The sequence below is a fragment of the Trachemys scripta genome, chromosome 12 (assembly GCF_013100865.1).
Source record: "Trachemys scripta elegans isolate TJP31775 chromosome 12, CAS_Tse_1.0, whole genome shotgun sequence".
Lineage (NCBI taxonomy): Eukaryota > Metazoa > Chordata > Testudines > Emydidae > Trachemys > Trachemys scripta.
Genome location: NC_048309.1, coordinates 26,373,350 through 26,445,438, shown reverse-complemented (window position 1 = coordinate 26,445,438; position 72,089 = coordinate 26,373,350). Strand labels below are relative to the sequence as shown.

At 46.2% G+C, this 72,089-nt stretch overlaps 1 protein-coding gene across 1 annotated transcript; it reads left to right on the top strand.

Annotated features, from left to right (window-relative positions):
• Positions 1–13,047: 13,047 nt before the first annotated feature.
• On the top strand, positions 13,048–58,429 carry ASIP (agouti signaling protein). The gene is made up of 5 exons (XM_034787345.1): positions 13,048–13,355; positions 30,538–30,605; positions 33,167–33,321; positions 45,868–45,929; positions 57,753–58,429. Exons 3-5 carry the CDS (start codon positions 33,168–33,170, stop codon positions 57,927–57,929), a joined length of 393 nt encoding a protein of 130 aa, XP_034643236.1. The 5' UTR covers positions 13,048–13,355; positions 30,538–30,605; position 33,167; the 3' UTR covers positions 57,930–58,429.
• The last annotated feature ends 13,660 nt before the right edge of the window (positions 58,430–72,089 follow it).

Below are 72,089 nucleotides of genomic sequence, written 5' to 3'. Positions count from 1 at the left end.
CATAAAACTTCTTGCTGCATGAACAAAGCCGTAAATCTGGAACTGCCATGCAGCCACATGTGGATTTTACAGACACTGGCTGAAGCTAATGAAATCTTTAGTTTTTGATTTTGTTTTTAAGTTTGATTATGATAAACTACTAACGATCAGGCTTTTACAGCCACATAAGTACAAACAGATGGCCACCGCACAGAATTAGATTTACTTTACCAAAATATAATGCCATCATTTACAGTTTTTCCCTCAAAAACTAAATCAGACCAAGATCAATTGTGTGGATCATACACATCATTATGTCCCAGAGAGATAGTCTTGCCCTAAACAGCATGTAGCAAAAGGGATTACAAAGACATTAGCTTTCAGTGAGTGCACTACTTGGAAACGTGAAAGTGACGGCTCTTTATCTTTAGAAATGAGGAGGTATTGAAGTGACCTTATTAGAAACCTGGAAAATTATGAAAGGGGATTAATGATCCCATGGTGATTTTTTGAATGCTGAAGGGTTCAAAACTGGCAGGATACTGCAGTATAAATCTAACTGAAGCACTAATTTGGGAATTGTACATGTTTTCTACCAGCCGCACAGATGGGTTTTCTTACGTATTTAGAAATGTGTCTCTTGCCCATTGCTGTCAGAGCAGCACAGTTACATAATGACAAGCAAAACAATAATGCTATAAAATGCACATAAAATCAACCCCAATCTTACCAGCACGACATCGCTGTGTGATGAGAAATATTTTTCCAGCCATTGACCCCAAAACCAAAAGCCAGAGTGAATAGCTGTGTCTTGCACTGCATCTTCAAAGCTGCAAAGCTCTGGCTCTGCAAAAGTCAATTTCATAACCTGGGCCTCCCTCTGCCCTCCAACAATGCTCTGCCATAAACACCCAGGGATAAAACACTGTGAAGAGACAGCAAGAGTATTCCAGCCAGTAGTTACGGCTGTGACTATAAACATAGCTCCGTTGATGCTAAAAAGGACTATGGCCATTTTTTCTGTGCAATTTCTTACAAGCTCCTAGGGTATGTCTACACTGCAAATTAAGGTGTGACTGTGACAGAGGTAGGCATACCCACACTAGCTTTAATTTAGCTAACATGAGTAACCACAGCAGTAAAGATGTGGCAGCATGGCTTTCAGCATAGGCTAGCAACCTGAGTACATACTCAGAGTCCCCTGCGGGCTTGAACAGGGGTGGCTAGCCCATGCTCAAACCTGTGCCATCACGTCTAGACTAAAGCTAGGGTAGGTATGTCTCCGCTGCAAATTAAGGTGCAAGTGGAATAGGCACAGTTCTACGACTATTACACCTTAATTAGCAGTGCAGACATGCCCTTAGAGATGGTTTCTCTTCTATGGAAATCTTAATTAAATGCACATCTGCATGTTTCTGCACACGCACAGACACCTGCCAAACTGAAGCTGCCAACTCTTACACACATAAAATAGGGTTCACTTAACTGATACAAGCTGTGAGAGATTCTTTGTTTTTCTGCTTTCTCCATTGTTGGTATTAGTGACGCGTGTATCTCCAAACAATTAAAAGGTTTGTTTCCGATGATCCCCCTCTCCAAGAATTCACATTTCTCTGAACCTTACCTTCTTGGGCCTGATGCAGCACTTCACTACTCCAGTTTTTTGCCAGGATAATTCCATCATATTAACTGAAGGAATAGCTCTAATCTAAAACTGCAGCAATGTAGTGGTGAATCAGTCCCAAATGTGGTTTCAACGCTGGGCAGGTAATTAGTGTTCTTGTAGGATTTCCAGCAAGTCCATTGCTATAGGAACACAGGAATTGCCAGATTGATTCTAAAAGAGGATGAAGGTGCCAGGCAAAAGAGGTTCTTATTTTTCCCAGTCTACTTTTCCCATCCTTTCTCTACACTGTGGCCTAGTCCTTGGACAAAGACACCAAGCAAACAGCACTGATTCCCCTAGCACTGAGCAGCGAGGACTGATCCTGCTCAAGTGCATGCTAAAGGATTGACCTCTCATCATTCAAACAAACTTCTTTTGTAATGCCTACCAATGCTAATGCACCAAAGCAACAGGGCTCAATCCTGTTCCCATTTAAATCAGTGGCGGTTTTGTATTTGGTTTCACCAGGAGCAAAACTGTGATCATGGTGCACCAGAGTACAGAGACAGAGATGGGCTCTGTTTTAAGACTAGACTGTCTTTTAGCTATGCAAGGGTACTTTGAGTCTGAAGGTACTGTCGGTCTAATTTAGCTTGTAAATTACTGGGCATAGGGGCTCTTTCTCTTCATCTATAGCTATGTCCACAACAGGAGAAAAAGATGTGTTTTCAACATATGTTAGCTAACACATTGTAAACCTTGTGTGTAGACAAGGCAATTTGCATTTAGTATGTGCTATCAACCCTAGGCTCCCTCATAGGGTTTATCTCAATCAATGAAGGTCAGGTCTACACTAGAAGCACTACATCAGCTCAGCTGCACTGCTGTAGCATGCAGCATGTGAAGATGCTCTGTGCTGGCAGGAGAGCATCTCCTGCTAACATAGCAGCAGTGTGGACAGCGCTTAGATTGGTGTCACTTGAGTTGCTTGGGGGAGGGCGGGGGGGGACGGGGAGGGAAATCTTTTTCACACCCCTGAGCAATGTAAGTCAGATTGACGTAAGTGGTAGTGTAGACTGGCTCTCAACTGAAACTGCCTTGTCTACACTAGAATTTTAACAAACAAGCTAACATGTTTTAGCTAATATTAGGGCTGTTGATTAATCGCAGTTAACTCACACGATTAACTCAAAAAAATTTACTGCGATTAAAAAACCTAATCGCAATTAATCGCACTGTTAAACAATAGAATACCAATTTAAATTTATTAAATATTTTTTGATGTTTTTCTACATTTTCAAATATATTGATTTCTATTACAACACAGAATACAAAGTATGCACTGCTCACTTTATATTATTTTTATTACAAATATTTGCACTGTAAAAATGATAAACAAAAGAAATAGTATTTTTCAATTCGCTCATACAAGTACTGTAGTGCAATCTCTTTATCGTCAAAGTGTAACTTACAAATGTAGATTTTTTTTTTGTTACATAACTGCACTCAAAACCAAAACATAAAACTTTAGAGCCTACAAGTCCACTTAGTCCTACTTCTAGTTCAGCCAATTGCAAAGACAAACCAATTTTGCTTATATTTACAGGAGATACTCCTGACTGCTTCTTATTTACAGTGTCACCTGAAAGTGAGAGCAGGCGTTCGCATGGCACTTTTGTAGCCGACGTTGCAAGGTATTTATGTGCCAGATATGCTAAACATTCATGTGCCCCTTCATGCTTCGGCCACCATTCCAGAGGACATGCTTCCATGCTGATGATGCTCATTAAAAAAAAAAAAAAAAAAACAACACAATGAATTAATTAAATTTGTGACTGAACTCCTTGGGGGAGAATTGTCTGTCTCCTGTTCTGTTTTACCAGCATTCTGCCATATAGTTCATGTTATAGCAGTCTCGGATGACGACCCAGCGCATGTTCGTTTTAAGAACACTTTCACAGCAGATTTCACAAAACGCAAAGACGGTACCAATGCAAGATTTTTAAGGATAGATACAGCACTCGACCCACGGTTTAAGAATCTGAAGTGCCTTCCAAAATGTGAGAGGGATGAAGTGTGGAGAGTGCTTTCAGAAGTCTAAAAAGAGCAACACTTCGATGCGGAAACTATAGAACAGGAACCACCAAAAAAGAAAATCAACCTTCTGCTGGTGGTGTCGGACTCAAATGATGAAAATGAACATGCGTTGGTCCACTCTACTTTGGATCATTATCAAGCAGAATCCGTCATCAGCATGGATGCATGTCCTCTGGAACGGTGGTTGAAGCATGAAGGGACATATGAAACTTTAGCACATCTGGAACGTAAATATCTTGCAATGCCGGCTACAATAGTGCCATGTGAACGCTTGTTCTCACTTTCAGGTGACATTGTAAAAAAGACGTGAGCAGCATTATCTCCTGCAAATTGTAACCAAACTTGTTTGTCTGAGCGATTGGCTGAACCTGAAATAGGAGTGAGTGGACTTGTAGGTTCTAAAATTTTACATTGTTTTATTTTTGAATGCAGTTTTTTTTGTACATAATTCTACATTTGTAAGTTCAACTTTCACTATAAAGAGCTTGCACTACAGTACTTGTATTAGGTGAATTGAAATATACAGGTTTCTTTTTTTTTTACAGTGCAAATATTTGTAATCAAAAATAAAGTGAGTACTGTACACTTTGTATTCTGTGTTATAAATGAAATTAATATATTTGAAAACATAGAAAACATCCAAAAATATTAAATAAATGGTATTCTGCTATTGTTTAACAATGCAATTAATTGCACAATTAATCACAATTTTTTTAATTGTGCAATAAATCGCAATTAATTTTCTTAATCACTTGACAGCCCCAGCTAATATGTTAAAAAAACACCTTTTATCCAAGTGAAGACAAGTTCTGTGATTCGTGCAGCTCCAAACAGACTACCAGCACCCAATAAATAACAATAACTCCCAAACTAAAATCTTTCTTAAAATCAACTTCTGGTTGAAAGTGTTTTTTCACTACCCATTGAGTCCAGCTACCAACGCTATCCCACTACGCCATCTAATCATGGACCAGATTGGCCTTTTTTTTACCCTGGTGCAACTGCAGCCAAGTCAATGAGGATGGAACTGAAAGAAGACTTTGCCCCATGTATCCATGAGAGGCAACTATTCTTGGAGTAATGAGAGGTGGTTACAAAACAGGATCTCTAGCTTGTAGAATCTCCAGCTAACATTATGCACGACTAATGCACAAACAGAAAACACAACGAGTAAGAATAACATAACTAGAAAAGGATCCAAGGTGTTCCCTTCTTTGATCAGGTATTTATTGTAGTCTCCCAGATGTGTGAGCTTCGAAAAGTTCCACCCTCTTTATCTGTGGGGAGAACAAACTCCTGTCCCAAGTGTACCTGGAGAAAGCAGTGTATGTGTGTGTGTGGGGCGGGGGGGGATGCACAGTGCATTGTGTGAACCAAGGAGTAAGAAATAGAGTCTGAACCATATGGCGGGGGGAAAGTGGTATAAATGATGTGGATGAGTGAAGAAGAGAGAAAGAAGGACTGATGGAAAAGAGAAGAGAGAAAAAAGCAAGGGTTGATGGGGAGGCAAGATAGTAAACAAGACTGAAAAAGAGAGGAAGGGGAAATAACAGGATGGAGGGAGAGAGAGAATGAAGTACAGAAAAAAATATACTGCAGAAAAATAAAATTGTGGGACAAAACAGAAAAAGAGGGAAGAAAAGTTAAACCAAGATATGGAGATAGTGGAAAGAAAAGAGGAACAAAGGGAAACAAAAGGGGAAGAGAAAGAAGAACAAACACAAAGATATTGTGTGTTTTTAAACATCGACATAATACGGAAAATAACACCAATGCATGCACCAGACACCGACAAAATAAAACATGGGTGGGGTCAAACGGAGGAGGAGGGACACACATCCTGAACATTGCATAGCACAGCTAAATACCGACGGAGGGTGCTGCAAATGCTGCCCGGCCAACCTGCCTCTTCTACGGCTATCCCAGCTTGCTTTGCAAGGGGACTGCTGAGTTTTATTCCTGAGATACATAAAGGAGCAAGCCTCTGTCTTTTTTTAAAAGCCCCCTGAGAAATTCCAGAATGGATTAGAAATTCCGTATAACCCTGAGATAAAAACTCTGTGCAGCAGTGCATTGGGAATCCAACTGTGATTCCAAGCCTTTGTATTACCTTTCTGAGGAGGGAAGATCCATTACTTGTGACGTCCATGTGGCCATGAATCCTCTGCATTTAGGTTACCTTCCACTCTGTCCACTTCTTCAGCCATATCCCAGCATGCCGTTTCATTTTGACCTTTTAAACAAACACACTTTAAAATACTATTTCAATGGTAAATTGTTGTTACTTCAAATCACCACCCACTTACCCCACAGAAAAATCCAAACAGTTGGTTACTTTAAGTTATCGGCATCATATTATGTCTTATTTCCTCCCAGCATCAAATGCTGTCCAGCTACCCTGAGGCAGGAAGTACAAATGTCTTTCTGCTGAGGTAATAGGGTTGGTGCTTCTCCAGATCCAGTCTTGGAGGCCATGATTGAGGGAAAGACAGCCATTCAAATGCACATTGGGTAGGAGACTTCCTTTTTCTGTGTAAGGAGAATGGGTTCTCATGCAGTAAAGCCAGGTTCTGCACCCAGTCACTGAATCTTGCAGGACTTGGGCTAGAAGATTTTTGCCAGCATAAACCCAGCTGCAGTGTCTCCTCTCCCAGGCTGGCCACAGGAGACCAGTGCAGCCCTAAAATTCAGTAGGCCTAACAAGAAAGGGGACATGGTGAGGGCAGCCAAGCAATGTGCTCATTCGATGAACAACCAATGCTGCCGATGATGAAAAACCCGTGAGGGGTACAGCACCAGGGGTTGAGTTGGGGCAGCATGGTGTAATTTAAATCTCCCTGAAACAGCTTTGATGCAGATGAGCGAAGAAAGGAGAGGACTGACGGAGAAGAGAAATGAAAGCCAGACCTGGTCGGGAGGTGAGACACAAACAAGACTGAAAAAGAGAGGAAGGGGAAAGAACGGGATGGAGGGAAAGAGAATGAAGTACAATCAGCTGACTTGCGGTGTTTGGGGGTAGGGGGAGGAGCGAAGACTCGGTGCGCGGGCTCCCCCTCCCTTCCCTGCCTCCTGAATGCCACAAGCCAGCTGATTGCCCGGGCAGGAGGCAGGGGAGAGAGGGGGGAGCCTGTGCGCCGAGTCCTCGCTCCTCCCCACTCTCCCCTGAACGCCGCAAGCCAGCTGACTGCCGCGGGCAGGAGGGAGGGGGAGGAGGAGGACGCAGCGCACCTCCCCCCCCTCCCCTGCCTCCTACCCATGGCAATCAGTTGGCTTGCGACGTTCAGGAGGCAGGGGAGGGAGGGGGAGTCTGTGCGCTGAGTCCTCGCACCTCACCCGCTCCCCAAACACCGTGGGCAGGAAGCAGGGGAGGGATGGGGGAGGAGCGAGGACACGGCATGTAGAATAAAGGGGGAAAAGGGGGGGAAGAAGAGGCGGGTTAAGAGTGGGGGTTTGGGGGAAGGGGTGGCGTGGGTGGGCCGAGGGTTGAGCCACCCGCCCCTGGTGCTTGCAGAGTAGGGGAAGCAGCCGCTGCTGCTGCGCAATGTGCTTCTCCTAGCCTACAGCGCCTTCAGCCTCCTTGCCAGCCTCATTGTCTCCAGTGCCAGTGGGCTGTGCCTGTGTGGGGTAAGGCGGGGGCACCTCCCAACTATGGTACTGTACTGTATGGCAAAAAAAAAATTTCCCTGGAACCTAACCCCCGCATTTACATTAATTCTTATGGGGAAATTGGATTGGCTTAACATCGTTTCACTTAAAGTTGCATTTTTCAGGAACATAACTACAACGTTAAGTGAGGAGTTACTGTACGTTTTGACTGGTAGACTCATGTCAGGATAGCACTGTGATTCTGCTGAAGGGAAGAGGATGCAAGGGACATAGTGGGAAAATCCATGGACTGCTGTGAACTACATCAGTGGTTCTCAAACTAGGGCCGCCAGTTGTTCAGGGAAAGCCCCTGGCAGGCCGGGCCGGTTTGTTTACCTGCCGTGTCCGCAGGTTCGGCCGATGGCGGCTCCCACTGGCCGCGGTTCGCCGCTCCAGGCCAATGGGGGCTGCAGGAAGCAGCGCGGGCCGAGGTCCTAAGGCCTGCTGCAGTGCACTTCATACAGGGAGTGTGATGGGAGTGGGCTAGAGGCATGGCCAGGAGTTCTGTGAATTACATGGATCTGCTGCGCCACCTATGGAGAGCAGTTGCAGCCTCCAGCCACTGCTCTGTTCCTACCCTGCAGTGGTGTGTTGCAGGACAGTTTCACATAAGTTACTGTAAGCTGCAGAAGAAATTCTCTTCCTTAACCTGGCGCACACATTGCTGAACATATGGTCGTTTACAGCATCTATGTTGCTCTAAATATCAAAAAACTGCCAGGAGAGGAATGGACTCACAACCAGGCTTAGCAGAATCCGGGAATCAACTGAGCTCTCGGCATTATGCGCTTTTGATCTTGGGTTTCAGCAAATGTGAAGCGCCTCTTAGAAACAATGAAGACTTCATGCAATAGCAGTTCAGAGCAAGTCATGGAGGGTTCTCCCTCCATACCACTAAAAAAAATGCAGTTTATGGAAACAGAGTAATTCCTCCCCTGGATGAGGCTTTTATTGTTCATATTAATTACGAATATAGTTAAGAATATAAAGATTTTCTTCATAGCTCTGGGTTGTGAGCCAGATGCAGGCTGAATGTGCCAGTGTTTTCAGCCACTTTGCCACCATAAAACAACAAAGCCCCAATCTTACCCCACTGAAGGCAATGGGAGTTTTACTAGATTTAAATGTGTGTAGGACCAGACACCAAGGACATACTGGTGAACCTGAACAACTGGTTGTATTTTAACTGTTAGTCTAAATCAGCTTTATAGTCTAATTATGATAAAGGATTCCTTTATTTCAGCCTCATTCTTTAGAATTTTGGGTAACATTTTCAAAAGCATCTAAGTGATGTAGGAGCCTCATGCCAAAGTCATTTTTGAAATGTCACTTGGGCACCTATGTGCTTTTGCAAATTTTACTCTTTGTCTATTGTTAGCCCCAATTTAGTGCATTTCTGAGGAACCTTTTGCTTCTTGCTGCAGAGGTCTTTTGAAAATGAGATGTTGCAATTTTCCATATTTGCTTTTGTTTAATTCTTGTATTTATTTTCCTTAGTTTATTTAAATAAATCAAGGTCTTGAAAAAACTACTTACAGAATTTTTTTACATCCCTTTCAGAAAGTGAACAATGTGCCACGCAGAGCTAAATTTTCAGGCACTTTAGTGTTGGAAATGCATCCCTAATTTGTGCACATAATCAGAGTGCTTCTTAGAAACAGAAACAAACTGACTGTGCAAACTGGGTAAGTGTCTGCATTTGCACAACAATCTGGTAATTTTTGTGTGCAGTTGCAGTGATGTGGCTGATGACACAACAAGGAGCAATGGTCTCAAGTTGCAGTGGGGGAGGTCTAGGTTGGATATTAGGAAACACTATTTCACTAGGAGGGTGGTGAAGCACTGGAATGCATTACCTAGGGAGGTGGTGGAATCTCCTTCCTTGGAGGTTTTTAAGGCCCGGCTTGACAAAGCCCTGGCTGGGATGATTTAGCTGGGAATTGGTCCTGCTTTGAGCAGGGGGTTGGACTAGATGACCTCCTGAGGTCCCTTCCAACCCTGATATTCTATGATTCTATGATTCCAGGGCCAGCTCCAGGCACCAGTGCAGGAAGCAGGTGCTTGGGGCAGCCAATGGGAAAGGGCTGCCAAAGAATGAAGCAGCGCAGTAGAGCTGCCGTTGAAGTGCCGCCGATCGCAGCTTTTTTTTTTTTTTTTTTTTCTTTTTTCTTCGCCACTTGGGGTGGCAAAAAACCTGGAGCCAGCCGTGAGTGATTCCACATGCATATTACGTGCATTCTCACAACGCAGATGTACAACTGTACCTTTAACTGTTTGAAAATCTGGCCCACAAACTAAGTACAAATTCTGGTAAATTTATATAAATAACTTGTTTGAAAAGTATTTATACAGAAACCTCAGTAAATGAAGAAAAGGAAGATTGATAATTGATTTAAAATTCTAATATCTGATGTGAGGACATTTGTAAGTGTACCACTCATTTTCTTAGTTGAAGACCTCCTCAGTTCACAATGATCAGTATCTAGTTATGAGTCAAGGAGGTGGTGTTTGGATCTGGGTCAGGATAAAGCTAGATTTCATAGTTCAAACAGGAAGGCAACAAAATCTTGCAAGCTGTTTGACAGACTGGATTGTAGACACTCATGAGAACAGTTATATTGTGCGATTCTGGCTTTCTATGATCTGGAAACAAGAAGTCTTATGGTCAAGGCACTGGACTGGGACTCAGCATATGTGACCTTAGGCAATTTACTTAATCTCTCTGTGTCATTCCCCACCTGTAAACCTGTGATAATAATACCTCCTTTCTCTGCTTTTGTCTATTTGGACTGTATGCTTTTTGAGACGGGGACGTTTCTTGCTATGTGTATGTCCAGCACCTACCGCAATGGGGCTTCAGTTTCAGTTGGGGTGTCTTAGCACTACTGTAATACAAATAATAATAGTAATAATAGAGGGGATATGATAGAGGTATATAAAATCATGAGTGATGTGGAGAAAGTAGTTAAGGAAAAGTTATTTACTTATTCCCATAATACAAGAACTAGGGGCCACCAAATGAAATTAATGGGCAGCAGGCTTAAAATAAATAAAAGGAAGTTCTTATTCACACAATGCACAGTCAATTTGTGGAACTCCTTTCCTGAGGAGGTTGTGAAGGCTAATACTATAACCGCATTTTAAAAAGAACTATTAGCCAGGATGGGTAAGGAATGGTGTCCCTAGCCTCTGTTTGTCAGCGGGTGGAGATGGATGGCAGGAGAGAGATCACTTGATCATTACCTGTTAGGTTCATTCCCTCTGGAGCACCTGGCATTGGCCACGCACTGTTGATAGACAGGATACTGGGCTAGATGGACCTTTGGTCTGACCCAGTACGGCCATTCTTATGTAATAGAAATACTAAATCTTCCCCTTTTAGTTTTGAATTCAACTAGTACCCAAACCAGAGGTGGGCTTGGATCTAGGTGTTAGAATCCAAAGCCCTCCAAAATTCCAAGAAGCTACAATTTTAGGCACTTAGCCATGGCATTGATGAGTGCAGTAGAGCTAGATAAGATTGGATAGGGAAAGAAAGAAAGAAAGAAAGAAAGAATGTAAATAAATAGAATGAGAGACAGAACAGTGCTATCATTAATACCATTGCACAAATGAATGATGTCCTGTTTCTAGTCCTGCCATGCAGGATTATGGACTCTGTCATGTGCTTCCCTGGTGTCACGGCCGGCTCCAGGAACCAGCTTAACAAGCAGGTGCTTGGGGCAGCCAAGGGAGGGGGACGGCACGTGCGGCAATTCGGGGGCGGCAGGTCTCTCACTCCCTCTGGGAGCGAAGGACCTGCCGCTGAACTGCCGCCACTGATCGCGATTGCGGCTTTTTTTTTTTTTGCTTGGTGCGGCAGAAATGCTGGAGCTGGCCCTGCCTGGTGTGGTTGTGAGCCGAGAGCAGCACTGAGCCACCAGCAGAGCTGCTGAGTGGAGTTGTTCAGGAAATGGAATTTTCCTTTCACGGAAAATTTTGACATTTTGAAATTCATTTCAGTTCCAGTTTTGCACCAACTTTGTACCCAATTGACACGTCTTGGGTTCAAAAATTCAGTACTGGCTACCCATGAGCGCAGTGTTGCTGGTAGCATAAATGTATTAGTAAATCAGCAGTGACGGGTATTTGGGAGGATTACAGGAGCGCAGTATTTGAAACCAAAGCAAATCGAATGAATCATAGAATATCAGGGTTGGAAGGGACCTCAGGAGGTCATCTAGTCCAACCCCCTGCTCAAAGCAGGACCTAAACCCCAACTAAATCATCCCCCCCGCGCCGCCCCCCTCCAGGCGCCACCCAAAGCACATGCTTGGTGGTCTGGTGCCTGGACCCGGCCCTGAGAGGGGAAGAGGCAGTGGGGAAGGCACATTTCTTTTTTTTTTTTTTGGCGCTTCGGTGGCATTCCGGCCGCTTTTATTTTATTTTATTTTTTTGGCTTGGGGCGGCTGGAGCCATTGTTAGCCAAATGGGCTCGTTTCCCCCTGGAGCTGCCCAATTACCCCAAGGAGGCACGGGAGTCTAGAAGACGGCTTTAGGTTTTTATTGACCAGTCAGCTGAGTGGGTGCTCCCCTCGGCTAATGCCAGAGAGAGAGCCCCTTACAAGTACAGAGCAGCTTTTTTATACCTAGCAACAAACAACTTAGCATGCATACCTTATACGTATATGCGGAAGGAACATTTCAAAGGGCATTGTATGCAGATTGAGAGAGGGGCAAGGGAATGGATACATAACAGGATGCGGTTTAACATTTTACTTGAACTTATCACCTCTTTCCTTAGCACCCCCCCTTCTCTCCCCCCCTGCACTCCACTCTGAGGCATATGTTAGACTAAAATAGCAGTGCCTGTCTGTGTCAGCTAGGCTGGTGGTTTGGCCACCTTTTCTTATCGCATAATCTTGCTGCACAGAGGGCTGCAGCGGGTATTTTGCAGAGACAGCCGTTGCTCCTGATATGACAGCTGGGCTTATAAGCAAATAGTTGACCTGTTGCTCTAACACCATCTTATGATCGCATTATATCCGCATTCGCGTTATCGCAGGGCATGTAATCGCAGGGTTTCACTGTACATGCGTACAGATGAGTCAGTTGATTATAAAAGATTGACAGCACACAGTGGCCCTAAGCCAGCACACAGGAGGTAATAATGCATTTGTGACATTTACAACTGGAATCTGGAAATTAATCAGGGAACGCTCAGACTGATCACAGATCATCTTAAAACAGACTCCCATGTACTAAATCTAATGTAAGTCCACATTGTGGCTCATCAGTCTTTTGAGCAATCAACCTATTTCTGGGAATTTACCAAACAGCCTTTTAAAAACATTTTTCTTGGGCTCATGATTTTTGCCAGGTTAGCTCATTACTGGCTTTAGCCTGCCCACCTTTAGTCAGGCAAAACACCCCCGTTGAAGTCAGTAATGACTGGGGAATCCCATCTTGCACACGTTTTGCATTCATAACGCCTATTTGAGTGAACGGGAGGTCAATGCATGAAGGCCTTTTAGGACTGGACTGTAAGTAAGGATGCAGCAGGATTTAGAATTTACCAATAGGCCTTTTTAATTATTTCTCTGCTATGTCATTATTTTTGCCTGCTTAGTACAGACGGCAGCTGAACCTGTTCCCATTGAAGTCAAGGGGATATTTCCCAGACTCAAGAGCAGGATCAGCCCATTGGAGTATCCTTTCTCTTTGCAGATGGGGGAGGAATCCTTTCCATAAAATATATTCAGGGCAAAACAGTAAATACATGCCTCCTGACTGACAGCAGGAATTCAAAGGAGCATGAAAAGAAAAGCCTGTCTGCACCAGGAATAATTATTGTGTCGGTTACAACACAGTAAATGCTTCTGCATGGCTTTCCGTGAGGAGGTGATACTTGAAGGGAGGCTGCTCAAAGGGGAGTATTAAAAATTCCAAGAGCTTTGTCCATACTTCTCTGCAGCCCAGCGGGACAAAGGAGACGAGCTGCTTTGATTTGCATTAGATCTGATTAATTGAACGAGCACTTTCTCTTTAGGTAGGATACAAATAATTAGCCTCTTCTAATGGGTGTTTAACGTCCGTCTTATCATTTGGACTTACAGCAAACATTTGCATTTTAGTTCTGGGCACTGGAAAGGATTCTCTGATTTTCTCTTCTAACCAGTCGCAAAGAATTCTCTGGATGGGCTGGGAAGCCATAGAGTTAAAAATCTCCCTTACTCTAATGTCTTCTATTTACAAAATTTTAACTATTATTTGCTCCAGTTTTATGCATTCAATCTTAAATGTGTTTTCAATATCTACCGTAATTTAGCCTTTTTTTATTCCTGTTATGTGGCATGCTTTTAGGTTTTCCAATTTTTAGCGAGGCTTTCTCTTTAATAATTCAGCTCTCATTTCTCCAGTTTCCCCAAGAAGCTTTGATCTGCTTTTGAAAAACCAAAATGTGTTACATTTTTCATTACTTTTATGACCTACTTATTATATTTAATATTAATTAAGTGCTAAACTAATATTGCACTGCTATGTCTGAAATTGTTCCCTGAACGTTAACATTACTGACCCAGTTGTTTAATTTGTTTAGTTAGTATTTTTGAATACATTTGTTTACTTACATTAAGCTTTTTAAATACCATTTTAATCATTCTACTTTTTTTTTTAAAACTGTGGTTAATTGCTTTAAGGTTTTAGGTTTGATTTGTTTGGTTGGTTTTGAGGGTGTTGTTTCTGTGTATTCTCTGGGTGCCAATAAAAATGTTGGTATTTTTCTGCATACTTTATTATAGCACACCAAGTAGAAGGTATTTTTATATTAAATGTCAAAAAGTGTCCAGTTTTCTGCTGTTTTTTTTTAACATTAGTTTTTCTGTCTTAATTATTTTATTAAAAAAAAAAAAGTCATGAATAGAGTAATTCCTTTCTTAGGTGAACAATGACTAGCATAAAAACCTAATACAAGTGAAACAATAACTTTAACTTTATTCCAGTACTCTTGCCATTAAATAGATAATGTTCTTATAAAAAGACATTTTCATTTCCATTTAGAAGTTTTGTCTTAACTTCTATCCATTGTGATTTAATGACATATCAAGTAGTTTGAACTTATATTGACTAGATTTTATTCATTCACTTTATTATCGCTCTATTTCAGTGCTTTCCCCAATGTTTTCTACAGTTGTTTTTACTGTATTTCTCACAGTATACTCCACCTCTCTTTTTTTCAATCAACTTTGCCATTTGCCCATGTGATAAAAGGAACCTATGCTCTGCATTGTTCAGCAAAAACTTTTTTGTTTCTTCTGTACTCGCACTTTCACTATTAAGCTTTGGGACAGGATTCTATACTCCATAAAGCCAACAGCCATTTTGATTTAGTGAGGTGGACCAGTTAGGTCCCTTCAAGGGATAATTTTACAGCAGATTTTGTGACCCTTTCTAAACGTTTTGCTTATTTGCATGAGTCTCTTCATTTTGTATCTCGTACTGCACTGAGCATATCTTCAGCTCTTAAACAATAATCCAACGCTTGATCTTCATTCACTTTTAAACCACATTTTGAAAGAGAATTTGTGGTGACTTTATGTTCCCAGTGCTTATAATCTAATTTAGTTCTATTTCTCTGCTCATTTCTCTATTTTTTCAGCAGGAAAAAAATTATTGGTGAAATATATAATAAGAATCCTTATAAAATTGCAGATAAAGTTATTGGCCCCCACACAAAATTACTCCCCCCAAAATTACTCCCCCCAAAAAGTGAATGAAGAGAATTTTGCAAGGCTAACCTGAAGATTTTTTCATTCATTCTGCCCTAGCTAAGCATACTATGTGCAACACTTAGACATAGGAATAACTTGAGAGTGGTGCCATTGAAGCCATGCGAGTAAAGTTTTTCTAATGTCTAAGTGTTTTTGCAGGATCAGGCCCTGTTTAGAGCCAAAGTGGAAGGTTTTAACATCTGTTATGATAAAATTTAAAGGCTTTTATTATCTACAGGGTTTTTGTTAAAATGCAATACATAAAGGAATTTTTAAAAACTACCATCGCTTGTTAACTCAAAAACAAACTCGTTAGACTGACCTCACACTTGGTAAAGCAACCTCCAGCCTTTCATGTATTTATACCTGCTCCTGTATTTTTCACTTCATGCATCTGATGAAGTGGGTTCTAGCCCACGAAAGCTTATGCCCAAATAAATTTGTTAGTCTCTAAGGTGCCACAAGGATTCTTCATTGTTTTTTCAAAAACAAAAATATCTCTGCATTTGCTTATGAAATCTGGGTTTCAATTTTCACTTTTCCTTTTAATCATTTTTTATAGGAGAGGTGTTTTAATAGCACTTAATTTTTTCTACCAGGAACTTAAGTGAAATATTCTGACAATTCTTTCTGTGCCACTGGCATATTCTTATGAAACGTTTCCTTTTCTCCATGTTTTCATTTTGTTTCAATAAATTTCTGTGCTAAGAAAAATCAGGGGTTATTTCACACCCACAAATGCACGGGGCATAATTTAAATTATTTATAAAATCAGACATGCCAATTCTCTCTGTTTAGGAAGGGCCATTCTTATTGTTTAGCAAAATATTAACCCTTTTTTTTTCTTTTTTTTTTTTAACTCTGTCCCTAAAGCTCTTCTAGTCCAAAATACTTGAATGGTATTTATAGGACCTATTTTCCCTTTTAAAATATTAGCACTTTTAAGTGTTCAATTTCATGTATTTCTAAGGTGCCTGTGATTGGGACATCTAATCCTACAGGCTGCTCCATGCAAGCGAACTCCTGCTTCCACACAAAGCCCCGCTTGAAGTCAATAGGCTCTACTCGGAGCAGCTCAGAGGGCTGGGAAGTAATTGCAGTGTTTGTTTGCAGGCATGCTTTATTGGCCAGATTCTTTGTGAAAATAACGGCGGGCAATACATTTATTGAATAGCTTGCACAGGAATGGTGACAAATGCTGCTTCTAGGAAACGTATACAGTAATCCACATTTTGGTAGCCAGGCTGACCTGAGTCTAATGCATTCCTGTAATCAATTAACAACATCAGCTACAAAGAATCCATTCCGAGGCAGAGTCACACTGAATCCACACAGATTTATTTCTCATACTCAAACTATTTCTAAACCGCTTTTCCCCCTCCTTTTGGCGCAGAGAAGCAATTTGGAGTCATTTATCTGAAGGCAAATACACTTTGCAGTTGAAATGAGGAAAATGTCAGCATGTGCAGTACTACAAAGCAGAGGCCTTAGGCAAATGAACAGTCTGAATTAGATATTTGTAAAGCAGGCCCCGAATCCTGTGAGCAGATCCCTACACGTAGACAGGGCCCTTCTAGCACAGAGCTCATGCAAGGCATGCCTGCATAGATCCATTTGCAAGATGAGAGTGTAAATTTGGAGACTAGGGGGAAAAAACACATTTGGAAAGAGAAGATGGCACTGGTATGGTAGGGTGACCAAACAGCAAGTGTGAAAAATCGGGACAGAGGGTGGGAGGTAATAGGCACCTCTATAAGACAAAGTTCCGAATATCAGAACTGTGCCTATAAAATTGGGACATCTGGGCATCCTATGGTATGGTTATAGGAGGAATTTATGAGCGCTATCCTGTCGCCATTCTGCAATCCTACAAAACCACTACTAAAATCATCTCAGTATATAGGGGTCGTTATTCAGTTAAATTAAATATTGTTTGCATCCCCAGAAGTGAAACAGTATGCTCCAGCAACCGATCCCTGGCTTGGACACACCCCATCCCCCCCAATCCTGGCATAGATGGAACCCACCACACGCAGAGCTTCCTCCTCTATGGAAGGGTTGCTCAGCTGTCCCCAGCACTGTCACCAACCTCCCTACTCCAGAACCTGGGGAGACTTGTACATGGGTTCTGAGGTGTGCACAGGGAGATGTGGGTGGAGATTATGGTGGCTGCCAGCATGGAAGGCACACCAATAGCCTGTTCTCCCCGCCCCCAACACACACACACAGCCTGCAGCAATGGAGCAGAAAAAATGATAGAACCATGAGCAGTATTATCTTCCACAGGTCCCAGGGGCTGCCAGGCCTACAAGCTCCATTGGCATAGCACTATCAGAGATCCTGAGGGGGCGCCACTGGGGCCAGAGCCAACACAGGGCCTCTGGAGAGATAATCCTGACCTCCTGTGGATCTTTGGGGATATAGGAGAGCTCCTCTCATAGGTCAGGGTATATCTGGGCCTGTTTGCAATCTGTTTCATGCACTAATGCAGACCATTCAACCACTTCGGTTCCTCTTTCCCTCTTCTGCATTTTACCCCAAAGATAAAAGACAAGTTGAAAGAAGAGAAATTAATTTGCATTAAGTGCAAAACTGTTTAGTCTGATTGGCAGAGATATACAACTAGCTGTTCCTCTGTCCCTTCTTCTGGTCTCATTGAATGCACTCAGATGTTAGGTCTTGGGCCTTCACTTCCCCTGGGATGGAATCCCATGGTTCTCCCATTCTTAGATTAGGCTCTGGACTACAGTACACTATGCATCTATTAAGATTATGAGGGAGGTCTGACTGGGTTCATTACCTAAGAATATAAGAACAGTCATATTGGGTGAGACCAATGGTCTTCCAACAGTGGCCAATGCTGCATGCTTCAGAGAGAATGAACAGAACAGGGCAATTATTGAGTGATTCATCCCCTGTCGTCCAGTCCCAGCACCTGGCACTCAGAGGTTTAGGACACCCAGAGCATGGAGTTGCATCCCTGACCATCGTGGCTAATAGCCATTGATGGACCTAGCCTCCATGAACTTATCTAAATCTAATTCTGTTTTGAACCCAGTTATACTTTTGAATCCAGTTATACTTCACAACATCCCCTGCCAATGAGTTCAACGGGTTCACTGTGTGTTGTATGAAGTACTTCCTTTCATTGGTTTTAAACCTGGGCCCTGGTTCTTGTGTTGTGTGAAGGGATAAATAACACTTCCTTATTCACACTATTCATGATTTTATAAACCTCTATCATATCCCCCTTTAGTTGTCTCCTGTTCAAGCTGAACAGTCCCCATCTTTTTAAACTCTCCTCATATGGAAGCTGTTCCATAACCCTAATCATTTTTGTTGCCCTTCTCTGTACCTTTTCCAATTCTAATGGATCTTGTTTGAGATGGGGCAACCAGAATTGCACGCAGTATTCAAGGTGTTGGTATACCATGGCTTTATATAGTGGCATTACAATATTTACTGTCTTATTGTCAATCCCTTTCCTAAAGGTTACTAATATTCCTTTAGCTTTTTTTTATTGCTGCTGCACATTGAGCAGATGTTTTCAGAGAACTATCCACAATGATTTCAAGATCTCTTTCTTGAGTGGTAACAGCTAATTTAGACCCCATCATTTTGTATGTATCGTTGGGATTATGTTTTCCAATGTGCATTGCTTTGTATTTATCAACTTGCCTTCAGAAGCTTGTGATCAGTGGGTAAAATAGGTGACCAGACATCTTTCTCAGAACACAGTATTGTTTAATATAACAGAATGAACGAAGCATAAGCCAAGGGGGAGAGAATTTTAAAACAGAAGGTCTCTCTATATGTCTATCTTACTCTAAAGCCTACTACCCAGTAGTAGTGGCCCAGGCAGTTTTTGCTTCGTCAGCTTCATCAAACAGCCTTACTTTATAGAGTCACTTTTTAACTGTTTAGTGTCCTATTGATCTTTTGGCACCCAGCCACAGAAAAGGAAATCATGTAACTTTGCTGGTGCCTGCAAAACTGTCTTCCCAACGAACAGACATGTTTACTGGGAAGTTGCTTAACTGGCATCATTGCGCTGCCCTAACTGCATGCTATTAAATTAAACCAACAGATGCGTACAGTAAACATTCCAATAAGGCCATGCAGTAACTATCCCAATAGTCAGGTGCTATACAGTATTCATAAATTATTACAGATCAGCCCCACGTGCTTCCCATTGATCATTAAAATCAGGCAAAAAAATTACAAATTCCCAATACCCCTTTCACTTGGCTGGAACAAGTCCCCCCAGTTCATCATTGCAGTGTTGCATTTTCTGCCATTCAGCAGTAATTAAGAGTGTGTAAATGTTTCCATTATAATCTTCTCATTTTGGTTTAAAAATTCACTCCATCCTGGAATCTGGCATAGTGTCTCATCATGAAAGTGAGCCTCCCAAGGGGAGGGTAAGGGTCCAATTTAAACAAACAAACCATCCAACCCACCCTAATCCATTTGGCCACTTTAAAGCTGGAGGTGGATTACCTACGCCATGGGGGAACCTCTCCCATCAGAGTAGGTAGTGTCTACACTGAAGCACTACAGTGGCATAGTGTTGCTCTAGCATTTTAAGTGCAGACATACCCTAAGACTTTAAAAGACATTAGGAAGGAGAGACTTAATGTTCTGAAGACACAGATTTAATGAGCACAGAGGCTTTATTTTCCGTGACATTTTCCGGAGGATTTTTTGCCTACGGGTTTGGCATACAAGCAGATTATTTTAGAAAGGCACTGATATTTAGGAGTCCGCAAATACTCATTAAGAAGACTGACTCCTCTGAAGCAGTTACCGTGCCTGAAAAGTTACTGAAATTGCCATGCACTACAATTTATGGAATAGGTCTTAAAAATTGTGAAATAATCTAGTAGATACCAGTTTTTTTAAATAGTCCCAAAACATATTTATGAAACCCATAATTACAGACACCTTTATTTATGTGTCATTTTTATAGCCCCTTGTATATTTATATGTGCGATCAAGTAAACAAAAGTTGGATGACTTTTCATATCATTAAAGACTTTTTTTCATTTATCATTTTTAAAAAATGTTAAGAATAGACTAGGAAACACACACATTGTTAGGATAATGCTGAAAGCCTTGCTTGAATGTCCAAAACCCAAGAAACAGAACAAAATCCAAAATGCTATCTCCCCATTTTTGGTGCCAATGGGAGAAAGCATAGAACACAAATAGAGGCCTGCAAAAGCCTGGGTGTTCCTAGTCAAATGTACTGTCTGCAAATAATGATGCTTTGCACTCTAGCACCTTCCATCTGTGTTTAGAAACCAAGGGCAAAATTATGTCTAGCTGTAAAGCCAGGAGGGAGGAGCACAAGGACTTCTCACTATCCAAAGTGGAAATTGAAGGCAAGTAGGGGGCAGACAGAGCCCTGCCTCTCTTTGATGTAATGCAATGGCAATACTCTATTTACACCCCATGGAGCTTTCAGAAGCATTGTGCCTGCTTTACAAAGGTCCCCCTGGAGTGGTGGAACTTGGCACTAGTCCCCATGGCAGGCACTGTGCCTTAAGATACAGTGGGACCCTAACAAAGGAAGGTACAAAACATCCACTTGGGTCACTTTACGACAGGCTGGCAGCCTAGAATTAAAAGGGATGGAAACCGACTTCTCCTCCACAGCATGTTTCTGGCTTACTCAGCACCTGTCCCCAGCAGCGGGGGCGGCAGCGGGCCACCTCCTGCCCATGCTCTGCTGCCGGAGACATGGGCCGAGCAAGCCAGAGCCCCTCTCACCCCCGGCATGCTCGGACTCCCTGAGCACAGAAAGGGAGTGTGCTGCCACTGCCTCCCAGCCAGGCTCTCTCAGGCAGACGCAGCTCCGTCCCACTCCCCCTGACCCAGCTACCAGAGAGAGCGGCCAAACACGCAGGAAGTGGAGGGAGACGAGGTGCAGGGAGAGAAGGAGAGAGCCCCTTTTCCTCCCCGTGCCCAGCAGGCCCCTGTGGGGCATTTGACCCTCCATGCCCCCCCTTGATGCCCTTCAAAATAAGCCCAAACAAGCCCAACCTGTTTCAGAGGGAGGGCGATGAGGGTGTTTCTACAAATTCCATATTTTTAGTAGCTCTAGTTTTGCTGCTGTGACAAAGTTCCTCCTCTATCTTGGTGGGTCCTGTGCTTATTGGCGGATTTTCTTGCCTCAGAGATTCACCATGTGGGTTGGGGAACAGACCAGAGACCTTCCCCTCTGGAAGAACCCACAGTCTAGGTCAATTGGGAGGTTTGGGGGGAACTCAGGCCCGCCCTCTACTCCGGGTTCCAGCCCAGGGCCCTGTGGACTGCAGCTGTCTATAGTGCCTCCTGTAACAGCTGCAACTCCCTGGGCTGCTTCCCAATGGCCTCCTCCAAACACCTTCCTTATTCTCACCACAAGACTTTCCTCCTGGTGTCTGATAATGCTTGTGCTCCTCAGTCCTCCAGCAGCACACCCTCTCAGCTCCTTGCGCCTCTTGCTCCCAGCTCCTCACACTCACACCACAAACTGAAGTGAGCTCCTTTTAAAACCCAGGTGCCCTGATTAGCCTGCCTTAATTGATTCTAGCAGCTTCTTCTTAATTGGCTCCAGGTGTCCTAATTAGCCTGCCTGCCTTAACTGGTTCTAGCAGGTTCCTGATTACTCTAGTGCAATCCCTGCTCTGGTCACTCAGGGAACAGAAAACTACTAATCCAGGCCTGGTCTACACTAGGAACTTATGTCGAATTTAGCAGCATTAACTCGAATTAACCCTGCACCCGTCCACACAACGAAGCTATTTATTTCGGCATAGAGGTCTCTTTAAATCGATTTCTGTACTCCTCCCCGACGAGGGGAGTAGCGCTAAATTCGACATGGCCATGTCGAATTAAGGTAGGTGTGGATGGAATTCGATGCTAATAGCTCCGGGAGCTATCCCACAGTGCACCACTCTGTTGATGCTCTGGACAGCAGTCCAAGCTCGGATGCTCTGACCAGCCACCAGCCACACAGGAAAAGCCCCGGGAAAATTTGAATGCCTTTTCCTGTCTGGCCAGTTTGAATCTCATTTCCTGTTTGGACATCATGGCGAACTCAGCAGCACTGGCAACGATGCAAAGCTCTCCAGCAGAGGTGACCATGCAATCGCAGAATAGAAAGAGGGCCCCAGCATGGACTGATCGGGAAGTCTTGGATCTGATCACTGTGTGGGGCGATGAGTCCGTGCTTTCAGAGCTGCGATCGAAAAAACGGAATGCGAAGATCTACGAGAAGATCTCAAAAGCCATGACGGAGAGAGGATACAGCTGGGATGCAACGCAGTGCCGTGTGAAAATCAAGGAGCTGAGAAAAGGGTACCAGAAGACCAAAGAGTCAAACAGACACTCCGGATCCCAGCCCCAGACACGCTGTTTCTACAAGGCACTGCATTCCATTCCACCACTACCCCACCACTGTCCGTGGACTGTGATGATGTGGTATTGTCGACGGCCACTTCCTCGGAGATGTTCGCGGACGGGGAAGATGAGGAAAGAGATGAGGAGGACAAGGCAGTCGACAGCGCTTTCAACGCTGATTTCCCCGACAGCCAGGATCTCTTCATCACCCTCACGGAGATCCCCTACCAACCCTCCCAAGGCAGTAACCCGGACCGTGAAACAGGGAAAACATCAGTAGGTAAGTGTTTTAAACATTTATTTTGAACAGAATAGGAATGGTATCTTAACAATGGGTTTTTCATGATTGCCCTAGGCACTTTAGTTTTTAGTCCTTGCCAGTGCAGCTACTGGAAAATTCTGTCAATATGTCCGGGGATAGAGCAGAAATCCTCTTGGGACATCTCCACGAAGCTCTCCTGGAGGTATTGTGAAAGCCTTTGCATCAGGTTCCTGGGGACAGCGGCCTTATTGCATCCTCCATGGTAGGAAACTTTTCCGCGCCAGGCTAGCAGCAAGTACTCCGGGATCATTGCCTTGCAAAACATGGCGGCCTACGGCCCTGGTGTTTGCTGGCATTCACGCAGCATGTGGTCTTTCTCTGTCTCCAAAATCCTCATCAGAGTGATATCACTCATGGTGACCTGCTTTGAATTAGGGGAATGTTAGTATTGGGACTGATTGCCTGTTCCTTTATATAACTGTAACTGGCGGTTTACAGCCACGTGGTGGAGGCGGGACAGGGACAGCATGCAGGGATCTTTCCCGAGGACAGCCGCGAGGGGGTTGGGATAGGGGCAGAGTTCATGCTGGCTGGACTGCCAGCAGCAGGAACTGGCCAACGCTAGGAGCATTGCTTGGAACGTGAAAGGAGGGCACTGCTATAAATTAAGCTTTAAGCAGCCAAAAGTCTACGGCTTACCATGTCTACCTGCTAGCCGAATTCCGTTGTCTGGCCCCGCTTGTGTGATCTGTACAGCAAGACCCCAGGCACTCAATGGGAAGGCTGAAAATTCAACCTTGTACTGAGTGCGCATGTGATAGATACTGTGCATGGTCTTGTTCACAGAGAAAGACTATATTCATTGTTCGCAAAACTGTATCTTTGTGAGGAATTCACTCCCTTTTTCCCATCCCACAGCTGCGAGTGTCTCCTGAGCTACCCCAGCATCCCCCTCCCAGAGGCTGGCGCAGATCAGGCGACGAAAGAGAAGGACACAGGACGAGATGTTCTCAGAACTTATGGGCTGCTCCCGAGCCGAGGCAGCACAGCAGACCCAGTGGAGGGAGAACATGTCGCAATACCAGCGATCACACAGCGAACGGGAGGACAGGTGGCGGCAGGAAGACCACTAGGCGATTCAAATGCTGCTTGGACTAATGAGGGAGCAAACGGACACGCTCCAGCGTCTTGTAGATGTTCTGCAGGACCGAAGGCAAGAGGACAGAGCCCCGCTGCATTCTATCTCTAACCGCCCTCCCCCGCCACAAAGTCCCATCCCCCCTTCACCCAAAGTCCCAAGAAGGAGGGGCGGCAGGGGCCATGAAAACAGTCACTCCACCCCTGCAGACTGCTCAAGTAGCAGAAGGCTCTCATTCCCAAAGATTTGATAAGTCCTTTCCTTCACTCCAAAAGCACCTCACCCAAGCCCCCGTCCCAGTTTCATCCCCTAACTGTGTAGTTGTTAATAAAAAATACATTTCTGTTAATTACTGTTTCCGTCATGTTCTTTTAGAGGAGAGTGTATTTGAAGGGGGGAAGGAGGTTGGTAGAGGACAGTCACCTTTACCAGGGTACAGACACGGGGGCAGGTTCAGCAGAAGGTCACACATACATTGCAGTCACTAGGCACCCTGGTCAGTCTGGGAGGTGGTTTTCATGTTCTGTGTGGGGGGGCTATGTGAGTTTGTGGTGGGGGAGGGCAGTTACAGATCTTATGCAGCGGTCCTTAGCCTGGATGACAGAGCCATGCAGCAGGGGATCTGTAACCGCCCTCCCCCGCCACAAAGTCATATAGCCCCCACACACAGAGTCCCGAAAAGGAGGGGTGGCAGACTCCGTTAAAACAACCAGTCCACTACTGCAGACCACTCTAGGAGCAGGAGCCTGTCATTCCTTGAGTTTAGAAGCGTCCTTTCCATCACTACACCTGCTCCCCACCACAGTCTGCGTCCCAGTTTCAACACTTTACCACGAAATCCTTAATAAAGAAAACGGTGTTAATGAACAAAGTTTCATTTATTTTATTTTTAAAGGTGTGTTGGAAGCGGGGGGAAGGGGATTGGTAACTGGAGAGGATAGTCAACATTAACTGGGTAAAGAAACGGGGGCAGGTTCAGCTTCTCTTTAAACAAACTTAATAGTCACAGGTTACCCTGCTCATTCTGGAACCTAGCTTTCAAAGCTTCCCAGATGCACAGCGCGTCCCGCTGGGCTCTTCTAATCACCCGGCTGTCTGGCTGGGCGTAATCAGCAGCCAGGCGATTTGCCTCAACCTCCCACCCCGCCATAAACATCTCCCCCTTGCTCTCACAGAGATTGTGGAGCACACTGCAAGCTGCAATAACAATGGGGATATTGGTTTCGCTGAGATCAGAGTGAGTCAGTAAGCTTCTCCATCTCCCCTTCAGACGTCCAAAAGCACACTCCACCACCATTCTGCACTTGCTCAGCCGGTAGTTGAAGAGTTCTTTTTCACTGTCCAGGGCGCCTGTATAGGGCTTCATGAGCCAGGGCATTAGCGGGTAGGCTGGGTCCCCGAGGATCACTATAGGCATCTTCACATCCCCAACAGTTATTTTGTGGTCCGGAAAGTAAATACCTTCCTGCAGCCGTCTAAACAGACCAGAGTTCTTGAAAACGCGAGCATCATGAACCTTGCCCTGCCATCCAACGTTGATGTTGGTAAAACGTCCCCTATGGTCCACCAGTGCTTGCAGCACCATTGAAAAGTAGCCCTTTCGGTTAATGTACTGGCTGGGCTGGTGGTCAGGTCCCAGGATAGGGATGTGAGTTCCATCTATAGCCCCACCGCAGTTTGGGAATCCATCGCGGCGAAGCCATCTATGATCACCTGCACGTTTCCCAGGTTCACTACCTTTGAGAGCAGTAGCTCAACGATTGCGTTGGCTACTTGCATCACAGCAACCCCACGGTAGATTTTCCCACTCCAAAGTGATTCACGACTGACCGGTAGCTGTCTGGCGTTGCAAGCTTCCAGAGGGCTATGGCCACTCGCTTCTGGACAGTCAGGGCTGCTCACATCCGGGTGTCCTTGCGCATCTGGGCAGGGGACAGCAACTCACAAAGTTCCAGGAAAGTTCCCTTACGCATCCGAAAGTTTCGCAGCCACTGTGATTCATCCCAGATCTGCAGCACTATGTGGTCCCACCAGTCCGTGCTTGTTTCCCGGGCCCAGAATCGCCGTTCCACAGCATCAACATGACCCATTGCCACCATGATGTTCACGGCGCAGGGTCCCGTGCTTTGTGAGAGGTCTGTGCCCCTCTGAGACTTAATGTCCTCACCGCACTGCTATTGCCTCCTCACCTGATTTCTCAGCATCTGCCTCTGAAAAAGGTGGATAATAAGGTGCGAGGTGTTGACAACGGCCATAAATGCAGCGATGATCACAGCAGGCTCCATGCTCACAGTGCTGTGGCGTCTGCGCTATCAATCACCAGAAAAGTGCGCGAACTGATTGCCCGCCGGCGCTTTCACGGAGGGAGGGTTGAATGACGACAGTTACCCAAAACCACCCTCGACACATTTTTTGCCCCAGCAGGCATTGGGGGCTCGACTCAGAATTCCAATGGGCAGCGTGGACTGCGGGAACTGTGGGATAGCTGCCCACAGTGCACCGCTTCCAATGTCGACGCTTGCCCCGTTAGTGTGGACTCACAAAGTTGAATTACTGTCCTTAGTGTGGATACACATGTTCGACTTTGTAATATCGGTTCCACAAATTCGCTTTAAGTAAAATCGAACTACTCTCGTAGTGTAGACATACCCCTAGTGACCAGTATATTTGCCCTCTACCAGACTCCTGTACCCCACTGGTCTGGGTCTGTCACATAGCGTACAACATTAATTTACACATTAAAAATATTAAAATAATACATATGTGTGTATTTACATTATTAAAAAAAGGCCATCCTCGCTCTTTCCATCTTCCGTGGTCTCTGTTGCCTTAATGTGGTACATTCCCTTGTTGAACTGTTGCAGCATATCCTGGTGTGGGGGAAAAAATTGGAACATAAGATATGTCAAGTGGGCGGGCCAGAAAGTTCATGAATTTGGATGTGTTTTCTTAGTTGAATGGGAGTGGGGATAGGAGGATTCTAAAATTCAAATGATGTCACCGTCACGTTGACACCAGTCAAGCACTAAAACCACTCCTACATCCATTTTTAAACCACTCCTACTTCAACTTTGTGTTGAAGTCATCTATTTCAAAAAATAATTTTGTCCCTGCATCAAAACACACACAATAACTACATACTCAAAATTACCATGTTGTTAAATGCATGTTGATAAATGCAATTTGAAGTTGATAAATGCAAAGTAATGCACATTGGAAAGCATAATCCCAACTATAAATATAAAATGATGGGGTCTAAATTAGCTGTTACCATTCAAGAAAGAGATCTTGGAGTGATTGCGGATAGTTCTCTGAAATCATCCACTTAATGTGCAGCAGCAGTCAAAAAAGCAAATAGAATGCTGGGAATAATTAAGAAAGGGATAGATAATAGGACAGAAAATATCATGTTGCCTCTATATAAATCCATGGTACGCCCACATCTTGACTACTGTGTGCAGATGCGGTCGCCCCATCTCAAAAAAGATATATTGGAATTGGAAAAGGTTCAGAAAAGGGCAACAAAAATTATTAGGGGTATGGAACGGCTTCCATATAAGGAGAGATTAATAAAACTGGGACTTTTCAGCTTGGAAAAGAGACAGCTAAGGGGAGATACGATTGAGGTCTATAAAATCATGACTGGTGTAGAGAAAGTAGATAAGGAAGTGTTGTTTACTACTTCTCATAACACAAGAACTAGGGGTCACCAAATGAAATGAAAAGGCAGCAGGTTTAAAACAAATAAAAGTATTTCTTCGCACAACACACTGTCAACCTGTGGAACTCCTTGCCAGAGGATGTTGTGAAGGCCAAGACCGTAATAGAGTTCAAAAAAGAACTAGATAAATTCATGGAGGCTAGGTCCATCAATGGCTATTAGCCAGGATGGACAGGAATGATGTCCCTAGCCTCTGTTTTCCAGAAGCTGGGAATGAGTGACGGGATGGATCACTTGATGATTACCTGTTCTGTTCATTCCCTCCGGGGCACCTGGCATTGGCCACTGTCGGAAGACAGGATACTGGGCTAGATGGACCTTTGGTCTGACCCAGTAGGCCCATTCTTATGTTCTTATGTATCATGCTTTCCATTTACATTATGAGCTCCCCCGTGATTTAATCAGTTGTTGCCTTGTTGACAGAGCTAGGTGATATTTTTTGGCCGAACCTTTTTTTAGCAAATTCTGCGACACTGAAATGAATTTGTCTCTTCAGCCAAAATCTGAAAAATTAAAATGTAACATTTCAATGATTCAGCCTGAAATTACTTTTGGTTTCAAAATTTCCTTTAATTTTATTTTTTTAATTGAAAATATTTAAAAATAGTCAAAATTGAAATGAAATATTTTGATTTTGTCAAAACAAAACATTTTGTACGCCCCCCAAAAAATGATGCTTTGATTTACCAAAAATTTCAAAATGTTTCATTTTCACTCTAACCCTACACTAATTTTTTTTAAACTGAAAGATCCATTTTACCCACAGCTCTACTCATTGAGCCCGACACTGAAAAAACAAAGCAGATGACCGCCTTTGCCTCTACACAGAATTTTATCCATTTGTCAAAAACTTTCACTAAAAATTGCACATACAAACTTTAATACCTAAGATACTTGGATGAGGAGGATGATTTAAGAACCTATGCAGAATAAAATATTCATGCAAAGGTTGGAGAAAAATCTGGACTTCCATAAAGCTCTGTGCAACCCATAAAAATCAATATATTTTAACAATTCAAGAGTACCTGGAATGTCTGTCTGTTTCTCTCTCTTTGTTATAGACATATATAGGCACATATATAGGCACATCTAAATAGCAATCTTTTCCTGCTGAGCTAAATAATTCCCCCAACTGAAAAACATAATTAGAGACAAAGCTACTGTAGAAACATAGAGTAAGTATAACCGTTAAGCCGGATCATAACATTGTGACCATTAAACTAAACCAGAAAATATTCATGTCATAACAAACTATCAAATTTGCTAGCACAGAATAAATAGTAGACATACATACATACACCATCATCCACATTTATGTTATAAAGATAAATAAGAGACCAGCCCAAACTCCCATTAAAATCAAAGGAAACACTACCATTTATTTCAATGGAGTTTAGATTGGGTCACAAAATGCTAAAGCGAATCCAAGGGCAGATTTAAGGTAGTTTGGGTGCTGATCATTTAAAGTTTTTCTGTTTAATGGTCTGTGTATGTGAACTGAATGAGTATTAGGTTGGTGACAAAATTATATATGGAATCATTTCTCGTGATTTCCATATTTTTTTATGCGTGGGATTTTTAAGGATGTCTTTGATGGTACCTCTTATCTTCAATTAAACTTAGCAACTTTTGGCCTGATTCTGAACTCACCCCAGTTTTAAATTCAGTCTGCTTAAATCCTAAATATAGATGCACTTAAACTGGTTTAGCCACAATGTTGTCAACTCTTGCCATTTTATCATGAGTCTTGCAATAATTTTGTTTTCCTTAAAGTCCCAAGTGTTGGAAATGTATGAATACCTGAGCATCTCAGCTTTCATTTACAAAAAAAATTAAATCCCTAGTCTTCATGATCAGAGAGTGCTTAAAAATGTGATCCCAATGTGGCCTAAACACTCAAAAATCTGAAGGCAAATAAAAAGAAACCAAAATGTATTAAGTTTCAGAGTGGCAGCCGTGTTAGTCTGTATCAGCAAAAAAAAAAAAAAAACAACGAGGAGTCCTTGTGGCACCTTAGAGACTAACAAATTTATTTGGGCATAAGCTTTTGTGGGCTAGAACCCATTTCATCAGATGCATGAAGTGAAAAATACAGGAGCAGGTATAAACACATGAAAGGATGGGGGTTGCTTTACCAAAGGTGAGGTCAGTCTAACAAGATAAATCAATTAACAGCAGGATACCAAGGGAGGAAAAATAACTTTTGAAGTGGTAAGAGAGTGGCCAGTTACAGACAGTTGACAAGAAGGTGTGAGAAACAGTAGGGAGAAATTAGTATTGGGGAAATTAAGTTTAGGTTTTGTAATGACCCAACCACTCCCAGTCTTTATTCAGGCCTAATCTGATGGTATCCAGTTTGCAAATTAATTCCAGTTCTGCAGCTTCACGTTGGAGTCTGTTTTTGAAGTTTTTTGTTGAAGAATTGCCACTTTTAGGTCTGTTATTGAGTGACCAGAAAGATTGAAGTATTCACCTACTGGTTTTTGAATGTTATGATTCCTGATGTCAGTTTTGTGTCCATTTATTCTTTTGCATAGAGACTGTCCAGTTTGGCCAATGTACATGGCAGAGGGGCATTGCTGGCACATGATGGCATATATCACATTGGTAGATGTGCAGGTTCTATCAAGTATCACAAAGCCCTCCATACACATTGGAAGACTTGGTCCTTTGTGTTCATAATTTGTGTTTTTCCATGGACAAAATGTATTCTGATTTATAATGAATGATCTGTGGTGAAATTAAGGGCTCTGCAAAGGCACCTGTTGCATGAACCTTTTTCAAATCTTTTAATGCTGTTACTAAATGATTTGACACTGCACAACAGTATGTTTTAAAGACAGGCCACGGTAGATTATGTCAGCTGAGTCAATAAATGAAAGTGCAGTGCACACTTGGTAATTTTATCTACAATCGACATATTGAGGAAACCTTTTTTTCTCCTTTAATCCACAGCTTCTGCCTTCTTTGTCCCCCTATTGATGTGATCAACTGCGCTTACTCCAGCCAAATCACGAGAAAAGGTTGGCCTCGCTCTTTTTGTTCCTTTGAATTTTGTGCTGGCCGACACAGTCGTCAATGAATTCATGGGCTGGCAGTGCCTCCAACGTGGGACTACAACTATTCTGACACAGCACAAAGCTAATACACAGTAAAAGTAAAACCAACCCTCAACTTCACTAGGGCCAGCTGCCCAAACAAAGGAATGTCAGAACTGCTGGAGGAACTACTGGGATGTGGGATGTCAAAATATTAATCCGGTCTATTGCGAAGTTTGGGAGGGAGGGGTATGCCTTTCAGATAAGACCCCAGAGGTGGCAGCATTTCAGGAGTGCATTGAGTAATTCCCATATGGGTGTTGGAGCAGTTGGGGATGAAAGTGCTATATAGAACAATAGAAATGTAGGACTCAAAGGGACCTGGATAGGCTTATCTAGTCCAGTCCCCTGCAGGAAGGCAGGACTAATCCCCAACAGGTGTTAGATATTATATCATTTCCAGATGTAATGTCAACAGGCCCCGGTCATCGGTGCCTGGGATCAAACCTGGGATCTCTGGAGCTTAATGCATGAGCCTCTACTCCCTTTCTAAAACAGAGGAAAAACGTGATCCAGGAAACTACAGGCCTGTTAGTTTAACCTCAATTGTATGCAAGGTCTTGGAACAAATTTTGAAAGAGGAGGCAGTTAAGGATGGAGATTAACAGTAATTGGAATAAAATACAGCATGGTTTTACAAAAAGGTAGAACATGCCAGACTAACCTTATCTCCTTCTTCGAGAAGACAAGTGATTTTTTAAACAAAGGAAATGCAGTAAATCTAATCTACCTGGATTTCAGTAAGGCATTTGATATAACCCTATATGGGAAATTATTAAATTGGCGATGATGGGGATTAATATGAGAATTGAAAGGTGGGTAAGGAACTGATTAAAAGGGAGACTACAATGGATCATACTGAAAGGTGAACTGTCAGGCAGGAGGGAAGTTATTAATGGAATTCCTCAGGGATCTGTCTTGGAACCAGTCTTATCTAACGTTATTATTACTGACCTTGGCACAAAAAGCTGGAGTGTGCTAATAAAATTTGCGGATGACACAAAGTTAGGAGGTATTGCCAATACCGAGGAGGACTGAAATATCATACAAGAAGACCTGGATGACCTTGTAAACTGGAGTAACAGAAGTGGGATGAAATTTAATAGTGGAATGTCTAAGATCATGCATTTAGGGACTAACAATAAGAATTTTTGCTGTAAACTGGGGACATATCAGTTGGAAGTGACAGAGGAGGTGAAAGACCTGGGTGTATGAGTTGATCACAGGACAGCTATGAGCCACCAATGTGATGCAGCCATTAAAAAGATTAATACAGTCCTAGGATGCATCAAGCGAGGTATTTCCAGTAGAGACAGGGAAGTGTTAGTACCATTATAAAGGGCACAGGTTAGACCTCATATGGAACAGTCTGAAAATAGGAAATGTTCAAAAACAAGGTGGGGGGGGGTAATTAATTTTGAATGAATTCCACCATGTGACTAATGTCAACCAGCCAAAATCAGCAACAAAACCCTCCCCCGCAAAAAACAAACAAAAAAATTCATACAACAACCAACAGACTAAACTTCTTCTTTGCAAGTTTCTGTTGCAATGTTTTGAAAAAGTGAATATTTGGGGAAAAAATGATTTTTAGAAAATGGTGGTTTTCAGTCACATATTTTTTCATATGAACACTTTCCACTAGCTCCAATAACAACCCCTTCTGGAGCGGATATACAGTAGAACTTCAGAATTTCAAATACCTCAGGAATGTTTGTAACTCTGAAATGTTTGTAACTGAACAAAACATTATGGTTGTTCTTTCAAAAGTTTACAACTGAACATTGACTTAATACAGCTTTGAAACTCTACTAGGCTGAAGAAAAATGCTGCTTTCCCTTTATTTTTTTAATAATTTAAGTTTAATTTTGCCTTTTTTTGTTTGTTTGTTTGTTTGTTTGTTTGTTTTCTGCTGGTCTCTGCTGCTGCCTGATTGCGTAGTTCTGATTCCAAATGAGGGGTGTGGTTGATTGGTCAGTTCGTAACTCTGGTGGCGTTCATAACTCTGAGGTTCTATTGTAACTTGCATCCTATCCTAGGTGTTCCTCTACTAGCAACAAAATGCAACAAATATATGAAGCGATCCACTCTAAAATGCAAACAATAAGCATGTTTTCCAAGTCTGAGATTCTTCTGGGAATTTACTGTGTTTCACTAGAAAATCTTTTGCAACCCCAAAACTTTCACCACAATTAGAGCATGAAATTTTGTTTGTATTCTGACATGTGCCTAATTTAGCAGCAGTTATGTGATTGTAAACTCATTGCAGAACATACAGTATGATTTAACTTAACACTTCCAAACATTTTACTCTATGAAGGTATTAAACACAGCAATACTGTGAAATTGAAGGCTATTTTGTCTGTGAACCTGTATCACTCCATAGTAAATCATTTCTAAGCTCTTTTCTCCACTCTTCCCTTGCACCCTCTATAATTTGTGACTGATTTTGGTGTTCATGGAAGCACAATTTCTTTTCTCCCCAGGATGGAAGATAAGAACCTCTTCCTTGCTTTATTTCTCTGCTCTATTTTGCTTTCAACTGCCTATTCACACATGATCTTTGAGGAGAACAGAGACGCCAATCTGGCAACCAGCAACAAAATGAAACTCCCAGATCTCCCACCCATCTCTATAGTAGGTTAGTAAAATGCTATTTGGTGGCAAGCTGAAGCTCTTTGCAGAAAACAGCGTGGTTATAAATTAAGAGGGTGCATGTTGACATCTGACTAGAAAAGGGGTGGGCAAACTTTTTGGGCTGTGGGCCACATCTGAGTACGGAAATTGTATGCAGGGCTAGGGCAGGGGGTTGGGGTGCTGGAGGGAGTGTGGGAGGGGGTGCGGTGTGCAGGAAGGGGTTCAGGGCAAAGGATTGGGGCACAGGAGGGGTGTGGAGTGTATGAGGGGGCTCAGGGAAGGAGGTTGATGTGCAGGAGGGGTGCGGGGTGCCAGGGCCGGCTTTAGGAAGTGCGGGGCCCAATTCGAACAGTTTCAACGGGGCCCCAGCAGGGATGACTAAAAAAAAAAGCCACTTAAAAAGAACCCTTTCATTTCTTCCATGTATTATTTATTTTCCATGACTGTATAAATAATAACAAAATTATATATTACATACATTGTGTCATATATTAATTAGCTGATGTTCACTTTCATATTAGGAAAATAATTTATATTTTGATAGTTGTACAACTGATTTTCTTCAATAATGTTTATTTTATTAAAATTCATAAAATATTTCCTTATTAATATAAAATTGTGCCCTCTTCCCCTGCGCCTCCCGGCCCGCGGAAACAAACCCTGCTTCCCCAGCGCCGCCTCGCCGAAACAGCTGTGGGCCGAAAACGTAAGGTTGGCGGGGGGGGGGGGGGGGGGGGAGAAACGGCACACATAGGGTGACCAGATCACAGCAGTAAAATAGGGCCTGACCCTTCCCCGCTCGGCCCCACCATCAGACCCCTCTTCACCCCCTAGCCCCCCGCTGGCTTGCTGCATCCATCCTAGTCAGTCCCTCACCCACCACTTGCCTCCTTTCACCTTCTCCCTCCCCTGCCAGAAACCCCCATGCCCACCCCTAGAACCCCTGCTGGCTCACTGCTTGCCTCTTTACCCACCCGCTGCTTGCCCACCCACTCGCCGCTCACCCGCCCCCCCAAGTATAAAGCCTCATTCAAAGACCCAGGGGTCACTATATTACTGCACATAGCAGTCAATCAGTGCAGTTGTAGATAAATCGCTGCATTATGCATTTTTGTATAACTTTTATATGACTTTGCATTGAACCTTGGTAATGTTATAGCTGGCCCCTAAGGTAGTATAATTAAGGTAAAAGAAAAATGTCTTTTTGCTAGAAGTAGAATAAGATCTTCCCCCCACTTTGTAATCAATTGACCTGTTGAATGAATGAGGTGTGAATGAGGAAGGTGTGGAAGGCAGGCACTTCCAGACAGCTGCAACCCTTGGAGAGGGACTGGGAGCCAGCCAAGGAGAGCTTTGCCCAGGGCTGGGTGGGACAGAGTTTGGGTGCAGGCTCCGGGCTGGGGCATGGTGTGGGGTGCAGGATGGGTGGAGAGGTGCAGGCTCTGGGAGGGAGTGCGGAGGGGTGGGTGCAGCCTCTGGGACAGAGTTTGGGGGCCGGAGAGGGGGTGGTGGGTGCTGGGGGGGAAGGGACTGCCATCACATGTGGCTTCCTTCCTCCCCTGCTGCCCCTCACCATAGCCTCGGTGGGGGATGGGGCTGCCCCTTGCCCAGTGTTTGCAGGAGTGGTGGCTGGGGGGAAACCCAGTCAAACTCTGGTTTTACTCTTTCATTGATGGGTCACTTTAACCCCTTACAAGCCCCTTCCCGCCTCTCTCACCCCCCTTTTCTACTGGGCTTGTTTGATCTTTACGGTGGAGCCAGATGAAAACCACAAACCCCAGCGAGAGCAACAGGCTGGAAGACTAGACTGAACCCACCACCCACCCAGCCTAGTCCATCCCAGAGCCCAGGACTGAGGACAAATGTCCCCCCACCCCCGGGCCACCTGCTTCCACTCCTGGCCTCTCCTAGCGCCACCAGCAATTCTGTGTGGCTGCATCAGGTGAGATTTCAACTGGACCCCCACTGCTAAATTCACCCCTGTTTTGCGACCACTCTGCACCAAGAGCACCTTCCTTCCCTGCCCTAGAGCTGCTGGATGGCTAGAAAGCTGAGCTGGGTGTTTGATCGATCCAGAATATTATCGTGGCCCCCCCAAAAAAACTTAATGTCCACACAGCTTGAGGGGGGATATTCCTCCCCCCCAAAGCCGGTCTATTTTATTGTTGCAAGGCAAATGAAGGAGCCAGAGTTTAATGGAAATATTCAGCCCCTACAGTGGTCTTGCCGCAGGGGAAGCAGAGTTGATGGGAAGGGAACTGGTTTGGATAGGAGCCCCCGTCCCCCTCCTTTGCAAAATAAGTTGGGGAGGGGAATCAGATCACTCCGTGCCTCAGTTTCCCCTCTCTCAGGGGAGGGGGAGAGATAAAAGTCTCAGCCTGACGTGTTGCAGACCTTTCACATTCTCCCCTCTGGATGTATTTGATTTCCTCCTCCAAACGTCCCTCTCTCTCTCACCTGGAATTCACAGCATTGAGTACCGGCTCCGGGCTTTCTTCCTGGGTTACATGATCCCGAGTTTAGTTTTGAAACAGACACAGGCAGGCACAAACTCACCCTCAAACAGCAACACCACCGAAAACCACAAAACCAACCCAATATTACAAACCTATGGGGAAATCAAAGGGTCAAACACTCACTGACCGGAGCCCCAGCAGCTGCTCAGGTGAGTGAGGTCCACACTGCAGAGATTCCTGTCTCCCGCTGGACCGGAAGCCCCCTTGGTGTCTACTCCAGGTGAGTGCTGGCGGGAGGGGAGAGGAAGGCTGCAAAGCACATGTGCGTTCTCCCCCGCTCCCGACCTGCAACAGCCACCGCTGCCTCTGCCTCAGCCCCTTGCTGGCCAGCGTCTCTCGTTGCCTAGCAGCAACAGCTGCTGCTTCCCGGAGAGCCACAGAGCTTTGCTTCAGGCAGGGACACTGCCCGATCTGGGCGGAGCCCTCTTAGGGGCGGGGCCCAATTCAGGGGAATCGGTGGAATCGGTCTAAAGCCGGTCCTGCAGGGTGCAGCAGGGGACTCAGGGCGGGGAGTGGGGGTGCAGGAAGGGTGCAAGGTGCAGGCAGGGGACTTAGGGCAGGGAGTTGGGGGGCAGAGTGCAGGAGGGGTTCAGGCTTACCTGAAGCGGCTCCGGGGTGGCAGCAGCGCACACTGGGGCCAGGGCAGGCTCCCTGCATGCCTATCCTGTCCCTGGCCCCGTGTCGCTCTAGGAAGCACTGCGGCCCCTGGGGGAGGGGGAGCAGAGGGCTCCGCGTGCGCTGCCCTTATTGCGCCTCCAGGTACCTCCCCCAAAGCTCCCATTGGCCGCAGTTCCCCATTCCTGGCCAATGGGAGCTGCGGGGGGTGATGCCTGGAGGCAAGGGCAACGCACGGAGCCCTCTGCTCCCCCGCCCAGGAGCTGCAGGGATGTGGAGCCCGGCCACTTCTGAGAGCAGCACGGGGCCCGTGGCGCCATGGAGGGCAATCCTGTGAGCCGGATCCAAAGCCCTGAGGGGCCGTAGTTTGCCCATCCCTGGGCTAGATGGTCACAATAGCTCTTCGGGCTTTGCAATCTAAGAATTATTAACCTGGTGTAGCCATAAAACCAAAGTGAGTGCAAACGGGGTGTGAATCATGCTCATTATTGTTTAATAGCACTTGTCACTCACTTTACACCAGTGTAAATTACTACAGAGGGTGCTGGGCAGTGGAGAATTGGGTCCTCTCAAGTCAGGATTGAGGCACATTGGCAGGGAAGGATCTGGGGGGCTCATCCTGTTGCTGCTGGGCTATACAGAGGAGCAAGCATGTGCTGATTGATACAGCAAAGGGCTGGGAGTCTGGAGCTCAGGATTCTGTTCTGGCTCCGCCACTGACTCCCTCTGTGACCATGAGCAAGTTACCTCACCACTTCCCTGTCTGGAAAATGGAACTAATAATGCCTGCCTCAGGAGGTATGTTGTGAACCCTAAAGATGATACTTAGAGGGCTGCACATTTCATTGCTCATGTAGTCTGAGCTCAGTGTTATCCCAACTTTTTATGCACAAATGGAGGCCCAGAGGACCCCCGCTAGCCTTAGGTTCAAAGTTACAGCAAACAGAGGTAAACACCCTAGCAAAAGGTACATTTACAAGTTGAGAAAACAAAGATAAAAACTAACACGCCTTGCCTGGCTGTTTACTTACAAGTTTGAAATATGAGAGACTTGTTCAGAAAGATTTGGAGAGCATGGATCGATGTCTGGTCCCTCTCAGTCCCAAGAGTGAACAACCCCCAAAACAAAGAGCACAAACAAAAGCCTTCCCCACACCAAGATTTGAAAGTATCTTGTTCCCTTATTGGTCCTTTGGGTCAGGTGTCAACCAGGTTACCTGAGCTTCTTAACCCTTTACAGGTAAAAGGATTTTGGTGTCTCTGGCCAGGAGGGATTATAGTATGGTACACAGGAGGGCTGTTACCCTTCCCTTTATAGTTATGACATGGGTTAAGAAAAATATTTTAACTGACCTATTGTTCTCAAATCCCAATTCAATTACAGTAGAAAAATTACAAAACAGATTTGATTATGGATGGTCCTCATCAACAAGCAATATCGGGTTTTCATAAATGGCCTGCAGCGATTCTACTTTGGGTATCAAATCACATCTCTCAAGCTAAGCAGGGTTGGACTTGGTTAGTGCTGATTGAATGTGCAATTACTGGGACTGCACACAAATTGAATCAATGTGCTCACAAGGGACCACCATTTGCATGCAGATTTTGGAATATGTGGATGACATTCTTGATCACCTATATTTTCAATGGAAGGGTTACCTCTCATACACAGTATACATCCTGACTTTACTAGGACCGTCATATTTTTTCATTTGATGAATTTTTCACGGTGCCTGACATGTCCCAGATTTTCATTTCATCAGCCAAAACATTCATTATTATTTTCTTATAATTGCAAGATGTAAGTTCCAGACACCCTACAGAACTGAATGGAATTTGCTCTGAGCATATGAGGAATAGTCATTCCAGCTGAACACTGATTCAAGTGAAAAAAAAAGTCAAACAGGCGTATATGGTATCAGAACTGTTCATTTTCTCAGAATAAATGTTAATGGCACTTGTTCAGTGTTTCATGATAAACTTATTCAGACACTGGAAACAATCCTTCACTCAGACAAATATGTCCACATTTGTCATATTTGCTGTTAAATCAGAACAGGCAGTAGCAAGACCAGCACATATTTAAAGCAAAATCATGCACTTTTGCATGTTGTAGAAATATTTCATAACCCTAAAATATGATGTTGTAAAAACACCCAGTATTTTATTTTGAAAATATAACCACTTTAATTAACCTTTGTATTTGTACAAAGCCACAATCTTGATTGGGGTCTTTGGGCACTACATGCTTAAACAGTTTCACCTTCCTCCCTGTGCAATGGCAGTTTATAGTGTCACTTCTGAAGAATGCGGTGACTTTAGACCTGTCAGCTTTGTCTGTCATTCAGGCTTGTATCCACTAGGTGGCTCTCATTTTCAAAAGGAGCTCAGAAGGGCTGTTAATCATGCATGGAGTAGTTTATGAAGCTATCAACTCCCAAACAAACTTCCTTTTGTGTATTCCCTGAAGAGAAGCTATGGGAGCATGAATTACAGAAGAGATAACCAGAGCAGAAGTTAGTATCAGCAAGAGATCCAGCTTAAGAGGTTGAAATGGCTGAAGGCAGCAAATGTGAATTATGCAACATTTAACATTCTTACATTATAAGAACATTGAGGTTGCAAAGCCAGGCACTCATAAATTAGAAAATGCCAGACATAAGATTGCCCGTGCAACCTTAATTTGCCCCCACTCTTATACACTATCCCAGTGAAGTGGGCTAGTGAAAGGAGTCCTTGCTCCCACTTCTTTTACCCACAGGCCTGCCTGACCTCAAGGGCTCCTCTTCCACTCTCCTGTGTTGCTGAGTCTTGGTAACCCCAACAAGGCGCGCCCAGGATTCCTGGGGGGCTCGACCCCCAACCTTGTCATGGTCACTTAGGGCAGGGGCTAGGGCGCCCCCACTCTGGGGTGCTCTCTCTGCACTGGATGATTGACCCACTGATCATTACATACAGTTCAAAGCAAATACAATTTATTAAACAGCAATCAATTTAAAAAATAAGGAAAAAACAGGAAAGGTTAAAGGAAAACCCGTCACCCTGCTCTCTGGCACAGGGGCATCACAACCAGCATCTCTGGAATGTAAGTGAAGTTCAGTCTGTTCCTCACATGTCCCAGGCCTCTTTCTCAGGCTCTGGCTGTGCTGCAGGGATGCTGTGGGTCAGACACTTGCTCTGGTGGTGGCCACACGCCCTCAGGCTCTAGGTGGCAGGACCCTTCTTCCCAGTGTCGCCTCCGCCCCATCAGGGTTATGATCCCCCTCCAAGTCTGGCCTGCAAAGCCTCTTGGCTGCAGGCATCTCCCTGTGCTGGGCCCACTGCCCAGGTCCCCCTTGCTCTCCCCAGCTGCTCACCGCACCCGGCTCCGGACTGCTCTAGCCTCAGCTCCAACTGCACTTGCCTCAGCACGGCTGCTGCTGCTGCTCTGCCTCCAGCTCTCTGGGCTGCATCTCTGGCCCCTCTGGTGCTGGTTGCTGCAGCTCTGCTCCCAGCACAGGTCTGCTCTGCGGGCTGCTTCTGTGACTCTGCTCCCAGCTCTGACCTGCTCCCTGGGCTGCTTTTCTGGCCCCTCTGGACAGAAGCGGGAGGTTTGTATAATTTTTGGTGGTGCCCAGAATGGCTCCAAGTCTCGCCTCCCCCCCCACCTGCCTAAGGCTCTGGGAGGGAGTTTGGGTGTGGGAGGGGGTTTGGGGTGCAGACTCTGGGAGGGAGATTGGGTGTGGGAGGGAGTTTGGGTGCTGGCTGTGGGCTATGGGCTGGGGCAGGGGGTTGGGGTGCAGGAGGGGGTGTGGGCTCTGGGAGGAAGATTGTGCAGGAGGGGGTTTGGAGTGCAGGCTCTGGGAGGGAGATTGGGTGCGGGCTCTGGGCTGGGGTGGGGGGGTTGGAGTTCAGGAGGGGGTGCAGGGTGCAAGCTCTGGGAGGGAGTTTGGGTGCGGGAGGGGGTTTGGGGTTTGGGCTCTGGGCTGGGGCAGGGAGTTGGGGTGTGCGAGGGGGTAAAGGATGCGGGCTCTGGGAGGGAGTTTGGGTGTGGGGTACGGGCTCTGGGCTGGGGTTTGGGGTGCAGGAGGGGCTGAGGGGGTGTGTGGCGCTTACCTCGGGCAGCTCCCAAAAGTAGGGTTACCATACATCCGGATTTTCCTGGACATGTCCGGCTTTTTGGTCCTCAAATCCCCATCTGGGAGGAAATTCCAAAAAGCCGGGCATGTCCAAGAAAATAGGGAGGGGTCGTGGGGCTTGGATCCAGGCTGGAGCCGCTGGGGCCGGAGTCGGCGCCGCTCGGCCAGAGCTGGGCCGGAGCCACTCGGCCAGAACCGGGGCCCAAGCCGAGCCGGACCGGAGCCGCTGGGACTGGGGCTGGGGGTGCTCGACCGCTGGCCGGCGCCACTCGGCCAGGGCCAGTGCCCCAGGGCCCGAGCCGAGCTGGAGTCACCGGGGCCGGGGCCAGAGCCACCAGGGCTGGGACGGGCTGGAGCCACTCGGCTGGAACCGGGGCCGGCGCCCCAGGGCCCGAGCCAAGCCGGGCATGCCAGGGCCAGAACCGCTCGGCTGGGGGGGCCAGACTGGGCCATGCCTCCTCGCGCCCCCCCCGCCACTGCCCCAGCCCCAGCTTACCTGCTGCCTGCCTGTTTCAGGCTTCCCACGAACATTTGATTCGTGGGAAGCGGGGGGGCGGGGGAGGAGCAGGGGGCGGAGCGTTCAGGAGAGGGGGCAGAGTTGGGATGGGGACTTTGGGGAAGGGGCGGAGTTGGGGCAGGGCTGGCGCCCCGTGGAGTGTCCTCTTTTTGTTTTTTTAAAATATGGTAACCCTATCAAAAGCGACCAGCACACTTCTATGGCAGCAGCTCCTAGGTGGGGTGTGCTGGGGGGTCTCCGCGCGCCGCTGCCCCCCAGGCACCACCCCCGCAGCTCCCACTGGCCACAGTTCCTGGCCAATGGGAGCTGCAGAGTCGGGGCGGGGGCAGCGCACAGAGACATACACCCCCAGGGCTGCAGGGACATGCCACCCGCTTCTGGGAGTGGCGTGGAGCGAGGGTGGGCAGGAAGCTGCCTTAGCCCCACTGTGCTGCCAGTGGTGGCTGGGGGCCCAGGCAGGGCTGGGGGGGGAGACCCGGCCCCAAACAATGGTGGAGCTGGGCTCCCGGGCCCTGAATATTCCTGGAGCATGGGCACCACGGGCCCATATAACTCACCGCCCCTGCTTCTGGATCTGGCACAGCTCTAGCCTCTGCTCCCCAGCTCAGCTTGGGCCTCTGCTTTCTCCTTACCTCGGCCCCACTCTGTCTGACCCAGGCAATTCCAGTTCACACGGAGGACAGGACCCCCCCCCCCCCGGCCTCCTGACTCCCTGATTAGCTGCCTGCCCTGTCAATCAGGCTGACCTGGAGCATTGGCCTCTCCCCATTGTTCCTGTCAGTCTCAGGGTCCTGATTTCCCTTCCCTCCCCCTTCCCCTTCCTTTTGGTACTGGGAACTAGCCAACCAAAACTGCTTTTACAACAAGCTGCATGTCACACCTGACGGAGACACCGCCACCACCCCACAGAGCACTGTGGATACCTCCAAAGAGCCCAAGACACAGATCCCTGCTGTGGAAAATGAGGAGGAAGAGGAGGGTGGTGGACATGTGACGGAGGATCCGGCTATGCAACAAGCCAGGACCTGTTCGAGGCTCCACCTCAGAGTAGCCAGTCCTGGCAGCCAAGCACGGGCAAGCCCAATGAAGGGGCAGGAATCTCAGGGAAATGTTTAAATGTACAGATGGCACCCGACTCCAGCTTACCAGGATACAGGTATCAACTTTTCATTAATTTACTTGTACTAGAAGAGGTAGCGGTAAAACAGACAGAAGTAGAGTTGATATCTGCTTTTCATTCCCCTGTAGGAGTAGACCGGGGGGTGAGAGGGGGATGTGGACCAATTTTTTTGTGTACATAGGGATGTCCCTTGAATCCTCCTAAGAGACCTCAATGAAACTTTCAAGGAGATACTCTGCAATCCTCTCATGACGGCTTCTAAGAGGGAAGCTTTATTTCTTCCTTGGCAGTAGGACACTTTCCCATGCCAGTCCATGATGACTTCAGCAGGCACCATTGCAGAACACAGACTAGTGGCATATGGGCCCAGGTGGGACACCAGCAGCAGCTGTGTTCTCTGTGCCTATGTTACCCTCAGGAGGGAGATACCAGCTAAAATCAACACTGCCTGTGGGAAATGGTGCCAGTGCTCAGTTCCAGTGCCCTTCACTTGTACCCACAGAAACTGAGGTTTCATGCAGGCAAACAATTCCTTCCTCATTCCCACCATGGCCCTACTGGGCGATACGTACCATGGCTGGGCTGTGCAGACGAGCGCCAAGGCTGAAGGGTCAATAAGCAAGTCTTGTTTAAAACTTTAGGGGAGCAAGGGATGGGAGTTCTGAAACTTAACTTTCGCTTTCTGTTGTGACTATAAACACAATGATACCTCTGTGTGTTTTATTGGCAGCTGCTGCCATTGCGGCCTCAAGGGATTCCCCCCTCCCCACCCATGGAATGCCTGACCATGATACAGAGGAGTAAGAAGAGGACCCAGGCAAGATATGTTCTCAGAGATCCTGCAAGCCAATGCTGCATCAGACCAGGAACAGAGGGCCTGGAGGATGACTATTTCAGACACTATGGAGAAGGAAAGAGCGGAGAGGAGAAAGGCCCGGGAGTCCCAGCAGGAAAAGGACAGGGAAATGCACCAGGACATAATGGGGCTTCTCCAGCAGCAAATACAGATGTTACAGACTTTTGTTGACCCGCAAGTTCTGTAAGCACAGGCTCCCCTCCCTTTGCAGTCAACCAATAATTCTGCCATAGCATCTCTCTACACCCCCTAATATTCTTCATGGCTGCATCTGTACCCCTACTACTGCACTCTGGGCAACAGTAAGGACAATCACAATTTCACATACATGCAGGGCCGGCTCCAGGGTTTTGGCTGCCCCAAGCAGCCAAACAAAAAAAACAAAAAAAAGTTGCGATAGCGATCTGCGGCAGCAATTTGGCGGGAGGTCCTTCACTCCGAGCAGGAGTGAGGGACCGTCCACCGAATTGCCACCGAACAGCTGGACGTGCCGCCCCTCTCCGAAGTGGCCGCCCCAAGCACCTGCTTGGTAAGCTGGTGCCTGGAGCCAGCCCTGCATACATGCCCTGTGAGAGCCACGGTTGCTGTGCCTGTAGCATAAATGGACTGAAATTGACATGAATGTTCTTTCCCTTGTTAAGTTCTGTTCTTATTTATTAATAAATAAATAAAAACTACTCAAATAAATTATTACATTTTCTTTTAAATTGCACATATTTTTGCATTGCTTTTGGTACTCAATACAATTCTATTTTTTGGAAATTAATTCATCATCATTATTACACCACATATGCCGCACAATGCCTAACAGTATTGAAAGCAACTATTAGTTATTGTACAGGGCAAGAGAACTCATAGGGCCAGTGACAAACAGTGTAATAATTATTAATGTTCAGCAAGCATCACAACACTAATAGCTGCATTAACAGACAGTGTTATATTCATCAATGTACACCAAGCACCACACAATTCCTGAGAGGCCCCCAGACTTCAGAGCCAGGTAGAATGCAATCCACCACACCACATTACTGTTGATTGACTCTTAAAATGCTCTTCCCTAAGCCACATAACTTCACACTGAGCTCTTCTAATGGACCTTGTGTCTGGCTGTTCAAAGTCAGCAGACAGCCACCCCACCTCTGCCTTCCACACCGGAGGCAACTTGTCCCCCTTTGCCTCACAGATATTATGCAAGATACAACAGGCAGCTATAGCCATTGGGATATTTTTCTCACTGAGATCCAATCTTGTCAGTAAACACCACCAGCGGCCCTTCAAGCTACTGAAAGCACATTCAACTGTCATTGAATGTTTCCTCGGTACTGTCGAGCTGGCCCCTGTATGACTTCATGAGCTTAGGGAGCAAGGGATAGGCTAGATCCGCCCAGAATCACTACGGGCATTTCAACATCACCAATGGTAATCCACCAGTCTGGAAGGAATGTCCTGGCTTGCACCATTCTGAACAGTCCCGTGTTCTTAAAAATGCAAGTGACATGCATCTTCCGTGACCAGCTCACACTGATATCGGGGAAGCTTCCCAGTGATCCAACAATGGTTGCATAACCATAGAAAAGTCACACTTTCTGTTGACAGGCAAGGTGGATTGAGGCCAAAATAGGGATGTGCATGCAAGACATCTATCACACTGCTGCTGTTTGGGAACCCCATTGCTGTAAATCCATGCTTTGTGTCCTGCACATTACTGAGAGTCACAATTCCACGTAGCAGGAGATGCTTAATGGCCTGCAGACATGCATGATAACAGACACCACCGTGGATTTTCAAACTCCAAAATGATTTCCCTCTGACCAGTAGCAATCCAGTGTTGCCATTCCATTCTGTGCGGTTAGAGTAGCTCTCATCATGGTGAGCTGGGGCGAGCTTGACACACAGATCCAGGAATGTGACTCTTCTCATCCAAAAATTCTTGCAGCCACTGCTCATCATCACAAACTTGCATTACAATGCGATCCCACCAGGCAGTTCTCATTTCGCAGGCCCAGGCATGGCACTCTACCACCTGCAGCTGCTCCATGACCACCACTGACAACCTGGAACAGCAATCTGTCCTCCACAAAATGATCATGTTCCCCAGTTATGTTCCCCATCGCTGTGGTTCTCTTCTTGCGGCTCTGCACGTACTGGGGGCTCATTCACCCTGTGTTTGCAGAGCTCATGACAATAGTGCAGAGCTGTGCGGGATCCAAGCTTCAGTCAGAAATGGTTGCCAGCAAAAATGTCATGCAAGTTTGTGGGACTTTTAAAAAAGGTGCAAAAATTATGGGCTATGGATGGCACTATGGGATGGAGAAAGTGCATGATGGGGACGACCCCTAGCTCTCAATCACCCTTGTATGCCTAGTTTCTGTCCCACCATGCACTGCAAAAATTTTCCAAAAGACAGTGCACCAAATGATGGCGAGTTGCACACTGGGATACATAGCCATGGTGCATTGACAAACACACTTGGTGAGTACATGCTGCGCTGACATAACTGGCCAGATATGCATGCACACAAGCGATATACTGACTGGCACCATATGCTGATATAACTTGCGTCGATCACAGTTTGTAGTATAGACATGGCCTCAGACCCACTATGTTTATATAAGGATGGCTCCTACAGAAGGGCTTCCTGAGTTTACAAACACTGTGCTCCGAGAAGATAAGTTAGTGAAGCTACTTTATTTCTTATCAGTAAAGACATCAGCACAAAAACAGTGTTCTATATCTAAATTAAACAATCACATATGCTTCACAGTAAATACACACTTAACTCCATGCTGTTTTATTTTCTCTTTGAAGAATTAACCAAAACATCCCGGAAAGTAAGCAGGAAAGAGGCAGAGAAGAAGAAAGAATCCAAGGTGCGTGACTATTCTCTTAACATTGTAAGCTTATTATGACAGAAGTAATAACTCTATACTTTTCCTCACTGTATGTTTTTGATAGATTTCCAGGGCTCCTGCCAGTACTAAAATAAAGTCAATTCAATAATTGTACAAAATAACTAGTACAATTCTAAGTAAATTACATAAATGCAAAAAGACTTAACACAGAATAAAGGAGAAGGGTTAATATATTATTTCATAACTTTTCAGCGGTTTTAGAGAAAAAATATTGTGCATTTAGCACAAGTTTAGAAAAATTAAATCATGGCACAAAAGCTACAAAATATTAACAGAGAGAGAAAATGTAAACTTACAGTTAATTACATGTGTGTGGTGCACCGTTGTTCGGCAGCCCCCTTTTCAAGATGTCCAAGAAAGCTTAAAAATATATAGATATAAAAGAAAAAAGGCAGAGAAAAGAAAAAAGCAGCTTACCAGACCAATCATCACAAGTCAAAAGGCAGAAAGCCTGGTTCTGGGAGCTTTTAACGAACGCTGATTGGTTGAGCCAATCAGAAGGTCATTACCGACCACATGACCTTTTGTGGAATCATATGAATCTTAAACTAAATCATGTTTTCCTGAGCCAATCTGAAAGGGTTTTCTAACCCCATTTTATGGAATTATACATTGCAGCATATTAGTGTATAATACTGGTATTGTTAAAACACCATCCGAAGAAGCATGCATGTAGATTTCTTTATCAAAATTTTTAGAAAACCTATGTAAATGTAACAGTTAGCCTTATTTATTTATTTCATTTCTGGACCAGGAATCAAACTTCCTTTTTGTACACAATTCCTTTAGCATTTGTCTTTAAAAACTGGTAGACACACCCATGCCCGACGACAGGAGAGGAGAGAGGATGACGACGACAAAGGGGGCAATTGCCCAGGGGCCCAGGCGATTTAAAGGGGCTCGGGTGCCCCTGGGCCCTTTTAAATCGCCCAGGTGGACCACAGGGCTCCTAGGCATGCCCAGGGTGGACATGTGAAAGCCCTGGCAGTGCCAGAAGAGCACACCCAGCAGGCCCCTTGATTGTTCTGCCCTGGGGCCCGGAATTGCTCTTGGCGGGCCTGGACACACCCTAACAGAGTTATATGCAGGGCCGGCTCTGGCTCTTTTGCCGCCCCAGGCAAAAAAGCCTCCCGCCGCCCCCCGACCCCGGCGGGGAGCGTGGCAGGGGAGGGCACCAAGCCCGGCCGCGGGCCCGCTTTCCCTGACCGGCCAGAGCGCCAGGAGGAGGGCGGGGAGCCCGGCCGGGGCTCCGCTCTCCCCGGCGGCCAGAGCACCAGGGGAGGGCAGCGAGCACGGCCGGGGCTCCGCTCTCCCTGGCGGCCGGAGCGCCCGGAGGAGGGCGGGGAGCCTGGCCGGAGCGCCGCGGGGAGGGTGGCAAGCCCAATCGTGGCCCCGCTCTCGGGCCAGAGCATGGCGCCGGGCCTCCCCCCTCCAGGTGCCGCCCCAAGCACATGCTTGGTGGGCTGGTGCCTAGAGCCGGCCCTGGTTATATGCCTAACCTTTATTCCAATTTCCTTTATTCCATTTATAAAAGCAATGTATGTCTTCATCATTTTTTATATTAATTGTAAATTAGCATCAATTGGCTTAAGCTGTATAAGAGGATTGTTAATTTTAGTAAAGCTTTGTCTAAGTGAATTGCATAGCATTCAAAAAAACAGACGAACAAAATCTTCTCAATAATGTTTAGTGTATTTTTCTTTCCTTTATTAAATGTTAAACTTTACACCAGTTTGATAAAGAAATGTACATGCATGCCCCCTTTTGATAGGTATTATAGCTTTAATTTACATTTTAATACGCTTCCATGCATATTTCCACAAAAGGCCAGGGTTAGAAACTAACTGGAATAAAATGCATATTTTCCTCTAAAAATTAGAAAGGCATGAAATCTATATTTATTAATTTATTTTTAAGGATTCCTAAAGGGTAAATTAATTAAAATGGTTTAAAAAAAACCCTCTTTTTAAAAAAAGGAGCTGAATGGTGCCCTAAAAGGATGTGTTCCAAAATGAAACCAAGAAGCGCTGGAAACTTAAGAAAGAGTAGGAGAGACTTCCAGAGCCACATGACCAACTCATTGGATAAAAAGCGGGTAGGACAAAAGGAAGGGCAGTTAGTCTAATACAGGGGTCTAATTGGCACAATAGAGCAGTGGAGGGAATTTCATGTAAATCTGTCAAAAAATCCATGATAAGGAAAGGTATAGAGATATCACTACTCATGGCTAAATGCTTTAACAGGAACCTGTGTTTGAATAACCCCTGCATCAGAAGCATGTTTCAGCTGTTCTGTTACAGCCTGTGGTAAAACGTAAATGATATTTATTTTAACAACAAGAATAGGATTTTAGCCAATCCCTTATCCCAGCCCAGAAATCTCATACCTCTCCTCACACAAACCACCCCCAAATCCTGGCTGCTGTAACCCAAATGTTCAGTGGCTCCATTAAGGTGCCTCCAAAATTAGCAAGTGCTTCTCACAGCTAGCCACTGACCAAAAATAGGATCTTGGACCAGAACCCTTCAGAGTTTTGTGGGATGGGATCACATTCAAATACTCGGATTTGAATCAGCCATAATTATGTTGGCTTCTGGACAGATACAAAAAAAGTTCTGAGTTGGCCAAAATCTTGCAGGACTTTTTCTCCCAGAGGTGGAAGTTCTGAAGCCTTCAAGTTAGGGCTGTCAAGCAATTAAAAAATTAATCACGATTAATTGTACGATTCACAATTAATTTTTTTAATCGTACAATTAATCGTGATTAATCACGCTGTTAAATAATAATAGAACACCATTTATTTAAATATTTTGGATGTTTTCTACATTTTCAAATAGATTGATTTCAATTACAACACAGAATACAAAGTGTACAGTGCTCACTTTATATTTATTTTTGATTACAAGTATTTGCACTGTAAAAACCAAAAGAAATAATATTTTTCAATTCATCTAATACAAGTATTGTAGTGCAATGTCTTTATCATGTAAGTTGAACTTACAAATATAGAATTATGTACCAAAAAAAACCTGAGTTCAAAAATAAAACAATGTAAAACAAGCCTACAAGTCCACTTAGTCCTATTCCTTGCTCAGCCAATCGCTCAGAGAAACAAGTTTGGTTACAATTTGCAGGAGATAATGCTGCCCGCTTTTTGTTTACAATGTCACCTGAAAGTGAGAACAGGTCTTTGCATGGCACTATTGTAGCCGGCGTTGCAAGATATTTATGTGCCAGATGCGCTAAAGATTCATATGTCCCTTCATGCTTCAACCACTATTCCAGAGGACATGCGTCCATGCTAATAAGGGGTTCTGCTTGATAACGATCCAAAGCAGTGCAGACCAATACGTGTTCATTTTCATCATCTGAGTCAGATGCCACCAGCAGAAAGTTAATTTTCTTTTTTGGTGGTTCAGGTTCTGTATTTTCCGCATCGGAGTGTTGCTCTTTTAAGACTTCTGAAAGCATGCTCCACACCCTTGTCCCTCTCAGATTTTGGAAGGCACTTCAGATTCTTAAACCTTGGGTTGAGTGCTGTACCTATCTTTAGAACTCTCACATTGGTACCGTCTTTGTGTTTTGTCAAATCTGCTGTGAAAGTGTTCTTAAAACGAACGTGTGCTGGGTCATCATCCAAGATTGCTATAATATGAAATATATGGCAGAATGCGGGTAAAACAGAACAGGAGACATACAATTCTCACCCAAGGAGGTCAGTCCCAAGTTTAATTAATGCATTATTTTTTTAACGAGCACCATCAGCATGGAAGCATGTCCTCTGAAATGGTGGCTGAAGCATGAATGGGCACACAAATGTTTGGCCTATCTGGCACATAACTTCCAATGCTGGCTACAAAAGAGCCATGCAAACGCCTCTTTCACTTTCAGGTGACATTGTAAATAAGAAGCAGTCAGCAGTATCTCCCGTAAATGTAAACAAACTTGTTTGTCTTAGCAATTGGCTGAACAAGAAGTAGGACTAAGTGGACTTGTAGGGTCTGAAGTTTTACATTGTTTTGTTTTTGAGGGCAGTTATGTAACCAAAAAAATCTTACATTTGTAAGTTACATTTTCATGATAAAAAGATTGCACTACAGTATTTGTGTGAGTGAACTGAAAAATACTGCAAAAAGAACAGGAGTACTTGTGGCACCTTAGAGACTAACAAATTTATTAGAGCATAAGCTTTCGTGGACTACAGCCCACTTCTTCGGATGCATATAGAGTGGAATAAATATTGAGGAGATATATATACACACATACAGAGAGCATAAACAGGTGGGAGTTTGTCTTACCAACTCTGAGAGGCCAATTAAATAAGAGAAAAAAAACTTTTGAAGTGATAATCAAGATAGCCCAGTACAGACAGTTTGATAAGAAGTGTGAGAATACACAACTCCCACCAGTTTATGCTCTCTGTATGTGTGTATATATATCTCCTCAATATTTATTCCACTCTATATGCATCCGAAGAAGTGGGCTGTAGTCCACGAAAGCTTATGCTCTAATAAATTTGTTAGTCTCTAAGATGCTACAAGTACTCCTGTTCTTTTTGCGGATACAGACTAACACGGCTGCTACTCTGAAACCTGAAAAATACTATTTCTTTTGTTTATCTTTTTACAGTGCAAATATTTGAAATAAAAAATAATATAAAGTAAGCACTGTCTACTTTGTATTCTGTGTTGTAATAGAAATCAATATATTTGAAAATGTAGAAAAACATCCACAAATATTGAATACATTTAAATTGGTATTCTATTGTTTAACAGCGTGATTAATCGTGATTAATTTTTTTGAGTTAATCGCATGCGTTTACTGCTATTAATCGACAGCCCTACCTCAGATCCTAAACTAAACCCTAACTCTGATATAATCTCCAACTGTGAACCATAGCCTAACCCTAATCCAGATTGGAATAGCTCCTCCTTGGCCTATCTCTGCCAACAGCCAATTAGCATGTGTAAACTTAGTTCTGTGTCTGCACTGATGTGCCCAAAGGTTTTCAGCGAGGTATAAAATTCACATCCAAAATTAGAGCCATATCCTTAGACAAGCTGAGCCGCTGCCACTTAGTCCGGGGCATGTGCTCAGCATCTCTCAAGATCAGGCCCTTACAAAGGATTATTTTTAATGAAAAATGCATGGGAGAGGATGTTAGCTATTAGGATATTAACAATAAACAGGCTAGTGAACCTTTGACTCTCCTCTGGAAGGAATCAGAAATGCGCAGCTGCGTAGGATCGCCCCTATACCGCTAACAGTTCGAGGGTATTTATCTTTCACTTAGGGCTCCAGGAATTTTTTTACTTTCATAACTAACGCAGCAAGCCAATTAAGCAGTGGCTCAAACCACTCATAGGTTAAAGTAAATGTTGAGACTACAGCTCTATTGCCAATTAAGGTAGCCTGCCCAAATTGCAAGTGATTAGGAATTAAGCTCTGCCCCACAACATAAAGCATTCAGTAAATTTCAGACTGTCAACACTTGTTAATTTCAACTAGCAAACAAGAATGTAGCTAAAAATAGCGTGGTTTCAATATACAACTCCTAATCCATAAAATACATAGGGATGTATTCTTTCAGCCGGCAAGATTGTTGAACCTAGGGCTGGTTTAGATATTTAGGGGACTATTTGAGAGGTGTCATTCTCAGATAAATTCTATGCAGTCATTGCACACATGCTCTCGCACATGCATGTGCACACACAATCGCCACCTAGAGTGAAAAAAGCAAGTGCGAGAATGCCGAAGGCGAGGCGTCTCAGGCAGCTCGTCCGTGGTTGAAAAGATTAGCCAGTGGTTTTCTCATTGCAGCTGATTAACGTTGATGGACTTGCTGCTTGGCTAGAGGTTCCTTGCTTGTAAATGTCAAGTCTTAAATGTTGGACATTGCTGGATACCTACATCTCAGTGGTAGCCAGGAGCAGGGCAGAGAAAGGACAGGCCTCGTTAGCAGGCATGATGGCTTTTCTTGGCATAGAGGCCCTCAGCCAGAATGAAGCTATTTGCTTTTCCTTCTGTTTTTGTGGGTAGTGGCCTGCCTGGTCCCTCCCCCTTGGAACTTCTCCTCAGGAGCTTGTTGGTGAATTCTTGTGATTTAACTCTGTCAGTTAAGTCTTTTTCCTCCTAAAAATCACAATTTGCGGAGTTCCATTTTCACATGCAGCTCCATTTGCCTTCCAGAGTCAGAGCTGTCCCTTGGGCGATCGCCCCAGGCCCCATGCTTCAGGGCGCCCCACGCTTTGATAAAATCGTGAGGAGGCGGGCAGGGAAGTGAGGTGGGCGGGCGAGCATGGTAAAGAGGCGAACTGGGAAAAGTGGCAGGCAGGCAGGCGGGCGGGGGGAGGTGAGGAGGAGTCCCCCTACCAGACCTCTCCCTCCTTCCCCCCCAGCACCTCCTGCCCACTAGCAGGACCCGCCAATCAGCACCTCTCCATCCCTCTCAGCGCCTAACGCCTGCCACAGATCAGATGTTTTGCGGCGTCAGGAGCTGCTGGGGGGGAGGGGAGAGGAACGAGGGCACAGTGCGCTCGGGGGAGGGGCAGAACTGAGCAGGGACGAGGCAGGGCAGGGGCAGGAAGAGGCGGAGTGGGGGCAGGTATGGAGCGGAGGTGGGAAGAAGCAGGGTGGGGATTGGACCTTACGGGAAGGGGTGGAGTGGGGGCAGGGCCTAGGCGGGGACGGGGCCTAGGCAGAGCCGGCAGGAGCATTCCCCCCACCCCTCCCGGCAGATTAGAAACTTGGTGCTTATGTCCAGGGCCCTGCACCCCCTTAGGGACACCTCTGCCAGAGTAAATAGGATTTAAGCTCCTAAATTACTTAGGCGCTTCTGAAAATTTTACCCTCAGTCTTAGCCCTCTGAAAAAAATTGAGGGTTAATAATGGGAATGCGGCTCGTTATGTACCTGGAGCTTTGGGGTCCCAGATGCCTCCCCCTTTTGCATGCTGGGACAGAAAGATTCTGCTTGTATTGACTCATAGACAAGAGGAGCTGTATTTGCAAAATATCTCCACAAGTAGGCTAGAAGATTTGCAAGAGATTTTGTTTGCTCACTGTCACGGAGTATTGGGGGACTCAGGGCCCTGCACCCCCGGCTTCCTGCGATTCACCATGACTCTCAGCCAGCCAGTAAAGCAGAAGGTTTATTTGGATGACGGGAATACAGTCCCAGACAGGTCTTGCAGGCACAGACAACAGGGACCCCCTCAGTTAAGTCCAGCTTGGGGTCCCAGGGCATCCCAGCCCACCCCCCTTTGGGGGGGTCAGAGCCATCTCTGCCTCCCAGCCATCTCTCCAGCCTGCTTCCAGCACTCTGCCTTCAGCCACCCCTCCCACAGCCTTTTCAGTTTCCCGGGCCCCGGAGTCACACGGCCTTCAACCCCTTCCTGGGTTCTCATGTTACAAGCTCAGGTATGTTCCCTCGGGCAGATTCCCATCCCCCGATGCAGACCATCCTAGCCACACTCCCCTGTCAGCATTCACACACCCCAGTAAGAACAGACCCAGTTCGTCACATCTCTCCCCCCTTCGAGACCGAACTGAGCAGGGTCACTTTAGCCAGTGACCCGGGGAAGTTCGAACCTACCCCCGTTCCCATGGATGCCCCCGCATCCCTCCCATTCCTTGGTGGGAATTACACCAGGCCCCTCCAGTTTCACGCCCCCCCTTAGGTCGGGGGTGCTTGATGGCACTCGCTGTTCGCATGTGGGAAGGTTTATGCGGCCTGTGCCCTTTCCCCACCCCCATACCTCTGGGGTTCCAACTGGGCTGTGGTCTTCTCCCAGCGCTCCAGTCTGGAGGTCTGTGCTTTGGGCTCTCTTGGTTTAGAGCCGCCCTTTTAACCTTGGCCACCCTCTGGAAAGGATTCTTTATGCTGGGCAAGGGTCCTAATGCTGTTTTCCCCTTGTCCCGGGCCTTCCTCCCCCTCTGACAGGGGTCACAGGATCCGCAGTACTGTCGGACAGTAACAAAGACCCCAGGCCAGTAAAAGCTCCGTAGCAGCCTCTGCTGGGTACGCCAGGTTCCCTGGTGCCCTGAGAGGGGAATGTCATGGGCCCGGCACAGCAGCTGGCGGCGATACTTCTGGGGTACCACCAGCTGCCTCCTGATCCCCCCTGACTCCATTTTCCCTGGGGGAGCCCATTCTCGGTACAGGAACCCCTTCTCCCACAGGAACCTTTTCCGGCCACCTCGTCCCATGGTCTGTACCGCATTGAGGTCGGCCAGGTCCCTTATCTTCCGCAAGGAGGGATCTCTCTGCAACTCGGCCTGGAACTCAGCAGCTGGGACAGGGATGGCCACCTGCTCTTTCTCGCCCGCTGGGTCTGAAGCTGCAGCCTCCCTGAGCCGTGTCCCTGGGCGTTCCCTCCCCACCAGGTTAGGGTCCTGCGCCTCAGGCAAGGCGCCCCCCCCCAAGGCCAGGGCGCAGTGCCCCTCGCCGGCTCTGACTGCGGGTCACAACCAGTGCCCTTTGGGGGTTGCTTGGCCAGTTCTCCAGGTCCCCCCCCATCAATACCTCAGTGGGCAAATACGGGTGTACCCCCACATCCTTGGGGCCCTCCTTGGCCCCCCACTTCAGGTGTACCCTTGCCACGGGCACTTTGACTGGTGTTCCGCCCACCCCCGTCAGGGTCAGGTAGGTGTTGGGCACCACGTGATCTGGGGCCACCACCTCGGGCCGGGCCAGCGTCACCTCTGCGCCCGTATCCCAGTATCCATTGACCTTCCTCCCATCCACCTCCAGGGGAACAAGGTACTCTCTCCGGAGGGACAGCCCCACGCCCACCGTATAAACCAAAAACCCTGAGTCTGGAGCATCCAGCCCCCTAGAGGAGCTGGCCTGGGGCCCTTCTCTCTCTTGAGCAGTTGATAAGCTGCCATCCCCTCTTGCGTGGGAAGCCTGCCCCTCGTCCGTCTGGGCCTCTACCAAGTTAACCTGGTGCGGGTTCGGTCTGTTCAGTCCGTCCTTGAGCTTGGGGCACTGGGCCCGAACGTGGCCTCTTCGGCCGCAGTAATAGCAGTTCATGTCCCGTGGGTCCCCTCGATCCGGTCGGTTGTCCCTGACGCTGGGCATTCCCCGTGGGAGGGGATTCCCCATATTCCCCCTTTTGGAGGTCCCAGGGTGACTCTCTCTCTGCATCGCGGCGGGCCTGTTCCTTTGGGGCTCCTCCCTGCCACCCCCTGACCGGCTCTTTACAAACTCATCGGCCAGCTGCCCTGCGTGTCGCGGGTTCTCTGGCTTTCGGTCCACCAACCACAGCCTCAGGTCGGATGGGCACCGCTCATACAGTTGCTCCAGTACCAGCAGTTTAATCAGGTCCTCCTTCGTCTGGGCCCCACCAGCCCACTTGCTGGCGTATCTTTCCATGCGGACGGCTAGTTGCAGATATGAGATCTCAGGGGTTTTATCCTGACTCCGGAACCTTTCCCGGTACATCTCAGGAGTCAGCCCAAACTCTCGTAGCAGGGCCTTTTTGAATAGTTCGTAGTCCCCTTTCTCTGCCTCTCCCAGTTGGCGGTACAATGCCACGGCTTTGGGGTCCAGTAAGGGGGTAAGGACCCGGAGTCTGTCCGCGGGATCCACCCGGTGCAGCTCGCAGGCCGTCTCAAAGGTCTCCAGGAAGTCATCCATGTCCTCCCCCTCCTTGCGTGGGGCCAGGATGCACTTATCAAAGCTCCGTGCAGTCCTGGGTCCCCCCTCACTCACCGCAGCCGGGGGTTCGCTGCCCTTCAGTCTCGCCAGTTCCAGGTCATGCTGACGCTGTCTCTCATTCTCCTGTCTCTGTCTCTCATTCTCCTCCCATTCATGCTGTCTCAGTCTCTCTTTCTCCTCCCGTTCACGCTGATGCTGTCTCTCTTTCTCCTCCCGTTCATGCTGTCTCTGTTGTTCACGATCCTCCAGCTCTCTCAGTTTTAGCTCTTTCTCCCATTTCAGCCAATTCCGCTCCACGGATGCCGAACGTCGCCGGGAGGATCCTCTGCTGGCCGGCGAGCTTCGCCGGGAGGATCCCCTGCTGGCCGGGGGGTTCACGGCGCCTTCGGTATTTGCTGGGCTCCTCCCCACCCTTCCCCTAGGCATAGGAAGGAGGGGTCTCGGGAAGCCCTCAGCAGCCGGCTGACCACTCCCAGCTGGGACAGACACTGGTGCCTGCGCTGCATTTGCCAGGCTGCTTCCCTGAGACACAGGGATCAGTTCATTCGCGCGATCTTCCGCCTCCAGCTGGGCAATGAGCTGTTCTTTGGTGAGCCTCCCAATGCGCAGCCCCCGCTGCTTGCACAGCTCCACCAGGTCGCTCTTAAGCCGCTTGGCATACATCTTCCTGCTGGCCACTCACCGGCCTGTGTGCTCACAGCTCCCCACAGTTCCCAGGGGGCCCCCTAGTGTGCCAGCCCTTCTCGAGGTCACCACCTCTCTGCCAGGGTCGAGCTGCAGACTCCTCCGCCCCTGGGACCACTCGCTGCGATCCCCCCGGGGGACCCTGTTACTGCAAAAGTCCTTCTCGCTGGTCACACACTCCCAGGGGTAATAACCGTCTCTCTCTCACTCTTCTTCAGCACGCCTGGTCCCCGTCAATCCCCCTTCGTTTTACTGCTCCCCAGTCACTTACTGCAGGAAGCGCCATCCACGGGGTGCAGTAGATCCCGCCGCTGCCACCAGTTGTCACGGAGTATTGGGGGACTCAGGGCCCTGCACCCCCGGCTTCCTGTGATTCACCATGACTCTCAGCCAGCCAGTAAAGCAGAAGGTTTATTTGGATGACGGGAATACAGTCCCAGACAGGTCTTGCAGGCACAGACAACAGGGACCCCCTCAGTTAAGTCCAGCTTGGGGTCCCAGGGCATCCCAGCCCACCCCCCTTTGGGGGGGTCAGAGCCATCTCTGCCTCCCAGCCATCTCTCCAGCCTGCTTCCAGCACTCTGCCTTCAGCCACCCCTCCCACAGCCTTTTCAGTTTCCCGGGCCCCGGAGTCACACGGCCTCCAACCCCTTCCTGGGTTCTCATGTTACAAGCTCAGGTATGTTCCCTCGGGCAGATTCCCATCCCCCGATGCAGACCATCCTAGCCACACTCCCCTGTCAGCATTCACACACCCCAGTAAGAACAGACCCAGTTCGTCACACTCACCTAAAAACTTGCATTTGTTATTGCAAATAGGGGTTTCCATGCAGGAATTGGGAGCATACTTGACTAGCAGTTTGCACATGCCTACATGCAGGGTGGTGGCTGTTTTTTTACCCTGCTGTTACGGAATAATTTTAGAAGACTAAAAATATGGCCCTAAAAATTGACCAACTCTCTTGGGGGGGCAGTTAGACTTGGGCTTAAAGCACCAGTGTGGGGGCCAGAAAACCTGAGTTCTATTCCCAGGTTTCACTTCACCTCTCTGTGACTCAGTTTCTTTGTTTATCAACTTTGCAGAGGTGTTGTGAGGTTTGAAACATGTTCTCAGATCTTCACATAAAAAGACATTGTAGATGGGCAAAGTATTATGAGCGACCCTCAGATCATCTGGTTCATTGCTTTGCCAATGCAGTATAGCAGTACATTTTCCAGGACCCTGTCCAGTCCTGTTTTAAATGACTCGGGATATTGGGCTTGGAGCTTCCACTAATTCTTCTGAGAGGCTATGCTAATGTCCAATATTGGCCACACTATTAGGTATTTGCTCCTGATCTCAAACCAACATTTCTCTTGGTCAAGTCCTGTATTGATGCTTTAATCATGATCTGGGATTGCTGTAGAGTTAATAAAAGTTTTCATTTCTGTCTTGCAGAGAAAGACCCAGAAAAGAAAATCCCGCAGGCCCAGGCCCACACTCCCAGCTAATTGTGTGGCTACTTGGAAAAACTGCAAGCCACCCTCTCCCCCGTGCTGTGATGTCTGCACCTTCTGTCACTGCCGGCTTTTTCAGACTGTCTGCTACTGCCGAGTAGGAAACCCAAACTGCTAAACTCACACCAGGAAGGCAGTGCTGGAACTCTGTCATTAACTGCTCCAGAGTTTGTTGCAACCTGTTTTTCTCACGTGCATTGCAAGCGAAGTATAGAGTCTTTGAAGCTTTCCCGCTGGCTTTGTGTTCCCCAGACCTGAATGAACGCTGGGGTTTACCTCATGGAACAAGCACTGTGGCCCACAAGTAAATCATTACAGGGAGTGTGAGGGAGGGGGGATGGAGGCTGACGGGCTGACAGAGTATTTAGAACAGAACTGAATGGGAACAGGTTCCAGTTCAAGGAAGATTTGTTTCTTTCAGAAATGTGACATCTCACCACAGGCTGTAAGCGTCTATGAGGAGGACCCGGGCTGAATGCCCTAGGTTGTCAGTGTCCATCTACAGTATGAAACTGGCCGCATTAAAACAAGTTTGGTTAACACAACAGAGGACCTAGTGTTTATAACATAAGAATGGCCACACTGGGTCAGACCAAAGGTCCATCTAGCCCTGAATCCTGTCCTCTGACAGTGGCCAATGGCAGATACCCCAGAGGGAATGAACAGAAAAGGTAATCATCAAGTGATCCATCCCCTGTCACCCATTCCCAGCTTCTGGCAAACAGAAGCTAGGACCACCATCCCTGCCCATCCTGGCTAATAGCCATTGATGGACCTATCCTCCATGAACTTATCTAGTTCTTTTTTGAACCTTGTTATAGTCTTGGCCTTCACAACATCCACTGGCAAAGAGTTCCACAGGTTGACTGCATTGCGAGAAGAAATACTTCCTTTTGTTTGTTTTAAACCTACTCCCTATTCATTTCATTTGGTGACTAGTTCTTGTGTTATGAAGAGTAAATAATGCTTCCTTATTTACTTTCTCCACACCAGTCATGATTTTATAGTCCTCTATCATATCCCCCCTCCTTAGTCATCTCTTTTCCAAGCAGAAAAGTTCCAATCTTATTAATCTCTCCTCATATGGAAACCGTTCCATACCCCTAATAATTTTTGTTGCCCTTTTCTGAACCTCTTCCAGTTCCAAGATATCTTTTTTGAGATGAGGTGACCACATCTGCATGCAGTATTCAAGATGTGGGCGTACCATGGATTTATATAGAGGCAATATATTTTCTGTCTTATTATCTATGCCTTTCTTAATGATTCCCAACATTCTGTTTGCTGTATTGACTGCCGCTGCACATTGAGTGGATGTTTTCAGAGAACTATCCACAATGACTCCAAGATCTTTCTCTTGAGTGGTAACAGCTAATTTAGACCCCATCATTGTATATGTATAGTTGGGATTATGTTTTCCAATGTGCATTACTTTGCATTTATCAACATTGAATTTCATCTGCCATTTTGTTGCCCAGTCACCTAGTTTTGTGAGATCCCTTTGTAGCTCTTCACAGTCTGCTTACCACAGCACCATGTGGTTTACCTGTGGGGATAGCACCACATGTTATATTAGAACCAGGATACCATGCAGTAAGTGTAGGCTTTAGGATTAGCCACTTCTCCACACATGGAGTAAAGACCAGGGAGTCTGGAGTAAAGCCGAGATATAACAGGTTTTGGTCCTATCCTCCCAGCTAGGACCAGGCAGTGTTATGACACTACTCAGCACCAGCACAGCCAGTTCCAGGGCACCCAGACTCCTGGGGATCTTACTTACCAGCAGTAGTTCAGCGTATGGGGAACTCCTGTTTAGCTTTTGTTCTTAGAGATCTTCCTAGTCTTTGTGTCTTTTCTGGTGACACTCAGCAGCATAATGCCATCAGTGGGGGATCATCCTCCCCCATATCATCAAGAATAGACCTGGGAAGTCATGGTGGGGAGAGTGGGAGCAGGGCTAGAAACTGGTTTTAATGTTGAGGGTGGTCTTCACCCCACCTCAGCTCTCTATGTTCACCCGCTCTCTTCTCTGACTGCAGACTCTATGTCCTCCACATCTTTGTCTCTCTTCTGCAGCCCTTTCCTTCCTCTCACGAACACTGACAGTCATCAACGGACCACTGGTACCATTGGCCCAACTAACACTACCAGGGCTTCCCCCCCAAAGTGTTTGTATGAGCAGTCAGCCTGCTATATCAGAATGCAGGACCGTCCAGCATTCCTCACCCTCGCCTTCCTGCCATGCCTGCTTTCCCCAAGCATATGACAGCAGCCTGGAGAGGGTCCTATGCCTACATCTGCTCATTCTCTGCCTAGACGCCAACAGGGGTAACATTACTTTGTTTCAGCCAATTATTGCCAAGTACAGGGCTGAATGATGTTCTATGGCAATCAGAGAAAATGTGAAAGACATAGATGCTCTCTGAAGCCATCCTGGCAACATTTGCTCGTAAATTTTTGCCTCCCTCCCCCAACCCGAACTTAAAAACCCAGAGTTCAAGACACAGGACAGATGTTGATAGAGAGCAGGTGATTAGTCTGTCAATCTGTCTCTCTATAAAGTTCAAAAAGAGAAAAACCTAGGAGAGGCTAAACAGAGACAGACCAACCTCCAGTGTGCATTCCTTTCTCCTACTGGCTGCCATAAATCTTGCAAGGTTGGAGTCTATTAAAATGTTCATAGTTGTTTCTTTTAATCAGATGTACAGATTCAGGAGTCTATACACAATTTGGGCATGGAAAAAAAGGAGTCCAGAAAAAACATACATACTAGATGCAGGCACATAGGGTCAAATCCTGGCACCCTTACTCAGGTTGAGGAGTACCTTACTCTGCCATAGACCTACTCAACACAAGGTTGACAGAATCTGACCTATAATGTCCCTAAATGGTATTCCCACGGACCAGAAGAAAATGTCCTGATTGGCCATTACAACCATAGTAATGGTCAGATGACATTTTGGAATGTGGAGTGCAAAGAAAATGCTTTTCTTGAGTGCAGTGCTCAGATACAATGAGAACTTGACAGAGCCTTCACCCAGAACCTTTACTAAAGCCATATCTGCACAGTAAGTTGCTGTGCAGCAAGCCAGGATCTGAATGTACAGCACACTACCTTGCCACGCAGTAACATCTCATGTGGACACTGCTAGAGTGCAGTGAAAGTCCTGCAGTGCAGCCTGGCTTACCACGCTTTCAAGGAGTAGTTAGCCAAGGTACATTCCAGGACTTCCATTGTACTGCAGCGGGGTGCACATGGGATGTCACGGTGCACCAGCTTACTATGCAGTATCTTCACAGCGCAGCATAGACACCAGTTTGATAAAGAAATGTACGTGCATGTGCTCTTTGATTGTTATTATACCTTTAATTTACATTTTAATACTCTTCAAGGTAGATTTCCACCAAAGGCCAGGGTTAGAAACTAACTGGAAAACCATGCATATTTTCCTCTAAAAATGAGGAAAGGCATGAAATCTATATTTATTCACTTATTTTTAATGATTCCCAAAGGGTAAATTAATTAAAATGGTTTAAAAAAAACCCTTTTTTTAAAAAAGGAGCTGTGTGGTGCCATAAAGATGTGTCCCAAAATGAAACCCAGAAGCGCTGGAAAATTAAGAAAGGGTAGGAGAGACTTCCAGCAGCCCACACCCATATACAGCTACAATGTACTCAAAGGACATTCCACATTGGGGGTGGAGAGATATGGGAGTGGAGGTGGAAAGAGGGCCTTATGTCTCTCCACAGTGCCCCTTCTGGCTGATTAAGGATGCACATTAATGGCTCTGAAAGGAGTCCATGCGGCCCTTTGGCTGAAGGATGATGGATGATTGCCTGAAGAATGATGGGTGCAATACAAAATACACTAGTATGGAAGGATGGAAAACAGGGAAAGTAAAGAACATCCAGGGCTTAAACAAGAAGGCTGAGGTTTCACCATACAAAATCTGATTGCTGATTTATGATCTCCCCAGAACCTAAAGTTGATCAGAAAGCCCACCGTTTTTCCTATGAAAAAAATTAGAAAACAGTTAAAGCCAGGGCCACCCAGAGGATTCAGGGGGCCTGGGGCAAAGCGGGGGAGCGGACATACCGGGCGGCGCTCCGAGTCTGCAGCAGCAGTGGCGGATCCTTCACTCGCTCCACATCTTCGGCAGCACTGAAGGACCCGCCGCCGAGATGCCACCGAAGACCCGGACCACCGCTGGGTAAATAAAAATTAAAAAGGTGCCTCTAGCAGAGATTCTCAGCCAGGACTCGTAGGGCCCCCCGCTCTGGGCGGCCCTGGTTAAAGCGTGAAAAGTGGCTTTACTCATTTTCACACACTTACTGTTTTCTAACTTTTGAAAATTGGAAAACAGTAAATAAGTATTAAAAACGGGTATCCCCTTCTTTCACACACTCTTTTACCTTTCATCTCATTTTTCCAGTGGGGGCAGGAATGAAAGTAAGTTAGGCCACTTACCGGTACGGGCCAGGGGCGGGCTCTGGCCCCCGGAAGGGGCGGAGCCTCTGGTGGAAGGGGGGGAGCTGGGGGTCAGCATCCCCCAACCAGTCCTTTCAGGCCGCCTGGCCCACACCGCCCGGGGCTCCCGTGTTGATTTAAAGGGCCCGGGGCTCCGGACGCCACTGCTGCGCTAGCCCCGGGCCCTTTTAAATCGCAGGCCCCAGGGCAACTGCTCCCTTTGCCCCCCCGCCCGTCAGAGGCTGCGGGGGGGGGGGGGGATGGGGGGGGGGGATTTTAGCACTGCCATGGGAGGGGTTTTATGGGGGGGGGGGGAGGGGAGGGTGCGGGTTCTTAGGGGTAGGGAGTACCGGCCCGTACCGGCTCACTTTTACCCGGGGGGGGGGGGGGGGGGGGGAGTAAAGAAAAAGGAAAGGGAGACAAAAATTCAAAAACCAAAAACAGAAAACCAAACTTTTTGAGTTTCCAAAAACTAAAATGATATTTCAAATTGAAACAAAACAAATTTTTCATTTTTAAATGCTGGAAAAATCAAACATTTTTGTCTACATTCATATTTTCAATGTAAATTAAACCACATTTTCTAACAGGAAAATTTTTCAGTTGAAAATTTTTACCACCTCTAGCAAAACCCAAACATGGAATTCTAACATTATAATCTATAGCTGCTTATTTGTAATCAGTGGCAAGGTAAAGGCTTATATCTCATGCATAGCTGTTTGTGTGCGTGTGTCTATGCATACTTTATAACAAAGTATTTACAGTCGTTAAGACAAAATAAATAGCATTTTGATTGTTTTTATTAATGGCACAAATGAACTTAACAATTTAATAGTATTGATTGTATCAGCCTTAATTACATTACTCTTTCAGCAACTGCTCACATTGAATGAGCATTTGTAGAGTATGGAAACCAATAAAACACATACCTAGCAATTACTTCCTATGTTCTGTTTGAAGAGTTTTTTTAATCAGGGAGGAGGGAAATTAATGCCATTTTCTCTGGGGTGGAGGAGCCTCATTCATAAAATGAAGAGACCAGAGGGGGATGTTTTGAAAAGACACATGGATGATAAAGTTTGTGGATTGACAGAGGGTTAGAGCTGTAAATCAGCCTATCTCCTTTGATTTACACCTGCTGAGAATCTTGTTCCCGACCCGGGGGCAGGCGGGGAAGTTGTGCTTGAAAATTCTTCTGAAGGTCTTTCAAGATCTCTGCCATGCCCAGTAGAAGGAGCGAAGTACAGCTTTTCAAAGAGTTTTTGGCCAGTTTCGGCCAGTTTTAGCCAGTATTGGGGAAGAGTTCAATGACGTTGCTCAATGGAAAACTAGCGGGGAGCCACATATGGAATATTTTCAAGGTGGAGGGGCAGTTACTCCAGGACACTGTTTTAGGTGGATTGTTACATGCAATTTGGAAGAGGGGATTGAGCACAAAGTAGCCAAGTTTGAAGCTGATACAGAAGTTGGAGGCTACGCGAAATATGAGGAACAATGCTTGTATACGTCAGAGAAGTGGTTCTCAACCTTTCCAGACTACTGTACCCCTTTCTGGAGTCTGATTTGTCTTGCATACCCCAACTTTCACCTCACTTAAAAATTACTTGCTTACAAAATCAGACATAAAAATACAAAAGTGTCACAGCACACTGTTACTGAACAATTGCTGACTTTCTCATTTTGTCTGTATGAAATTTTAGTTTCTACTGACTTCACTAGTGATTTTTATGTAACCTTCTGTAAAACTAGGCACATATCTAGATCAGTTGATGTACCCCCTTGAATACCTCTGTGTACCCCCAGGGGCATGCATACCCCTGGTTGAGAACCACTGCTCCAGAGAATATGATTTTGGGAGATGACTGCGCTTTTCTTTCCAGCAATTTCCTCTTCCCTTTGGTACGCTCTCCCATGCTGCGCCCAGCTGCATGACTTTGGAAAAATCTCCACTTTTCTATGTTCTATGTTGCTGCTCATTCTTTGGCTGCGGAAACTGGGATGCAACAAATTTGTGTCACCTCTCATCAATCTAGGCAGATATATTGCCAGATTGGTTTATACAGAACCAGTTAGACACCAGGTGCCAGATGCACCACTGCCTCCCACTTTGTGTTATCATTTAAACCAGTGTAAAGTGTGCGCAAAGTGCCACCCTTCTGACTTCGTAGCATTTGACATCCACTTTACATTCTATAGTATTGCCAACTTCAGGAGACAAATTTTCATGAGACAGGTAGAAAAGGACCCCAAAATCACCAGTCAGCCATACTGCATTCACTTTGCACTGGTGTAAACAACTTCCTAAGGTGCAGGGCAGTGGAGGATGTTCATTCACTGTCTGGGCTGTTCCCCCTTACGTCTACATTGCAATCAGGGGTGTGATTGCGGCATGTGTAGGCATACCCGAGCTAGCTTTGCTATATCTGATCAAACCTAGCTCAAGTAACAATAGCGGTGGAGCTGTAGGAGCAAGCTGGCAGCCACACAAGTATGTACCCAAGGTTCTGGGGAGGCAGGGCTAGTCCATGATGCTGCAGCTTCACTGCTACTGTTACTGGAGTTAACCAAGATTACTTTGATTTAGCGAGATCCAAGTTATGTCTACATGTGCTGCAATCACACTTCCCGACTGTGGGCTAGCCATCCCCCCAGTTACTAGGGTTTTCTGGGCAGCACTGGGTTTACAATGACACCACTGGCACCGGGCCAACACTCAAAAGGGGCCCACTTGCACTGCACCCAAAGCAGCTGGCTCCTCTCTACCCCCCGGCTCCTCCCCCACCCCCCCGCTCACTCCTCTCAACCGGCTGGCCAGGGCTTCTCTCTCTGGCCCTGCCCCTGCCTGCCAGCTCCTCCCCACTCCCTGACCTCTCCCCCCTGCCCACTGCTTGCTCCTTTCGGCTGGCAGGCAGCTCAGGGCTCCTCTCTGCCCTCGTCACTGGCAGGCAGAGCCGGGGCGGAGAGGAGCTCTCAGTTGCTGCCGCTCCGGGCTGGTGATCGTCCACTTTGGGCTCCTCGGGGCCGGGGCCCACCTCTTCCTGCCGCTCTGCGGAAGCGGCGGGCTTGTGAAGTTGGAGGCTGCTCCCCCCTCCAGCCAGACAAGGAAACGCCTCCTCCACCGCCAGGCCCATCAGCGCCAGGCAGATAGGGCTGGGCGGGGCCCCAGGGGATGGGTCCGCTCTCTGCTCCCGAGCTTCAGCTGTCCTGCCCCCTAGCACTGTGCTGGGAGGGGGGATCCCTGCTCTGCGCTAGCTCAGCAGGGCATGGGGGAGTGGCTCTGTGGGGGGGATGCTGGGATGTGAAAGGGTGGGAGGTGCTGGGCAGTGGGGGAGGATTTGTATTTTGAGGTGCTAGGCAGTGAGGGTCTCTTGGCGGGGCACTGTGTAGTTGCGGTGAGGCTGTGGGGAAGGGTTCTGGGCAGCGGGATGGGGCGATCTGTGCGTGTTGGAGTGCTGGGCAGTGGAGGGTCTCTGTTGGGTAATGGGCAATTGTGGTGGGGTTGCGGAGGGGTGTTGGGCAGGGGTGGTGGTGTTCAGGGCACTATGCATTTGTGTGGGAGGGTGCTGGGCACAGCAGGTCCAGGGGGTGGACCCACCCTCACGGGGAAGGGGCACGTTGGCAGCACAGGGCTGGGTGGGCCAGTGTACATCTGGCGACTGCCAACTTGTAAACAGTGCCCTCGCAGTGGGTGGAGTGGGGCCACCCCATTGCCCCTGGCTGGCCCCTCGCTCCAAGGACTGACCCCCCCCCAACATTCCATTGTCCCCATAGGGGCACACAGATATGTTTGGAACCAGGCCCACAAAAAGTTAATGCAACCTGGTTTCTGGCTGAGAGGCAATAGCTGTGCCACATATCCTATCTCACAGGAGTAGTCAGAAATCCATTGGGTGCACTATGTTCATCATAGCATTGAAAAGGACATGAGCCAATAAGTTATTTGAGAGAGCACAGAAATGGTATGACCCAAATAAAGTGGAGATAGAAGAGGTCTAGAGAAAGGCAAGGACAACGATTAGAGAGCTGGAACGACTTCCTTATGAGGAAAGAGTGAAGAGATGAAGACTGTCTGCTTTCAGGAGGAAACGAATAAGAGAGAATATGACAGAGGTGTACAAAATAACCAATAGAAGGGAGAGTGCACTCCTGATCACTCCTTCATTTGCTGCAAGAACAAGGATACGATCAATGAAATCAAAAGGCATTTATAAAAACACATTGCCTGTGGAACTCATTGACACAAGACACCAATGAAGTCAGTAAATTAGTAGGATTTGAAAACAGGTTCAACAGATAGATAGATAAGCACATCTGTACTTACATTGGACAGGATAAACACGTAGGGGGTTATAAACTCTCAGCATGCAGGGCACAAGCCAACCACTAATTGCCTAGAGGCAGAAAAAAAATCCCCTATCGTTTGGTTATTCCATAACTGTCCATTTATGTGGGTTTTCACCTTCTTCTAAAGAACCTGGTCCTGGCCCCCGTCATAGACAGGATACTGGACTAAATGGACCATTGGTCTCATCTGGTCTGGCAGTTCCTATGTTTCTATGGCAAGTTATGTCTCCATGAGATGAGTAGGGAGGTGAAATATAATATTCCTAAGCTGCTGCTGACTATTGCCCACAGCAGTTGCATTTGCTCTGTTGAGTAGAAATATACTCCTTCCTTTCTTATTTTTAAAGACACTAGAGATAGTGTGCACAGGGGAAAAGGAAGACCCCACTCAAAAGGCATGGCATCATTTTGCACTAGCTCCAGCTTCTGCCAAAGGTGACTCTAAGCAGGGCCAAAGCACCTTCCTGGAGGTGACAAAGGCATGAATAATTCTGGCAAAGTCTATATCATAGAGCAAAGGTCACAGTCTCGGGGCAGTAAAGCACACTTCAGGCTTTCAGTGGTCTCTGGGAATCCAGACACAGAGACGGACCCAGTAAAAACTCCAAGACAAAGCCTGATTCTACCCCCAGTGAGGTGAATGAGTTTTGCCATTGATTGACTACAGTTGGAGTTGGATTAGGCCCAAAGAGTGGGAATGCCCTTTCAATGGAGGGAATGCACAGATTACACAACATGGTGGTATAAAGGCCTTTTTGGCATTCTACATAATGGGGCCACACCACCATGTATCATTCATTTAATGTACATAAAGACAGAGAAACACCCATATGTATTCACTAATGACTCAATCCAACTCCCACTGAAGACAATGGAAAGACTTCCATGGATTTAATGAGCTTTGGATCAGATCCTCATTGACAGCTGTATTGGATGGACTGCACTCACTTATCTAACAATTTTCTCGGGTAAAATCTGATCAAAAGCATTGGTGATCTCATGGTCTTAATTTCTCCAAACTGACAGTGCAGTTTGCCATCCTCTGGGAATTTCACAAGTAAACAACCCGTTGTGGGAATCAGGATTTGAAGGAGCTAGGGACCTCGCACACATGAATTCTCCATCCCCTCCTACATGCAACTTAAGGCAGCTCTGCAATTCTCAACCACAGAAGAGGAAATACACTGTTTGCTTTAACTGCAAAACAGTCTAACGGTGACAATGCAAGATACTTATAGGCTATTTTAAAACCAAGAGAGAAAGACAATAAAATCAACTCAGTTTGGTCCATTAAAAAACAGTGTAGCACAGAAAACAATGGTGCCTGTAACATGGCATATGACATATTCACATTTGACAAAACTGCCTGGAGTCATGGAATTTACACTGACTCACACATGGCTTGTAAGGGTTTACCAATTAGTCCTCTAAACATAATAGTAACTATGGACTACATTTTGCCTTGACTTGCACTCGGAGACTACGTCTACACTGCCCCAGCTGGGCAGTTAACCCCAGGCCAGCCAGGAGAAGGAATAAAGGGGAGCCGAAATCAGGCTAGCTCAACCTTTGATCCTGTAGTAAGGGCTTCATCCCTGGAGACACGGTGCCCCTGCCCCATTGGGGCACATGGCCCTGGCTTAGCCCACCTCACTTGCCATCCATGCGGCTCGGCTCACCTCGCCGACTAACCTGCCGCCCCCGCCTTGCCGACTTCATTAGCCATCTTTCCCTGCTGACAAGGTGTACTACCTACTATGGAGCAGCAAGAAAGAACACATTCGGCTACAAATAAACACTGGCTAATGTGCTGCTCTCTCCAAAGCGTGCCTGGCTTTAGCAAAGTATTTAATTAGTCTTGCTGGCAGATTATAGTGATCTCAGCCCAAGAAGCCCTGGAATGCAATTCCTTCCAAGTATATGCTGAATTGAGACATAACTTGGTATGCAACCAAATGTAGTAAGAAGAGCATGGAATGGATTTTATTAGCACTACTGGTGACTTCTTTTTCTGAATGTCACTGTAAGTGGCAGTGAAAGTCGCTAGATATGTCACTAGTCATTTTGGTCACTTATTTTCTCGCTAGGGAAACCAAAAAGTCACTAAATCTAGTGATAAAGTAGCTAAGTTGAAATGCGCCGCATTTCAGAAAGCATTACACAGAGTTCAACCTCAGGGTTATTGTATATAGAACCTTGATAAGTAGGTGTTAGTAGTTCCCAGTGAACTTCAAAGAGAGAGTACCCTACAGGTTTCTTTAGTAAAAAATGTTTCCTGCCTACAGAAAACATAGTAAATAGTATTCAGAATACTATGAACAACTTTTAAACAAAAATGATTAGATAGTAAATCTTCTGGTGTTCTTCATAAATATTCCCCCTCCCCCTTTGTTGCTGTCACACACTTCAATTTTCATTGGAAGGGTTCCATGTAACACTGACACTTGTGTGCTTTAGCACATACACATTCCCTTCCGATCTTCCCTCCGAGATGATTTCTCAGGCGTCAGCGTGACCACAAGACTTAGTGGGTGTCACCTGGACTCTTCAGAGCTTGAGAAAAAAGTAGCATCACAGGGTAGCCTTTCAGACATTTCAGAACTCTGCCAGCAAACAAATGCTACAGTGAGTAGCATTCCAGCCTTTGGATGAATAGCTGACTGGTCCCTCGGTTGCTAGTGCAACAGGAACCTGTAGCCTGTATCCAAAGTGGTACAGGGATTGGGCTCTGCATATAACATACGTGTTCCCTGGATCTCTATAAGACTCTTGCTCTAGGATGCTATCTTCATTCCATAAAGGTATTTTTACACAGCATCTGGGAGGGTGCATTCCAGAATGGGTAGACAACACAAGCTAGGTCTGCTCAAGCTAGTGTGCTAAAGACAACAGCGTGGCTATGGAGGCCTGACAACCTGGGAATGTATTCAGGTGGATTGTCCACAATGCAAACTTTCTATAGTGCTTCAGAAACCACTACTGAACACATCCAGTAACTGCCATGCCCAACTTCTAGATGTTTCTGGGACCTTCTAGCTTTCTTGTTCTGTCCACATGTGCAGAGATGCAAGGATTTTAGCTTGGAAAATTCTGTCTCCTCCCCACTACTTCTTTCCCTTTCCTTGGGAGGGGGGAAAATGAATCAAATGCTGCAGTATAAGACATGTGGGTTACATGTGGAACTTTAAGAACTTAAGTATTTACTGCACTTTTAAGATCTCGAACATCCTGGATGCTGAGCTCAAAAAAACACTTGTCAGTTGGAAGCAGCCATAGCTGAAGCTGGTTGAAGACTGAACCTGTAAATTAAGTGAAACTGGATGTAGCGTGTAAATAACCAATTCTCTCAGATGATAACTGGATCTTTTTTTGTAGTCTGGATTTATTTTATTATTGTTGTTATGCTGATCCAATTAAATTCACTGTAGTTAAATTAAAAGGCAGAATTAGATTTTTTGGAGCAACTCTTGACTATAATTTTCAGGATTTATGCACTCAGCAAGAGGTGGCTTTCTAAAGATATATTTCCTGCAGCTTCTTGTATTCCTGACTCATCCCCAGGTCATAAAACAATAGCACTGTGTCTTCAGCATCTGGATTTAAAATGAAGCCATATTCCTTATGCTTCCACTCTGAACTACCTTTCTTTTTCTGACTTGGTTCTCATTTCTCTGGGTCCATGGGGAGTCATGTTCCTCTCATTTCATCCTTTTGAAATGAACCTACATGGTCTCAGCAGTTGCATGAAAGAACATTTTCATAGGCCTGTCTGCTATGTACTGTGTTTCTCCACAGCATAAATCTGGCACTCTCAGCGACGTGTTTCCATCTCATTTTCATCCTGGCTGTAGAGGGTTATTGTTGAAGTACAGAATTGTAATTGTTCGTCCTTTTGTGTGGGCTCTCCAGTGCTCTGGCACATCCTCCCTTAGTTTTAATGCTAATGGTGCATGGGCGCCTGCAAAGGAAGAACAACCTCGGCAACAATTCTGAGGTGGAAAAGTGGGAGGTCAAGGGGAGTCCTCTAGTCCAGCTGCTGCTGGAGACTCCAGAACCTGATCAGGAGACCCAAGCGATTGTGAGGCTATCTGGCAGACGTGATGCCTACCCTTTATCTTCCTTTGACACAGTCCCTGATAGCAGGCCAGGTGCATCACAACTGAGGCAAATGCTGTAAATCCCAAGATTCATCCCTCCAACTGCCTTCCACACCACACTCCTCCCAGGGTCCCAGACACTCAGCCTCACCCCACATGACCCCCTAGCTGCTGCACAACATTCCCCTGCTGGGGACCCATCAGCCTCCTGAGCAGGAGGGAAAGAGCAGCGGACTCACCACACTGGCCTCTGCTGACCCCTCACCATTCAGTGGCTTCATCATAGGGTGATAGGGAGTCAGCTCTGACTCAAGCTTCGTTTTCATCTGGCTTCTAGCCCTGGGATTTCCAACTTTAAGGCAGTCTGTCTAGTGGGCTGCTAAGGAGCTAGGCAGGCACGCTGGCAGGAAACCAGGCAGGTTTCCCATGGAATCCTGGCAGGCAGGGCTTTGTCAGGACTTTGGCAAAATCAAACCTTCTAAAAAATGGTTTCAATTTCAATGAATCTGAAAAAATCTGATGAAAAACTTGTTCCAGGTTTGGTTTACTGCCTAATTGTTTGGTTTAAGAAGTCATTTAAAAGTATTCCAAATACTGTTTGTCAATGTTTGTGTATGTATTCAATGTTTGTTCACTAAGCAATTGTATGGAGCTGTCTCCATGAGGCTGACTGGCCATTGTTATTAACACTTACATTCAGGGTTTGGCATCCCACGGCTTTGAGATTTAACTCCATGTTATACTGTTCTCAAAAGACAGAACTCTAAGCTGTGCTTCAGCAGAGAGATGAGCTGAAGGGGAAGAAAAACGGGGGTGACAGAGGTATGCGTATTAACTTGGCATCACTCTTGCCTGTTACATCCTCGCAAGCCCGGTTACCATCCAATTGGAAGTGTAGGCCAAATGGTTCCCATTAGATCTGAGAAGGGATGACAAATGCACAGAGCAGAAGCAGAAAGGTTTTCGGTTGGAGCAATGGGTGTTACGTTTGACCAAACTCCCATATACGCCTATAAACAATTTGCTAGTGAAAGACATGAACAAAATGAAAAACATGTTCAAGGAAAGCAGAGAATTGGTGTTAATCTCTGTTTCAAAGCATCGTCTCCAGATATCTGCAAGAATTTTTAACAGGTCTTTAAACCAGCAGATTCTCTTTAGTAAACTGGCCTTGGAGTGCACAAGTTTCCCGCAGATTTTCCTATCCATCTGGACTGAGATAAAACATTGTCAAACTGGTTAGCCACACCCCAAAATCTGTCTCCCTGAAATGCAACCAGCCAAACCTCCCAGAAAAATGAGATAATTTTTCAGAGTTATTGCCTGAGGTATATAGAAAGGCAGTAAAACCAGGACTGGGCCTTAGGGC

What these genes read in the sequence shown, in the direction of transcription:
- ASIP (XM_034787345.1), top strand. Translation starts at nt 33,168, where the DNA reads ATGGAAGATAAGAACCTCTTCCTTGCTTTATTTCTCTGCTCTATTTTG. An exon ending in CCCACCCATCTCTATAGTAG is followed by an intron (nt 33,322 to 45,867) that starts GTTAGTAAAATG and finishes TTCTCTTTGAAG; the next exon opens with AATTAACCAAAACATCCCGG. An exon ending in AGAAGAAGAAAGAATCCAAG is followed by an intron (nt 45,930 to 57,752) that starts GTGCGTGACTAT and finishes TCTGTCTTGCAG; the next exon opens with AGAAAGACCCAGAAAAGAAA.